Below are 71,917 nucleotides of genomic sequence, written 5' to 3' on the forward strand. Positions count from 1 at the left end.
GCAGGCCTAGGAGAGGTCATCCTACGCTGGCTAATACACTAGTTAACAGGGCCTTGTTAACTCTTCCCCTATGCCCCCATCTCAGAGGGGGTTCCTGTGCGCACATACTCCATACATGTTTATTACATGTGTGGAACATCATCTCTGGAGTCACCCAGGTAATGGAAGTGCAAGAATGCTAAGCCTGGTTCCCAATCCCATCCCCCTCTTCCCCCAGGCTCTGGGCACCCGGTGCAAGGCTAAGCCTTGGAGACCACGGTGAAGACCCTTGGCCTCTGCTTGCTGGGCATTCACAGCCTGGAGTGGGAGGCCCAGACACAAGGAGCAACAGAAGCTGAAGGAACCTGTGGGAGGTATGGCTGTGGAGAGAGCCCTGGTGCTGGCGGAGACAGAGGGGCTGGACACTTCTTGTAGCATCTCCAGAGGCCTTCTGAACCCCGGCCCTTGGGGTCTGGAAGTTTCTGCGTGATTAGTGTGCTCCACCACGGCAATGAGACCTCTAGAGGTATGTAAGAATGGGCCTGGTGATGGGTAGGAGGTGATCCATGCAAAGCCGTGCCAGGGGAAAAGCCACAGTTTCCTGTGTGCATGTGTGAGCTGTTTCAGCCACAGGCCACTGCGACCCTCCCTTTTAACACATCCCCCACCAGGGGCCTCAGAACAGCCTTTCTCCCAGCTGCTTTTCCCAGAGGAAGTCTCCCTACCCCCACCCCACTGATAACCCCCTTATCTCTTCAGGAAAGTGCTGATCCCATCAGACTCATTCACAAACGGAGCCAATTCCCAGCTCAGGAAAAAGAATGTCCCTGGTGTTCTGATAAGGAAGGAAACAATAATCTCAAATCATTAGGTCAAACGCCCCTCTCCACACCCAAATCGTGCTGAGATTTAATCCTGGGGACTCAGAACTCTCCAGGTGCAGGTAGCAGATGCTGAGAGCCTCCACTTCCCCTTCTGGGCCCCTCTGGGGGAGGGCAAGCTCGGGCCTATTCCTCTTGTCCAGCCTCTTTGGCCTCTGGGGCTGACTGAGAAGGCTCCTGACTGCTGCCCTATCTTTGATCACTCAGGTAATGGTCTGGCCTGCTCTGCGTGGAGGCAGGGAATAGAGTTAGCACCCACGCTCCAGGAGCCCTGACAGCCCGTTTAACAAGGTGTCCAACATCCCATTTCCTCTGCACTTCCTCTTGCCTTAATCCTTTTATGTGAAACTCACTCAGGAGCAAGCCCTGTGAAATTGAGGCCTCTCTGTACACATGGCCTGGCCCTGCTCCCTCCTCCTGCTGAGCACGGCCCCCCTCCCACCCAGGGAAAAGCATGGCTGGGCCATGAAGAAGGGGTCCAGGTGTCCCAAAGGGTCACTCTGTAAACTCTCAAGGGTGGGATACAGATAAAGCACTGAAAAGATGGTTTAGAATTGATGGCCTAGTTTGGGGCATCTGGCCCGACACTCAGGCCATCAAATACCTCTACCCTCTCAGTGCAGGTCACAGGCTTTCCTGGGCAGGATCCTTGGCTTGGAGCCAGAACTAGAGAGAAGGAAGCGCCTAATGGCTCTGAGGGAACTTCTGAGTCCAAGTTGTCTCCTCCATGCCTTCTCCAAGAAATACAAATTACTGATGTTTCAGCTGTTCCTGCAGGGATGAAAATGGGCATCTTCCTGCTGGCTACCAGAGCCAGGGCACAAGGTGAGGTCCCAGTTGTCTTGGGGTGGGGAATGTGAAACATTATCAGTGAAAGGGAGATTCCTAGAAAAGGCAGTAGGTAATTCAGCCTTTTATTCGAGCTGCTGAGACTTACTTGTGGCTTCTAAGCCAGCCTTCTCCCTGGTATCAGTTCTGCCCATGGAGACCAGACTCAGTTCTCGATGGACTTAGAAGAAATGCCTGGCCCACTCCAAACACTCTCTCACCAGCCTTCTCCAGCTTCTACCTTCGCAGTCCCTCCATTCTTCCCGACCAGCTCTTGCTAGTCCTCTTCCAGGCTCAGAGTGGGGATGGCGGGTAGGGAGGGATGTGAACAGAGCCAGGCTAAAGAAAGAGGAAGGGAGATGGGGAGACAAGATAGATGAAGGAGTAAGAAACTTGAAGGAAGATAGAACAGACTCTAAGGCAGCCAGGTCTCCAAAGCTGACAGATAAAAAGCTTGTCCCAGGTACAAATTCTTTCAAACCAACAGCTCCAATGAGAAACTCTGTCACTCTCCCTATAGTGTCTAGCCCCGTCTGTCTGGGAAGATTAAAGATCGTCTTCATTTTGTCTCCTTCTCCACGCCCCAACATGGGCCTAGAATGTTCAGCCTCTGGTTGATATTCTCTCTACCCCATATCCTAGGCCTCTGCCCTCAGCATCCACCTCCTATCTTCCATCTCTCTCCCTCACTTTCTGTTTCTGCCAAGGAGGTCTCTTTCCTCCTCCCTTCTCCAGTCTTTCCTGCTCTGTACTGTCACCCCTGTCCCTCTGCCTGAGGGAGGGCAGGCTTTCTCTTTGGACTTCCAAAGCAATCCCACTTGGCATCCTTGGCTGGGGGGAAACTGAGAATCCTGAGGCTTCTTCCATATCCCTTCCTCCTCCTCCACGCTTCCCCTCTTGACTTCTTCCATGAACTAGGCTCCATCCCTGCCCAGCCTCAGGCACCCACACAAGGGGGAGGTGGACATTCTCTCTATACCTTGCGTCTGCTCCTTCCCCACCCTCACCTCACTCTCTGTGGTTCCATTTGCCCAGTGCCCACATTTGAAAGATAGATCCCAGGTGGGTCCCCTTCCCACCTCTCCCTTGGAGAGAATACCTTTGTCCAAGATCCAGAGAAGAAAGACATCTCTTTCTGTGTCTGTTGGCTGCTCCCCCCCCTCACCTACCCCCTCTTCCTCTGGGACAGCTGTAATCTTCAAGGCCCCCACTGAACGCCATGTCCTCTGGGAAGTGCTCCTGCTTCCCCCAGCTGCTCTTTTTGTTTTGCATGGCATGATTGACCGTTTGAAAGCATCATTGGCATCCTTGTCCTTCACAAACATTGGTGTGAGCCTACTGTGCACCGGTTGTTAGTTCGGATACCTAGAGATCCATTCATTCAACAGATATCTACTGAGCACCTATTATGTACCAGGCTGGGGATCAGAATGGTGATCAGGACGGACACGGTGCCTCTTGTTCTGGGACTTGTTCCTTGGTAGGAAAGATGGAAACTCCAGTTCCCACATGGGCTGTCAGTGATAGGTGGAGGGAAGTTAAGTGAATCATGAGGTCAGGACAAGGCAGGGAATCCAGTGCAAGGGATTCAGACAAGCTTCTTGGAAAGGGTGTACATGGGATGGATTCAGGTGAAGAAGAAGGGAGAGGAGGTCCTACCCTTAGAGCTTTGAAGTGTGGCTTACTCAGAGGCCCCAGGGAATAGTCTTCTCAGGAGCCTTTGTAGGAGCAGTGGTTGGGCAGAGATGAGGAGCTATATCTTGGGGATCATCTTTCTCCAGCACAGAGCAGGGTATTGAACGGATGGAGCTGACTAACACGCACAGACAAAGAGCTGGCTGTGTGCAGTGAGCAGGTGCTTGAACAGAAGACCGGATTTACAACGGCGAACAGTAGCTGAGCCAATCACCTGCTGTGTGCCAAGCTTCATGCCTGCCTTTCGGAGGTGACACTGGCTTTATTCTCCCACAGCCCTGTGTGGGGAGACTGTGGTGTCCCCACGGCTGGGAATGCTTAGGCTCAGAGAAGTGAGGAAGTTCCCAGACCTACACTGGATCTCCTCCCTCTGAACTTCTGTTCCTCAGAGTCAGCCTTCTCAAGCAACTCACCACATCCTCCCTCTGCTTCCTTTCCTCTGCCCCATAGCCTGGGTACTCCATCACCTCCCCTGTCCTGCCCCCTCCCCTCAAAGAGAGAAAAAATGGAGAGGAAATGGATCTTTAAAGATACGTGTATCCATCACTATTATTTACATTCTAATGTGCGTCTGTAGCTCCGCTCCAATGGGAGAAATGTAAATCAGGTGGACACCGCTCCCGAAAGCCCTGAAGAGCTTGGCTCCCCCAAATTAGAATAGAAAATGCTCTTTTAAAATGCACCTTTAATATGGAAAAGCTCGCCAACCTGGGCTCTAAATAAACCAAACTTGAACCAGATGCCAAATAGAGTAGATGAAGGACAGGTACATAGAGGGTCCCGGGCTGGGGAATGAGGCCTAAACAGCTATTTATATTAATGCAAAGAAAGTTCAACATTCCTCCCTTGATATATGCTGCAGTGGGAGGTGGTTTTTGTCCCACCAGCGAGAATAAAATGCGCAGCTCATGATGGGCAGGGTCACATGCGCGAGATAAAAAGCTCTACATGTAATATATGTCTGCACCGAGTATTCTCTGCAGGCTCTGCGCTCTGCAGATGACAAGAAAACACTCACTCAAGGTTAGGCCGCTTGCTCGCCAGGCTCCCAGTCACAGCTCCCTGTCCTGAGGGAATAGCTCTGCCTCAAAATGAGCCCAGTGAGCCCCAGTGCCCTGTTAGAAAGTCAAGCAAGTAGCCTTGGCTGCGGCAGGGAGGTCTAAGGGGCTACAGACTACAAACAAGGAAAGGCCCGAATTTGCCAGGTAGATATAGAAAGTGTGTCTTTCCTAAAGGGGTTGGGACACCCTGCTTGTCCAGAATCCCTGCAGAAAGGCTCATACTTGTCTGGGTGCTTTACTTTTTTGTACTATTACTTTATATAGTGTTACTTTTTATTATTATTATTATTATTACTATTATTATTATTGTGTGTATGTATGATACGTGGTAAGAGTGCAGACATGCTACCCAGGGCATGTGGAAGTTTAAGGACAACTTCGTAGCTGTCAGTTCTTTCAATCTACTTTGTTTTGAGGCAGGGTCTCTCTTGATGTTTCTGCCAAACTGTGTACTCCAGGCTAGCTGGCCCTCAAGTTTCCATGTTACCACATCCTGCTGGGTTTGTTTGTTTGTTTGTTTGTTTGTTTGTTTGTTTTGTGGGTGGCAGGGGTCCAACTCAGATTGTCTGACTTGCATGGCAAACACTTTTAACTGGCTGAGCCATCTTGATGGCTCCTACTTTGCTTCCCTTTCCTCCTTTTCTTTTTGAGATAAGACCATGTTTTGTATCCAAGGCTGTCCTCAAATTCATGATCTTCCCAAGCATGATTATAGGCATATGCTCTATGCCTGGCTGTCTAGGTACTTTATACGGAGGTGGCCTGTATGCCTGGGGCGTGGGTGACATAGGTCTTTTGTGGCTGTGTGCCATCAGTTCTGGGTCTCTTGGTTGTGTGGTGTGTGTGTGTGTGTGTACATGTGCGTTAGAACTCACACTCATAGGGTGAGGTTGCTAAGTTGTTAGAGTTCTTGATGTGCAAATATGGGGACCAGAATTCAGATCCCCAAGGATCCACAGAAGTTCTGGGTGAGCACAGAAGCCCTCCTGTAATTCTAGTTCCAGAAGACAACTCTAGGGAATCCTGGTAGACATTTATGCCTAGCACTATGGGCAGCAAAAATCAGGATTGACCAGTGAATATTGCATTTGACCTGGGACTTTAAAATTCAGTAAAATCTCCTGAGGAGGAGAGGTGAGTGGAACAGCATAGGCTTAATGCAACAAAGCAAAGAGGAGAAACTCAAAGATGTGAAGTGAGTTGGGAGCAAACAAGATTGGCTGAGGCCAGGTGACAGAGGGCCTTGCAGGCTGAAGTGAGAGGTTAAAAACTTATCCTAAGCTGGACATGGTGGCATACACCTTTAGTCCCAGCACTTGAAAAGCAGAGGCAGGCAGAGCTCTGAGTTTGAGGCCAATCTGAGAGACCTTGTCTCAAAACAACAACAAAATCGCATTTTATCCCAGACTTTGGTGTGATGGTTCTAATTTGTCATCCCTAGCACAGGGGAGGCAGAGACAGGAAAATCATCATGCTGACCACCAGCTTAGCTTTACTTGAATTCCAGGCTAGTTTCCAAAATCAAGATGAGGGCGTCTGAAGAATGGCGCCGGAGGTGGTCTTCTGACAAGCCCTCCACAAGCGGCTGTGCACATGTACACACACCTGATCATCCTGTCTACCCCCTGCACATGTGAACATACACACACACACACACAACTTGTCCCGTTAAACACGGGAAATTTGCAAATTCCAGAACCATTCTTCCTTATTGAAGACAGACGGGCACTCCACCTGAAGGCAGCTAATCCCCAGGCTGGTCCGAGTAACGGCTGTCTCTTGGTGGATTCCTCAAGTGTGACCTGGGTGGCACCGTGTCAATGATCATCAACAGAGGTTGTTGGCTAGTCAGTCTTATGTGTGGCTGCTCTTACAGAGGACATCCGCTATGGTGGTGTTCCTTGAAGATCATCATGTTTTTTTTCAGAAGCTGGTAACCTCCAGAACTGGGATGAAAGCTAGTGGCGAGAACAAAGGGTATGGAGGCTCCAAGTGGGAGGAATCTGTCTTCTTCTTCTTCATAGTTTCAGCAAAGCATGAGAAGGGCTTGGATCTGCCAGTGGCTGTGGGGGTTATGACTCTTGATCCCCTGCTGAGCTCTTTAGGATTGTTAAATTTCTCCTGGCTTGGGAGATGCAAAGGGCAGGCTAGGTATAGAAGGCAGAATTTAAAAACCGAATTCTCCTCTAAGTTTTGAGGCTTGCAAGGGCAACCACTGGAGTGGTGTGAGGGTATGGGGCAGGATCTGATATCTTCCTTGGGTCTCAGGGCATCCTGGCAGATGATTATAAGGCCACCACAGATCTCTTAGGACGTTTGGCTAGCTAGGCAAACGGAACACCCCACTGCCCTTCCTCTAAAAGAGGCTGGGTGGTGTGGTGGGAGTAGGGTAGGGTCATAACCCCTGCCCCTCATTCCTTCTGACACCTCTAGGGAGCTGGATCAGCTCCCAGTGAGTGTAACTGATGCCACAAATCAAAGAGGTCAGGCTAGATGGTCTCCGTGGTCCTTCACAAGGTGGATGGATGGTGAATGGAGGGACCAGGAGCTGGGGCCAGTGGGAGGGTGGAGGAGGGGTAGCGGTGTGAGCGCAGTCCTAAGGGGTCATGGGAAGGGCAAGAAGGAAGAGCCTAAGGATGGGGAGGAGAAGGGTAAAGGGAAAAAAAAAAAAAAAAAAAAAAAAACAGAGGTGGGGAGAAAGAAGGAGGAAAAAATACAGTGGAGGAAGAGGAGGAAGCGAAGAAAAAAGAATCAGGAAAGAGGAGGGGAAGGGAGAAATGAAAGGAAGGCAGAAAAATAAAGAAGAAAAAATGCGAAGGTGAGAGGGACAGCACGGAAGAGCTGAGTGTGGTGCACACCCGTAATACCACCGACTTAGAGACCGGCGGGAGGATTGCTTTGAGTTTGAGACCAGCTGGGCTACAGTGTGTGACCCTGTCAAAGGAAAGAAAGAAAGAAAGAAAGAAAGAAAGAAAGAAAGAAAGAAAGAAAGAAAGAAAGAAAAGAAAAGAAAAGAAAAGAAAAAATCAGGATGTGGGGAAGAAAAGAGGTTGTGACCCAGAGGAAGGAGAGTAGGATGAGGAGAATGAGCTTAGAATGGGGACTAAAGCAGGAAAAAGCTGAGGAAATGGAGAATAAAGAGAAGAGAGGAGAAGAGGGGCGAAAAGGGCAGAAGAGGAGAAAGGAGGAGGAAGAGAGAGAGTAGAAGAGGAGGAGGAAGAGGAAGAGGGAGAAGAGGAGAAGGAGAATAGAAGTGGGGAGAAAGCCGAAGGAAGGAACCAGGGCTCTTGTACTTCTTGAGCCCTGGGAGCTGCAGTGGGCCTCAGGCTGGCGGGAGGCCTGGCAGGCAGGCGGGCACCATAAAGGCAAGCACAGTAGGCTGCTATGAAGATCTATTGGGCCCCGCAGTACCATTGTCTTCAGAAGGAATTAAAAACAAATTGCTGAGGGCCAGCACATAATTTAAAGACTCACGGCAATTTTATGACTTGCTAATGTTCCTAATTACATGCCCGTGAAAGGCTTAATTAATTGGGGGATGTAGCAAAAAGTGGAGCCTGTGTTTGTTATCATGGTTCCAGAGCATTGATTTTAGTGCCTATGGAGAATTTAGGGCCTCTTTATTTGCACAAAGAAAATGCAAGTCTCTCGAAAAAATGCACATTAAGATCAACCCCTTACTGCTATCTAATATACTTTCCTCTACTTAACCAAAGTGCCTGTAATCATATTTTGTAAACGTTGGTGCTGTTAATTGCATTGTGAGGGAAAATAGGTTCCGCTTGGCTGGTTGTGGAGAATTTTATAAAGTTCCTTCCAGGCACCCCATTCCAGGGGACTGTGCCCGGGAAGCATGTGGAGATGTTGGGGTGCTTAGCCTGGGACACTGCCTGATTAGAGTGCCTCTGTTTTGGATGCTCCTTGGCTCACCCCCATTTCTGTTCCAAGGTTCCTAGTGGTAAGTTGAGTCTAGCTGGGCCCAGTGGGATGGGGTGAGGCCGGTGGCAAAGGAGGAGGAAGGCCACACACAGATGTTCCTCCCTAGAGCATTCGAGTTGAAGACTTCCTTCTGCTTTGTTGCACACTTCCTGTGGGGCCTGTGATTCGAGGCACACGGCAGCTTCACTGGACCTGGCACAGACCAAAGGTGGTGGCTGTTCTTGGGAGCCACTTTCTCTTCCTGCCCTTCCTTGGAGGACCGTAGAGCCCTTGCAGCTGGGGCTCTTGGCGAGAAATACAGGACCTGTCTCCTCCTTTATCTTTTCAAGACTGTGTCTTTCCCTGCGTTTCCACAGGGAGACACACCAGGAGGTTCAGGTAGATGGGGGCTGTCCTGGCAGTAGATGAGGGGGCTGGTTGCTTCTTCACTGTTTCTTCCTGAGAATGGGTGACACGCTCCCACCCCTCCCCACCTCCCACCCCCACTCCTGTGCTCCCAGGGGCCTGGGCTCTCCCTGGCCCAGGACTTTCTCCTGGGCTGTTGCTGCAAATTCCTCCAGGTGTCCAGCTCCGGTGCTTACTTAGTCCCTGGCACACAGATAATGGTGGCACGTTACTGACTGAATCCCAGTTCTTGAAAGCAGTGAGTAACCAGGGTGATGGGGTTGGTCAGAGGGAGCTGCTCAGTTCTACCTCTTTTGTGTGAGTTCAGTGGGATCCACAGCTTCTCCTGGCCCAGTGTGCCTACAGGGCACACTCTCCCAGGCACTTTCTTTGGAGAAGGAGGTCTTTCTCCCGAGGGACTCTGGAAAAGTCCTCCTACAATGGGCTCACCATTGTACTCCCTTCCCTATAGGGTCAACAGAGGGATCTTTTCATAAATGTGTTTGTCTATTCATTCATTTGTTTGTTCATTTTGGCTCTCCAAAACATAGACTCAACATGTAGCCCAGGCTGGTCTCAAACTCTGGATCCTCCAACTTAGCCTCTCACGTACTGGAATTACAGGAATGAACTGTCATGGGGGGTGGGGGGAGTTGTTTTGTTTTGAGGTTGAGTCTTTTTGGGTAACCCAGGCTGCCTTGGAACTAACTTTGTAAACCAGGCTAGCCTCCACCTCATCTGCCTCTGCCTCCCGAGTGCTGGGATTAAGGGCATACACCGGCACACCCTGTGATTTATTTAATTTCTGTACGTAAGTGTTTGCTTGCATCCACACATGTGCAGCACGTGTGTGCCTGGTGCCTTCTGAGGCCAGAAGAGGGTATCGAGTCCCCTGGAACTGGAGTTACGAATTATTGGGAGCCACCGTGTGGGTGCTGGGACCCACACCCGGGTAGTCTGGCAAGAGCAGCCAGTGCTCTTAACCACTGAGCAAAACAGATCTTTTGCAAATGCAGCTCAGGGGCTGGGAGTGTAGCTCAGTTGATAGAGTGCTTGCCTAGTTCACAGAAAACCCTCAGGAGGTGGAGTGAAGAGGATCAACAATTGAAAGACTTCCTGGTTACACAGGAAGTTCTGGGCCAGTATAGACCACAAGAGTCTTTGTCTCAAAAACAAACAAAAACCAACAACCAACCAAAACACAGGAAAAAAAAAAAAAAAACAACCCATGCAAATCAGATTTTATTCTGCTTTTTCTGAAAACCCTGGAGGCTTCCCCTGGCACTTAGAATAAAAGCCAGACATTACAGGGCCAAAGAATGTCATTTCCCATCTCTGTGGCCTGTCTTGCACTCCCTTAGCCTTAAAAAACATTGCTCTCTTTCTGTTCCTTCAGATAAGTTCTTCTTGCCTTGGGCTCATGCGCTGGCATTTCCTCTGTCTGCCTGGCTCCTTTCCTCTATTTTTGCAGGGCCAGTTCTTTCTCTTTATTCAAGTCTGGCCCCAAAAGCCTTTTCCTAGAAAGCTCTTTCCTAGCGACCATCTCTGTCACCTCTAGTCAAAGGCGTTTCCTCTTTAAGCTAAACAGACACATTTGCTTTGCTGTGTTTGATCTCAGTCTGGGCCTCTTGGTTTTGCAGACTCTTCTGGTGGGGCTTGTTTCCTGGCATGCCCTGTGGGTTTAGAATTCGGGCTCATGCTTGAAGAGCTTTATCAACGAACATCTGGGAGGGCTGGCTTGGAGGTATGCCTTCAGAGAGTATCTGTGTTTGGCTTGACCTCTAAGGCTGGTATTGGCTTGGTTTCACGTCTGTGGGTGGCTTCACATTGTCTGGACCCCTGGGATGGATGGTCAGCCTCAGATGAAGCAGTCCTGGGGTTCTAGATTTCTCATGAGAGGCCTAAGGGCATCTTCATTTCCTCTCGGAGCCCAGGTGAAGATGGAAGAGGCCCAGCTTCTCTGCTGATTTCCTTTGTGTAAGTACATTCTCTCCTGTTCACCCTCTCACAGAGGTGGTAACTATCAAAGACCCTGGTTTTGTGATGCATGTGTATGTCTGGCCATCTTCTCGCTGTTCCTTCTGTTCCCCCTCCAGGCCTTTACAACGCAGAATCACATTGCTGAGACTGGTTGTGGAGGCTTCTGGGCTTCCGGTTTTGTTTGTTTCAGTGCTAGGCATCAAGCTAGCATGCAAGAGGTGCACGGCTGAGCCACACTCCCAGTCCCTCTTCTTTTGCCTTGACCCCAGGACAATTTTTTTTTTGAAAAATTTTCTGCTTAGCTGTACCCAGCATTTCTAGGTCTTTGGCAAGGCGTCTGATGATGTCCTATTGCTAAAGAACGGACGTTCCTCAGCATCCTAAGCCATGTTGCCTGCGTTTATTATCTTCCTGATTACGACTTGGCATGGCTTAGAATAACTATAACCATTTGTCTACTTTTTAAACATTTATCTATTTATCATGTATTTGTGTGTGTGCCCATCACACTGCGCTTGTGGAAGACAAAGGGCAACATGTGGAAATGATCAGGGTTTTTTGTTTGTTTGTTTGTTTGTTTCTTGTTTCCCACCATGTTGGTACCAGGGATTGGCCTCATACACTCCTATGCTTGAATACTTGGTCCCTAGTTAGCAGAACTGTTCGGGAAAGATTGTTGGAGGTGTGTCACTGGGAGTGGGCTTTGAGGTTTCAGAAGCCCACAGCATTCCTAGCTGGCTTGCTCTGCATCGTGGCTGTTGTCGCAAGAGGCTAGCTCTTAGCTATCGACCTGTCCAGTGCCTACCTGCCTGCCACCATGGACTCACCCTCTAAGTCTGTAATCCCAAATAAGCTCTTCCTTCTATGAGTTGCCTTGGTCATGGAGTGTTATCCCAGCAATAGAAAAGTAGCCAAATACACTTTCACTCATTAAGCCATCTTGCTGGCCCCATCTATTTGCACCTTTATAGCATCTATCCAGCTGAAAGGCAAGTCCAGGAGGGTGAGAACTATGGTACCTTGCTCCTCCAGCCAGCACCAAAGGCTGTGTAACACAAGCAAAAGAAGCTGGGTCAGAGCCCGTTTAATCACTTAGGCAAGCTCCACGCTCTCTCTGAACTCAGTTTCTTCCTCTACAAAACAGCACTAGTAACTCTCTTCTTACATGTTTGTGAAAGGCAAATAAAACAATATTTGATCTGTTAAAAGCTTTATTTTAAGTGTGTTTGTTTGTTTGTTTGTTTGTTTTTGTGATAGGTTTCTCTCTGTATCCCTGGATGTCCTAGAACCCACTCTGCCGACCAGCCTGGCCTAAAACTTTGCCTCCTGAGTGCTGGGAGGAAAGGCTTTAATTGGGTATAGCACATGGGTGTTGTCTGTGTGGGTTTGCACACATGAGCACAGAACCCGGAGGAGAGCGCTGGACCCTCCTGGAACTAGTGGTTGTGAGCCACCTCTTGTGGGCCCACTAGCCTAACTCGGGTCCTCTGCAAGAACAAGACATGCCCTTAACCAGAAAACCATCTCTCCAGTCCTGAGACAGGATCTGTCCAGGACTGGCCCTGAGGTCACTGTTACTTGAGGATAACCTTGAACTTCTGACCCTTCTGTTTCTTCTACTCACAAGTGCTGGGGATTCAAGGCAGGTGCTATCACACACAGCTCAGCTCAAGAACTCAGTGGAATCTCTGCTGCTGGGTACTCAATAAATAGAAGTTAATAGGACCAATGACATGTAGGCTCACACCGTCCTGTTCTACCCACCTCCCATCCACATCTCTGGCCCCTCCCACTCTGGGCTCTGCCAACTGGAAATCATGGAGCTCCTTTCTGGGTAGCCCTCTCTGGCCTCACAAGGGTGTTCTTTCCTCCAGCACATGGCGGCACTGAGTTGTTACGGGCTGGCCCACAGTCCCTCAAGCAAACGCCTCAGGAAGCAAGATGTCACACTGCAATCTCAGCATTTAGAGGCGGGAAGATTGCAAACTCAGTGCCAGTCTGGGCTACACCGTTAGGCCCTTGCTTAGAAAATCAAAGCTGAGTAACAACAGAACCCAGAAGATTTGAACCAATCGTAGCGGCTCATACCTCAAACTTGTGATCCCTTTGCCTCAGCCTTCTGAGCTGCGGAAGCATAGATGCTTATCACTATGACCTACTTCTCTGCCCCTGCCTTTCCCACCCCCCGTAGACAGGAACCTCTGTGGTGGGGCTACAGGGAACGTGGAAGGGGCTCAAGGGCAGGCTGCAGCTGGCATGAAGGGGGTGGCTGGGACTAGGCCTCAGAGGGCCAGAATCTTCTCTCTGTATCTATCTCATCTTAAATTACCTTCTGCCATTCATAGCCTCCCATCCCATTCTTATTTTTCTAAATTAGATTTTTTATTATGAAATATTTCACACACAGAGAGGACTATAAACCACAATATAATGAATACCCCTGCCTCTTCCGCTAGGCTTTGTTAAATCTGAACATTTTGCCATATTTGCTTCAGATACATATATTTTGAGGAAATAAAACAACATGTGAGGCATAATGAAAACTATGTTCCTCTAGAGATGCGCCCTCCTCACTCTTTCTTGCGGGGAACCACTCTCCTGACTCCAGGGTACAGCCTTCCAGTGCAAACATCGGATTCTAAATTTGTGATCCCTGAATTATATATACGGGCTTGCAGGTTTCTGAGTGTCATTTAAATGGCATCCTGTGTGTAAACTTCTACACTTGAGGTGTTTTGATCAGTATGGTTTGGGCCTTATGCTTGTTGTTGAGTCTAGTTCTGTGCTACGTGAATTGGATGAAGGAACACACTCTATTTATCCTTCACTGTTATAAGCACCCTGTGTGTGTATGTGTGTGTGTGTATAATTTTTCACACACATACAAGGGTTTCTTCAGGGCATATAACTTGGAATGGAATTGTTAAATGACAGGCTTATCTGTTATCTATTGTAGCATCATAAGCCACCCCCGAAACCTGCAGCTCGAAACAACATTCTTTTCACAGTTCTGTGGGTTAGAAATTGAGGGTCAGGGAGATTAGCTCAGTGGTTAAGAGCACCGGAAGCTCTTCTGGAGGGTCGAGGTTTAGTTGCTAGCACACACACAGTAGGTAACAACCCTCTGTAATTGCAGTTTTGTGGGATCTAAAGCTCTCTTGTGGCCTCCAGAGGCACCAGGCAAGCGCATGGTGCACAGACTTATACGTAAACAAAACACCCATACACACAAAATAAAAACAAATAAAACTTAAAAAAATAGAAAAGAGGCTGGGCAGTGGTGGGACATGCCTCCTATCCCAGCACTCAGGAGGCTGCAGCAGGCAGACCTCTTTGATTTCGAGGCCAGTCTGGTCTACAGAGTGAGTTCCAGGACAGCCAGGGCTACACAGCGAAACCCTGTCTCAAAAACAACAAAACCCAAACCAAACAAAAGAATTTTTTTTTTTTTCCCAAGCAGGCAATATATAGCTATTGCCAGAACTTTAATTTCTAGAAATCTAACAGATGTGAAGTGAGGCCTCTTCTTGTCTAAATTATGTTATCTTGATTACTAGAAGAGTTGATCATCTTTTCCCATTTTTTGATCATTGATCATTCACTTGGATTTTCCTTTTTGCCTGCTTCCACCTTCTATCCATCTTTCTGTCAAATTATTATTATTATTACTATTACTATTATTATTATTATTTGAAGTATGAAACTGTCTTTGATTAATTTATTTTGTTTCATGTGTATGGAATTTTGCCTGCATGTATATATGTATGTCTGGTGCCCACAGACATCAGAAGAGGGCATTGGATCCCCATGGAACTGGAGTTATGGATGGTTGGAAGCCAAAGTGTGGATGCTGGACACCAAACCCCGGTGTGCTGTCCGAACAACCACTGAGCCATCTCAGGCTTTCTCTGTGTAGCCCTGGCTCTCCTGGAACTTGCTCTATAGACCGCTGGCCTCCAACTTAGGATCGCCTGCCTCAGCCTCCTGAGCGCTGGGATTAAAAGTGTGCACAACTACCACCCGCTTCTTTTAAAAGTTGTTATTGCATTTATTATTACAGGCAGATGTGTGCAGGTGTGCGGGTGTGCGCGTGCCAAGGCACACACAGGGAGGTCAGAGGGCAACGTCCAGGAGCTGGTTCTCTCCTTCCACCTTGTAGATCCAGGGGACTGGGTTCCACTGTTAGGCTTGGTGGCAAGTGCATTTCTGAGCCATCCTGCTGGTCCCTCAACTTAGTTTTTTCTTTGACATATTAATCTGCAGCTGTTTGTATTTTCTGAATTCCTAATTCCCAAATGCTTAATGTGGGCTCCGAGGAGATGTCTTCTTCCTCACCACCTGCTGGAACAGGGGGTTGGGAGGGAGGGCCTTGGGCACAGCTTTTGATGGGGACTTTGGGACACTGACATTCTTTGGGTTTGGGTAGTAAACGGCCTCAGTAGCCATCCTGCCCTATAGGTGTCTCTGCCAGAGAGGTTGCTGACGGAAGAACCTGGGGCTGTCTGTCGCTGCTTACTTCTTGTGGCTCAGAGGCACTTGGGCACCTGCCCTCGTCGCTTTCTTTCCATGGCTTCAGACAGGCTGCCTCCCCTAGCAAACAAGGACATGGTAACCCTAGTAATATCCAAAGCATGACAAAAAGAAGGACACCAGTGCCTGGGGTACCCGTGCTGCTAGGCTTGGATGCATCCTGTTCCCTGGATTTGGTACAGAATAAGCCTAATGATTCCTCCTCTGGGTGTCTGCTTGTGCTGTTTCCACTGCCTGGGATGTCCTTCACTAACCCTATCTGTGCAGACCCTCCAAGGTCCCCCCAGTGTCCCTCCATGAGAGTCTCCCTGGCTTACCGCACCAATCTCATACCAGAAGCAACCCATCGCGACAACCCACCAAATTCTCCTTCTGCGATCTGTTCCTTACAGGCTCAAGCAAGCAGTAAGTGGAATGAGTTTTCACAACAGTCAGCTCCATGCTGTAGGGCACCCCCAAAACAAATCCAAAGCCTAAGGTAAAATGGGACCCCGGATACAGTAAGCTCAGCTCGAGGGAGCTTGGCTGGAAATTTGAAAGTGGAAAAATTAGAAAGAAGTTATGTCACCTTGACCGAGAGCTCTGGGCTGTGCATCAGGGCAGCTGCTGACCACATGGGCCTAAATAGATGCTTATGTGTGTGGATTAATATGAGACTAAAAGTTTATCTCATCAGTCACACTGACCTCTGTGCAGGACCTTGAAAGCCACGGTTCCCGGTGCCACTTTGGACAACTCGAACACAGAGCATGCTCATGATACAGAAAGTTCTTGCGAACAGGGTTAGTACCATGAGTTCTGGTTTACCTCATAAGCTTGCCCCTATTTCCAGACACTTTTGCTGGGGGAGCAAGTAAAATCTCTTCACTGTTGAAGTCTAAGGAATGCCTTTGCCCCAGCTCTACCACACCCTCTCTCTGGACCTTCACTTGCCCTGTAACCCCGGGGAACTGATGCAGGTCCTTCCGTCTCCCATCCATCCTGGTTCCCCCTGGGGAAAGAGTTATTTATGGCCTGGCAGGAAGGGCAGAGGAACGGGTGGAGAGGGAGTGAGGAGAAGGAGCTCATTAATGGCTCCCAGATTCTTGCCTTTGATCAGGTAGTTTGGAGCGAGGTAAGGGGCCAGGAGATGAGGTGAGGTGGTGGGAGGAAGAGAGGAAGCAGAGGGCCTGTGAGGGGTCAGGTGAGAGGCAGAGCGGTGGGGGAGGGAAGGAGCTGACTTGGTCCTGTGGGTGCCCTCCTACCTGTCCATCATCTGGGGGAGTTCAGTGTGAGAGTGAGAGATTCCTGTTCCCTGGCACCAACTCTCCAGTCCTTCAAAAGCTGGGTCCTCATACATTCCTGGTTGCCTGTCCATCCTGCAGGGGTGCATAGAAGAGGGAGGAGAGGAGCTAAAGTTCATTAGGACACTTCAAAGAAGAAAGGAGCAGTCTCTTACAAAATAGTAAAACATACCCCGTGTGTGTGTGTGTGTGTGTGTGTGTGTGTGTGTGTGTATGATATTGGAGGTAGAACCCAGGGCCTCCCCAAAATGCTCTACCACTGAGATATATCCAAATCCCTTGGCCATTAGTTGCTCAAGATGGCATTGAATTCTGTCTTTAGCCCAGGCTAGCCTCAAATCTCCTATTCTCCTGTCTTGACCCCCTGAAGAGCTGGGATTCCAGAGCCGCATCATCAAGTCCAGCTTTAGAAATGAGCTTGCCCGCCTGATCGGGACTCAGAAGTCTTTTCGTTACTGGATATAGTAACGCCTGTGAGGAAAAAGAGGCCATTTATGTAGGAGAGCACAGCTGATAATTAACAGAAGCCCAATGCAGATTTAGGAGCCTGCATTTTGCTTTTTTTTCTGGGGTCTCAGTTTGCACCCACCCTGCTGAGGACCCTTGGTACTGAGCCCTGGGTCTGAGAGTCATGGCAGCTACAGGATCAGAAAGATTTTGATAAGAGGGACCAGGACCCTTTGATCTCAAGTGGTGCCCCAGCTTCCCAGAGGCTGACTGGGGGTCAGGGGCTGTGTTTGGCACAGTCCCAGAAGTACAGGTTTCAAAGGCAAGCTTCAAAGGCAGACTGTGCTCATGTGGCTTCTTTTGTACCTGCCCAAGGAAGAAAAGCCAGCCAGTACCCCTCCTGCCCCAGGTTGGCAGCTCAAAGCCCAAGGGTCATTCCCTGTCCCTCTGTACTCCCGGATCATAGGTTTGGAGTCTGCCTCAGTGGGAGTCTTGTCTTACTAGAACAGGGATGACAGAGCTGACTGGAGCCATCTTGCTCCGTCTCACTATGGTAGGGCACAATGGAGTGAGGAGAGTCTGTGTTGAGGCCAGGGTGACACAGATGGGTGGGAAGGCCAGGAAGCAGGGCTTTAATGAGCCGGAGGGGTGGGGGTTGTGGATGAGCAGGTAAAAAGCTAGGAACCAGGAAATTGGCTGGGAAGGTGAAAGGAGGGAGCCCCTCTGAAACTTCCTCTCACCCCCCCTTCACTCCCACTGCTAAGCAGACTCACCGTGACCATGCTGACACCTCTGTGACCCCATAAGTACCATGGCTGGCCCCAGTGAGGGGAAGGGGGAAAAGGGGAGATGAGTGGCCCAGCCCCTCCGTCAGCAAGGTCAGGGCCGCTGCAGTGGAACCACAAGATGGATGAAATGCTGATTCTTCTGTCAAGTTAGTCACACCACCACGGCAGAAATCCTGGGCTCCATCTGTGTGGATAGACTGACAGCAGAGGCCTCCCTGCCTCTACCCCTCCCAGCAGGCACAGAACCTTAGATGAACAAGACTCTCTTGGGATTCTTTGTAGGTTTTCAGACTTCCAAGTGCAGCAACCCATATTCCTTCCAGGAAATAGCTCAAGTGTTTGTCTGTCTGCCTGCCTACCCACCCATCCATCCATACATCTGTCCATCCATCCATCCATCCATTCATTTATCAATCTATTCATCTATTCATCCATCCATCCTTTCTATCCATCAGTCTCTTCATTGTCCTTCCTTCTAGCTATCATTCCCCCTACCCACCCATCTGTGCAGCAACATTCTACCAAACACCCACCTATCTGCATTAGACATTCTCCCACAAATCTGTGATTTAGGCATCATTATCCCTGACTTAAAGATGAGGGAATTGGGTATCAGGGAGATTTGGCAACTTGCCCAAGGTGACACAGCCTCAGAAGGGCAGAGCTCTTTGTATTAGGCTTTGTCCACCTCGCCTCTAACCAGCAGCCAATAAGTAAGAGAGGAGTGACCTGGTAATGTCCAGGGCCCTGTGGGTGGCCAAGTCTATACTGGCAGTCCACTAGAGGCCTCTAACAAGGACTTCTCAAGGGATGCAGCTATGCCGTTATCATTTACCCTATAGACTATACCTTCTCATCAGCAAAGTGGTTCTTTGTCTCTGGTGTGAGTCAGTGTTTAAGAAATAGTAATGTGGCCTGGAGAGATGGCTCAGAGGTTAAGAGCACTGGCTGTTCTTCCAAAGGTCCTGAGTTCAATTCCCAGCAACCACATGGTGGCTCATGACCATCTGTAAAGACATCTGGTGCCCTCTTCTGACCTGCATTCGTATATGCAGTCCAAACACTATATAAATAATAAATAATAAATCTTTAAAAAAAGAAAGAAATGAAAAAAGGAAGGAAGGAAGAAAGAAACAAAGAAAGAAATAGTTATGTCTTAAGCTGGGTGGTGGTGGCGCATGCCTTTAATCACAGCATTTGGGAGGCAGAGGCAGGAGAATCTCTGAGTTTGGGCCAGCCTGATCTATACAGTGAGTTCCAGAATAGCCAAGGTTACATAGAAACCCTTTCTCAAAAAACAAACAAAAACCAACCTCCCAAAAATGTTTAAAAAGAAAAGAAATGGCAATTCCTTAGGCTTAGGGAATGGCTCCATTGGTAGAGTGCTTATTAACATGCATGAAACCCTGGCTTTGACCGTCAGCACCACGTAAACCATAACCCTGGCAATCAGGAGGTGGAGACAGGAGAATCAGAAGTTCACTATGTATCGTTGGCTATACAGTGAGTTTGAGGCCAGCCTATCCTACATGAGAACTTGGTTCTTGTTTGTTTGTTTGTTTGTTTGAAGAAAACAAAACTAATGCCTCCTCTCCACTCCTATTCTCACTGGGAAGCTTTGCTCCCACCGGCCCAGGCTGGGCCTCGGCATCAGTCTCTTCAAGCTCCCTGGCTGAGGTAAGAGTGACAGGGCTTAGCACCAGATGCTACAGAGTTCTCATGAGCCAAGGCTGGAGACCTCGGGCATCGCTCTTGGCTCCCACAGTACCTACAGCCTGAGTTTGTTCTCCCGGCAGCTTCGCTGGAGGAGCACTGAGCAGGTGTCTCTTTAAGGAGATGGTGTGCTGGGAGCCACAAAGGGCCAGAAGGCCGTGCCTGACTGTGGAGGGACCTGTCCTAAGGGCCAGGTGGCCAGGAGAAGGCCCAGGAGGAGCAGGTGCCTCAGCAGAAGTGGGAGACAAACCTCCCAAGGTGGAAAGATGGGAGGACCCATTCCAGTGAAGGAGGAACAGCTCCCGGCTCTGACCCTTTGGGCCAGTTCCCAGCTCCGTGAGCATGAGGCCGGCAAGGCAGTGGCGATGCTTCTTCCTCCAGGGAAGGTGAACCCAGTGCCCTTGGCCACCTGCCCTGCCATTCTGCACACAGTCTTTTCACACTTGGTTCCCGAGGGGGAGGGGAGGGAACTAGGGACACCTTGACACTCCTTCCAGCATGATCTGTTGAGACAAACTTCCCTGCCCCCACCATCTCCGGCTGTGGCTGGCAGGCTGCTCAAGCAGATCAGTTGGGGTTTCCCCCTCCCTGCGCCTGGGCAAGCCTCAGCTCCCAGGCTCCCTGTGGCTATTCGGACGTGGGGGCCAAAACAGGGAAAGAAAAGCCATAGGGGCTTCTCTTTCCTCTGTTAGATTTCATACACGCTCACTGGCCCGGCAGAACCCTCTGCACTCCCCACAGCTCCTAGAGCTGCTCTGGCCAGCATCTAGGGGCCACATCTGGAGCAGCAAGGAGCTAGACAGATGCCCACATGGTGGCTTTCAGAGCCACAGCCCTCTGACGGACCACAAGCAGCTGGCACTCACCAGGGCAGGACCAGGCTGGGCCAGCCTAGGCAGACAGCCACCAGCCCCTGATGTCCCTAACAAACAAGTGGCCCTCAGCAGCCTGGCACGTGGCACTGTATATGGCCCTGTGCCCAGAATGAGGAAAACATAAAATCTCATTTCAAGCCCGGATGGTGCTTTGGTTCAGCTTTCCTAGCTTTGTTAGAAACGTAATTCCATGCATTTTTCTTAAATGCAAGGCACCTGCTTAAAATGATTTTTCCCCCTTTCCACTTGAGTACACAGGCAGAGGGAAGCCGGTGACTTTCCCACCGTTTCTCAGGGCTCTGATGTTTCTGAGTTTCTGCTGAGTCTGTCTTGACTCTTTGTTATAGGGTAATGTCTAAGGCGAGCCTGAGAACATATGCCTTTAACGGCATCTACTCAGGAGGCTGAGGGAGGAGAACCTCATGTTCAGGACCAGCTTGGGAAATTTAGAAAGACCCCACTTCAAAAAAAAAAAAAAAAAAAAAAAAAAAGGAAAGAAAGAAAGCCAGGCCTACCTGGCAAGTTTTCAGCGAGAAACACTGTCTCAGAGAACAAAGCAGACTGTCACAAGACACCTGTATGTACAGGCGCTTGTTACGAAGCCTAAGGACCTGGGTGAGTTCAATTCCCAGGACCCACATAATAGACAGAGAGAACTGACTCCCACAGGCTATTCTCTGACCTCCACATGTGTGTGCATGCTTCACCTCAGGTAGATAGATAGATAGATAGATAGATAGATAGATAGATAGATAGATATTTTAAAGATGGATAAGTCCTAAAGAAGGACAACCAAGCTTTAACTTTGGTCTCTATATGTCCGCAAACACATGTGTATAGGCACGCGCACACACATAGGCTGCAAACAGAGCTAAGAAGTAGAGGGCTTGCCTAGAAGTGTGAATCCCTGCGTGGGTTGGTTATTATGGTAGCTGGACTGGGGTCTGGGAATCAGGGTTTACATGGCTCAACAACCTTTTCCTTTCACTCTTCTCGGATGAAGAGAAATCTCCTTGGCTCAGAAATTGTCAGAGTCAGAAAGACCCCAGCCTACTTGCCTCCCCTCTTAGCACACAGTTTGGATGGCAAAGCCTAGAGCCCTTTTCCTCCTGGGGGGCTTTGCTGCGCTTCTGGGTTTGGATACAAGGTCTGCCATCACTGAACTGGCATGAGATTGGCCAGGAATGCCTGGGAGATACAAGTGTGTGTGTGTGTGGGGGGGGGGGGTTGTGTCTCGTGGGCACTGAAAGAAATGTGCAGCAGAGTTTGATGCTGGAGGCGGGCTCCCCTCAAGGAGGAGGAGGCTCTGGGGCAGGAGAGGGGTCTCCAGCAGTGTGAGGAAGGCTATTCTTTTGAGTCCTTCTCAAAGTCCTCCCGCCCCTTTGGGTGTGGGAATCCCAAATCTTGCTTGTCATCTGCCGAAGGGACTAAAAAGCACCCATTTTCTCCAGCTTAGAGGTTTTACTCAAGTGGTCCCTGGCCCTTGGTGAGGCTCAAAGAATAAGGAATTGGAAACTTCTGTCCCATTCTCCCTCCCTTCATCCTCACTGTGCCCTGCCATCTCTTCCCAGCATCTCATTGTACCCATAGCCTAAGATACACCCCGTCCTTGCCACTTCCCAAGATGTAGTCTGATACTAGAATTGAGTAGAAATCCTGTAATTCCAGGAGTCTGAAGGTGGGGCTGGGAGGATCAAAAGTTCAAGGTCAGGCTGGGAACTTGGCCTCTTGGCAAAGCACTAGTGTAAGAAACATCCTGGGTTCATCTCACACATCGCACAACATAAATGGCCTTTTAGTAGTCGCCTGGGAGCACAAACCTGCACATGGCAGATGGAGACAGAGGCAAGAGGATCAAGAGTTCAAGGCTAGCCTTGGCTACAGGAGACTTTATCTTTAAGAAAAAAAAGTTTGAGCAGGGTGTAGTGTCCTACACCTTTAATCTTAGCACTAAGGGAGAGAAAGGCAGGTGGCTATCTGGAAATTCAAGGCCAGCCTGGTCTACTTAGGAAGTTCCAGGACAGCTAGAGCTATACAATAGAGTGACCTTGTCTCAAAAAACAACAACGGACCTGCGTTGGTGGTATAGTGGTAAGCATAGCTGCCTCCCAAAAACCAACAGGTTTTGATATAATGAATTTGAGGCCATTCGTATAAAGGAGGAAAATATACATAAATAATTAAAAAAGGGCTTGGAGAGATGGCTCAGAGGTTAAGAGCATTGGCTGTTCTTCCAGAGGTCCTGAGTTCAATTCCCAGCAACCACATGCTGGCTCACAACCATCTACAGCGAGATCTGGTGCCCTCTTCTGGCATGCAAACATACATGTAGGCAGAACGCTGTGTACATAATAAATAAAATCTTAAAAAAAAAAGTTGGGCAGCTAGGGATGCGGCTCAGTGGTAGGGAAAGGGGGAGGAAAGGGAGAGAGAGAAAGAGAAGGGAAGGAGGGGAAGGGAGAGAGAGGGACGGGGAGAGAGAGAAAGAGAGAAGTTCAATGTCATCTATGAGTTTGTGGGTGGCTGATTCTAAAACAAAGCACTGTGCCTGGAAGCCTTCCACATCCTCAAAGACCCAGTCTGCATTTGTGGGTTAAAAGAAAGCAGCTGGGATTTGAGTGAGCTTCCAGGAGACACCCGGGACAATGCATAAGCCGGGCCCACCATGGAAAGCCTCACCACCCCAAGGAGGCGAGCTCTGCACTGTGAAAATGCAGGTCATGTGGATAAACAGGAGGCGGAAGGTGGGCTGCCTTGCCTCCTCCAGTCTGGAACCACGCATTTAATCCCGTCATGATACCTTCATGTCCTAAATGACGTGTGAGCTGAATGTGGCGTTCAGCAAAGGGCTGAACCAGCAGCCTCAGCCCTCTCTCCGTGCATCCCGAAGGCACGTCCAGACACTAGACAAAGTTGGGAAACCTAACTGTCGATAAAGCCACTCTCTGCAATCAGGCAGAATTAATTGTGTGAACACCATTGATCAAACCACTTAATACTTACAGGGGCTGAAAAGGAGCTGAGCTGTAATTTCATTCCCCACCTGCTCACCCCTAATGAAACTCCTAATAACGCTCTAATTTTTCTTTCAGATAAGGGCTGATAGGTGGGAATGGGGTGGAAGGCTTCGGGGAAGACAGAGAAACTTATTTTCTCTCCTTTGCTAGGCTTCATCAGATAGATTCAAGTGAAATACCCACTTCTGGGACATCTTGTCGGAAGCCGCTCGAAGGACTGTAGCTGACCTGAGTGGGTGATGTGGGGTTGGAGGGGGAGGACTCCCACAGATGACTCCAACCTGGCAATCGAGGTTCAGGATTTGGCTTAGCTTGATCATTCAGGGACTTGAGGGCCACTGATCCTGTTTTAGGCTGAAAAGAAAACCCATGTAGGTTCCCTGTTTCCCTAGCAAGAGGATGAGGTGGAGGGGAGCAGTTACCAGTTCCAAGAGGGAAATCATTCAGGCTGGTTTCTGTAAATTCCGTGAGGCCAGAAACCCTTCCTGTCATTTGCTGCTTTATTTTATGCTCCAGGGAGTGTTTGAAACGTAAAATTTGCTCAACAGATACTTGGAGAATATGTATGCATGTGTCAGAATGCATAGCTATCACACACACACACACACACACACACACACACACACACACACACACACTCAAGCACACTATCTCACTTTGTTTCCTGAGAGCCAAGGACCAGAGTAATTTCGCTTTCTTTCCTTCTCTTGTTGGTGCTGGGGAATCCAACCCAAGGCCTTGTGCATTGGAGGCTGAACTACGTCCGTGTCCAGCCCCTACCCTCCCCCAACCCCATCCCCACCAGCGATCCTATTTGTTACTGTCCCTGACACACAGTAGGCACTTGGACAAATAGGTGCGGGCTCCGCTCCAGCTCATTTGCTCCTGAGGTTGGACTGTCCCTTGAGTCTAAGCCCCCAACCCTACCTGTCTCCTTCGGGATGCACCTGTGGCTTTCTCGGGGATCTTTACTGCCTTGTGTGACACCTGTTTGTCACTGTTTTCTAGGTACTTCCCGCATCAGGTTTCCCAGACCACACCCTGTCCCCCTTCTAAGTCAGATCAGGAGTTTTCAGAGGAAGGACCTACCGCTCCACTAATGAACTAGAAAGAGCTCCAAAGGGGATAAACCTTCTTTATCATACTTGCCTCTTCCCTGTCTCATCCTTCCCCCTCCCCTCCCCTCACCCCTTTATCAAAAGTGCCTTGCAACCATTAGATGAGAATTTTATCACTGAGTCAGTTACGTCCTCAGACCCCTTTTTATTTTTATTTTACATCTTGAGGTAGGATCTCACTGGATTGTCTGGGCTGGCCTAAAATTCCTCATCCTCCCAAGAGGTCGGGGTTACATGTGTGTCCCACTGGCCCTTTAACAGAGGCTTATAAAAGCCACATTCTTCCAGTTTTTTAGTCGGTGAGAGGACTCCTTATTCAGTTCTCTGCCGGACCCCCACCTGACTAGGCTGAGCTCAGAGGGTGGACGTGCAAGCAGGTGAGGAGCAAACAGCATGAGCCACCTAGTCTGGAAGGACACGCGTGTGAACGCACCAGAGCATGTGTGAGCAACGCTTATTCACCAGTGTATGAATGGGGCGGCCTCTTTTTTTCTTGGTCAGTGTGAGCAGCGAATCCTGGGCCCCTCTGCCCTGACTGCCCCCAGCCCACCTCAGACCAGCACAGCATCCCCTCACTCTAACCCTTCACCACTACCTCCCGTAGCCTGTATAGCCTTTACCTGTTTGCTAAGATGTGGGAAGGAGGAGAGTGGGTAGGGAAGGTGGGGTGAGGGACAGGGGCAGTGGAGGGTAGTTATTCACAAAGCCTGTGCCCTGGGGACCCTTGTCCCGGACAACAATTACAGCCCCTTAATTAACTGAATGTAGTCGGCTTGTCGATGGAGGCATGCCCCCCACTGAAGTTTGCTGTGCCCGCTGCTGTCTAGTACTAGTTAATGAATATAAATCAGATAGTTTATAGTTAGCGAGCAGGGAACAGGCTGGCGAGGGCCTGAATTCCAATGCCGACGCCTGAGGATAGGAACATACCCTCCATCATGGAGGCCAGGGCACCCACGGGGGCAGCGCCGCCATGAGGCGCACCGAGCCTTCCCACCATGCACCTGGGCTCTGACTGAACACACAGGTGTATGTGCAGCTACGAAAAGAAGGGAAATACCACGGAGCTTCCTGCACACACACAGTGCATTTTCTTTTCTAAGAGCCTTCTTCCTGGAAGCACTGAGCAAACACAGCATCCAGAAAAGCCTGGGTTCTGGTTCCTCCTGAAACCCATAGAGCTAGCTGGGTACGGTGGCACACACCTGTCATTCCATCCCTCAGAAGGCTGAGGCAGGAGGAGGGAGGATCTGAGGCCAACCTGGGCTATGTAGTGAGTTTGAGGTCAACTTGGACTACAAATAAGACCCAGTCTCAAAAATTAAGAAAGAACAAAAACTGGAGGGGTGGGTGGAGGGGAATTTGGGAGGGGGTAGGAGAAAGGGAGGGAGGGAGGGAGAGAGAGAGAGAGAGAGAGAGAGAGAGAAGAGATTACAGATTCTTGGCTCTCTGGCAGCTTCTCCCTTGGATGCCAGAACCTGTGTTTACTGCCCCTGCAAACAACAATAAAGATTTTTTAAAAAATCCAATCAGATCCCTGCCAGCTCCCCACTGATCCTGGGGGAGCCTTGCATAAGCCTGTTTTTCTTCTGCAAGCTGGAGAAGTACTAACTGCTCCTAGCAGGGGTTGTGGGGGGAACAGCTGTGGTGATGGTACCTTGACTCCAGGCAGGGAGACGGCTAGAATATGTGTGAGGTCTTCTGGCTGCAGAGGAAGCAGATACGACCCCATGACCAGGGCTAGATTCATAGACTGACAATCCGTGCCCAGATCCTGGAGCTGAGAAGGTTTAATGCTTTAATGCTCTTCTCAATACTTTCTGAACAAAGGATCCTGCACTTCTGTTTTGCACTGGGAACCACAAATTACAGTCTTGTTCTTGCTCTCGACACAGAGTCAGTGAGATGTATATATAAGTCTATGTACGTTTGGGGTTCTGGTGTCAGTGTGTCTGTGTGTATCTAGCCACAGGGGGTCCCATATGGAAAAGACACAATATGACCAGACCTGGAGCTCTGCTAGGCTGGCCTTGTCACCTGAGACACTTACCTTCCTCACAGAGTTCCAGGCACTGCTCCCTGCTAGCTCAGGCACAGCCTGGCCTCCATGCAGTGTTGACTTTCTCTCTCTCTCTCTGTCTCTGTGTCTGTCTGTCTGACACACACACACACACACACACACACACACACACACACACACACCACAAGGCTGCCGCCTCAGTCTCAGGGCAAAGCTGCATCATTGCCTCCAGGAGGCGGAGTGGGGGGGTGGGCATTCCACCCCCCCCATAGACAAGTCTGGACAAGCTACCTCTAAACTCTAGAGCTCAGCCAACACCTCTCTGGGCTGTTTACTCCCCTGCCAGAAGGTGGGAGCTCCAGCTGTGGGAAGCATGTAGGGGTGGGGGTGGGGTTGGCTTGGTAAGGGCAGACAAAGTAATTGGCATCCTCGGTTTGATGTCACCCCACGTTCTGCCCTGCTGGTCCAGGCTGGAAGGGGAGACAATTATTTGCTCCTCCTGGGCTTCCCTGCTGGGAGAGCCGCAGGGAGCCAGGCAAGGATCTGCAGGTTCTGGGGACAAAGGAAAATGATCCTATGACCATGGGGTGAGTGGTGGCAGGCAGAGAGCAAGGGACTCAGGAGCCAGCCAGGCACTAGAGGGAGGCTGGAGTTACATATTCAGGATCCTCTGCCTTACCCAGCTAGGTAGGCTAGGTCACCTCAACTGGGACTATAGGGATTGGGGCAAGGGCAGGCCATAGAATTTCACTCCCCCTCCCCCTCCCTCTCCCAGATTCCTGCTTCCTTTTTTGCCTCAGAGGGTCTAGCAGGGCTCTGGACAACGAAAGGGCTTCAAGCCACAGGGCAGACTTGGGAGAGTTGGGGCGGGGGCATCACTCACTGATTGATCCCCAGTCCCACCATCCCACAATCCTGGCTAAGGTAACCAAATACATTCATTTTGAAGACCACAAGGTAGACCCTGCTACCTTGCCCCCACTGCCCTGCCCACACCCCACCTATATCACAAGCCCCTGCCAAGGTGAACCACAACTCTGTCCCTGTCAGCCCTGTCAGCAATGCTGGAGTGCTCTGTGTAGAGAGCATATAGTCTGCAGACAGTAAGATGGGGGGAGGGGAGGCTTCCGATGACAGCTCCCCCCACATACTTGCTTAGAACCAGCAATCAGGACACCTCAGAGAGGCACAGTTCTAGGATCCAGACGTTGGTGGAAACTGCCCTGCCTGTCCTGGGGGAAGAGAGACAGATACCATCTTTGCCTCAACTCTTTCCATTCTTTGTAGGAACCTCGCTTGGGGTGCACCTTTACACAGAGGTTCCACGGAAAGATCCCAGAGTCATCCCAGTGACCCACACTGCGCCTCTCCTCCCCCAGGACGTGCAGGCGGCTCCCTTGAATTTGTCACACTGCGTGTTCTCTGAGCATCATGGCGAAGTGACTCTTAGTCACTCGCTCTTGGTGTGCTGTGGTCATTGTTAACACCACCGTATACCTGTGGGATTGAACAGAGCGGGAAAAGCAAGGCTTTGGGGCTCCAGCTCAGCTGCCATGACTTTGAGAGAGCACCCTGACTCCTGTGCCCCTCATGCTGCCCTCTGTGCCAAGCTCCCTCCACAGGTGCGCTGGGGGAGAGCAAACTAACCTAGGTGGCCAACCTGGCCGGGAGCCCTGTCCACTGTGTGTGTGGGGGTCCTCCTGCAGCCCCTACCTAGGCCCAGACTCCCATTTCTCTCCCCACTTGCCAGAAATGACCACTCTACACACACACGCACACACACACGCACACACACACGCACATGCACCCACCATGCTGCCAGCTCTACCCAGCTCGTACTGGGGAATGTGAGTTTGGAGACAGGCAAGGAAAGCCAGGGAAAGGTTGACTGCTTTTCGAGCCCCTCCTTCCCTGCAGTGTGGGTGACACTGGCAAGAAGCGAGCAGCTGACCCGGGTTTGAATTTAGAGTGTTCATTAATACGATATTATGCCATATGCTCCCGCACACTGTCTCCCTCTAATGCAGCCGCCAATTTGCTGAGCAGCCCTAATTAGTAATGGTATAATGAGAGTATTCAGAGGGTAATGTGGTGGGTGGAGACGAAAGAGGGGATTGCTCCTGGCCACTGGGGGAAGGGTAGGATTTGGTTGCAGAGGGCCAGGGTTCTGGGGTGTAGGGGACACAGAGAGGGGCCATTTTGTTCAGGCTGGGGCGTAGGAGGAACCTTCCCTCCACTCCATTCATCAGGGAGCAGAGCTGCAAGGGCGTAGGATAGGTGTTGAGGGAGGATGACAGGTAGAGAGAGGTCCCGGGTAGAGGAGGTGATGTAGACCTTTGTTCTCTCACCAGAAGCGGGTAGTAGATGAGCTGTAACGGTGGTGTGTGGCGATAATGGTGACAATGGTGGTGATCTCGATGGTTGGATGGTGGTGGAGCCAGGGGTGAGTGTGTTTGTGGTGGTGACACTCAAACCCTGGTGTCCTGGCCACCTGACGTGCCCGGAACCCTGATGCCCCCTCAGAATGACTTCAACAGGTAATGCGACCCATGTCGTTTCCAGGTAGGGAAACTGGGGCTTAGAGAGGTTCAAATGTTACTCAGCTGGTGAAGGAGCAGCCGGGTGACAGGCTGTATGCTCTGACTCCAGAGCTGAGCAGTTGTTTGGCCATCTTGAAGTAAAGTATGGTCCTGGGGGAGAGATTAAAATGGAGGGATTAAAGGTGGGCATGAGGAATTAGGTACATTCCTCACCTTCCCTATTCTGAAGGCCCTAATTTGTCTTCCCTTCCTTCCCTGGATCATGGTTCCACACCAGAGCCCCTGAGTGAGAACTCACAGCATGCATAGTCTGAAGCCATCTCAGATGAGGACGTGGGCACACTTACACCTGTGCCGGATGGGGTGCCTCTTTGGTGTGCACAGCCAGAACCCCTGACCCTAAGGCAGAGCCCTCCCCTGGCTGTAGATGAAACCCAGAGAAGGGTTAGGAGTCCTAGGGAGCAGGAAGTATAGGCGCCCGACCTCTCCAAAGCTCCCGTACCAAGGTCAGTGAGAGGGTGAGTACAGGAACCTTCTCTGAGATCCAATTGCCAGTGCCCTCCTCAGCCCCTCCTTCCCAGGCACGGCTGGGCAGCGCTCCCTCCCCAGGTGATCACAGCTCTCCCGCCAACCCACATGCAGGAGATGAAATATTCATCACGTACATATTGGCTCCTCCAGCGGCTTTTAGGGAAAGTAAATGAGACTGGCCGAGGGAAGGAAATGAGTGTGAGGCTGTGGGTGGCGGGGTGGGAGAGGAGGGCAAGGATGAGCACTGACTTCCAGCTTGGCCTCCCTTGGCTTCAGCTCCTGGAAGTCCGAGGTCCCCTCAGTTCTTGGTGCCCCCAGCCACCCTCGCCTCCTCACCAACCACAGGACCTCCATGTCTCCTGGTGGATGGGGAGCTGGCACTTTTACTTTCCAGTGTCTAGGCAGGGCTACAGGGTCCAGATCCATCTGACCAACAGCTGCCCGGAGCCAGTGCTGGGCCAGAGGCCCAGCACAGGCAAGCAGGGCAGCGATATCTCCGCCCTCACGTACAGCACAGGCAAGAAACAGGCCGATGCTGTGGAAAGCCACGAGAGGTGATGTATATGGGACACAGAATACCTCTATTTAGCTTTGATGGACAGGGAGAGTCTATCTGAGAAGGCGACAGTGGCCTTGGAACATACCTGGTGAGGATAAGCCTTGAGCATGGAGGGAACAGCAAGTTCAAGGGTCAAGATGTGGGAATGGAGGTGGTACAGGCCTGTAATTCCTGCCACCCAGGAGGTTTAGGCAGGACCATGGCAAGTTCCAGGCCAACTAGGACCATATATAGTGAGTTTGAGGCCAACCTGGGCAACTTAATGTAACCCTATCTCAAAATTAAAAAGAAAAAAAAAATAAAAAGGGTGGGGTGGGGATGTATCCTTATGGTAGAGCACTTAGTTCAATCTCTAGTACTCAGGGGGAAAATGTGGCAAGGAGTGTTGAAGGGACAGTCAGAAGGCAGATGGCTTTGATTTTGGGACACTGAATTTGAGAGGACTGCAGATCTCAACCCCACAGGTCCTTGCAGGCTACTGAGGACTCAGGTTTATGTTAATAGCAAAAACAAGCTATTAACACATCGGGACACATCGGGCACTGGACTTAGACTTAGACTTAGACTTGAGGACCTGGGTATGAGTTTAAAGTCATTCAACAACTCGGCCTCACCTTCCTCAGATATGAACCATGGATGGAGGGGCAGGGTCCAGCCCATGGATCATTTCTCCATGTAGGTGGCAAAGCAGCTCCCCAACCCCCAGCAGCACCCTCATGGCCCCCAGACTCTGTGTAAGCAACACCAAGCCGCAGAACCTCGGAAGCCTGGCATGAAGCAGACCATCAGCACTGGACAGCTATTTATTGAGCAGCTTCATACAGACAGTGCTGTCATTCAGGATATGTGCAGGACAGACGGCAGCCGTGGATTTGGACAGAACATCCCCAGACCATTCCATGGAAAGGGATGATGGAGGCCACAGGGTGCCGATCCCTAGCCAGGGTAGTCCTGAGGATGAAGATGATGGGTACCCCTTCCTTCTTTCCTTCCTTCCTTCCTTCCTTCCTTCCTTCCTTCCTTCCTTCCTTCCTTCCTCCTGTTGTCAGGCACTGGATCCAAGAATGACCCTGACCAATGACCCTGCCAAGAAAAAGGGGTGGGGAAGCTCCGTGGAATGACCGCCACAGGCTGGAAAGACAGAGGGAATTCCACTGTGTAGCGTGGAGGGCGGGAAACACCAAGTGGGTGGGAAGAACAGAGGCTTGGAGACGGGGTGTGTATATAAAACAGTGCGAGTCTGTGAGAGACAAGGCATCATTCCTAGTAATGCAAGTGAAACAGCCTGGACAGCTCTGAACTATGTTAGAGGAGAAACTGAGGCAGAAAGGCTTGGGTTTGTTTGTTTGTTTTTCTGTTGTTGATGTTTATTGCTATTGTTGAGACATGATTTCTCTGTGTAGCCCTGGCTGTCCTGGAACTCATTCTATAGACCAGGCTGGCCTTGATCTTTACAGAGATCCACCTGCCTCTGCCTCCCGAGTGCTGGGGTTAAAGGTGTGCGCCACCCCCCCCCCCCCGGGGGCAAAAAGACGATTGAGTGGGAGTGTGTTACTGCAAAGGTTCCAGATAAGCATCACTAGGAGCTCAGCAGAGCAGAGCAGAAGAGACAGGAGCCACACAGTGGGAGGAGGGAGGAGAGGCCGTCCCGAAGCAGCTCCGGTGGAGTATGGGGAGGCAGGAAGAGCAGATACAGAACTTTCAGAAGATGGGAGATTTAGCATCCTTTATTGATTCCAAGAACATTTCCTGAGCACCTGCAGCGGGTCAGACCCATGCCATTCAGGCAGGAAATTGAGCAAAATTGTGCAAAACTCCGAGGCTGCTGATTTGTCCTTTGTTGAGCTGGGGGATGGGGAAGAGCCAGCAATGGCTCAGTAGGCAGCTGGTACCCGTCTCAGATCCTTGACTTTGCTCTCTGTAAAGTGGCGGCATTTCAAAGAGCAGCCATTCCCACCCCGCCCCTACCCTCAGCTAGCTGCTAGGATTAGGAAGTCACCAGGAAGTGTGGCAGGTAGCACCAGCCCGTGTTCTCTGCATTCCTCTCTGCTGGGCTGCCCAGGGGCGCTTGCTCCCTCCGAGCAGGGACTGAGAGCGTCCTGTGATCCAGACGGCTCAGACCACTGAGACCATTCTCAGAACCAGAAGAGAGCCTGAGCCTGGGACCTAGGGAGACCGAACTCAGGACTCCTCCTGAAGGTGGGAACCTTCGCTGAGATTGGTGGAGGAGAAGTGGAATATTCTAAAAATACCTTTGTGCCAACAGAGCCAAAGGAGGGGGTGATGGTCCCTCCTGTGGGCACTGGGGCTGGGGGCCAAGCCTGGGACCCTCTCTCTATATGCCCTGTCATCAGTTTTCCAGGAAGTTTGGAGTCTCCCCCTTTTCTCCCCCACCTACCAGGATGAAGGTTTGTGGGGAATGTTCTCCCGCAGAACTCGGCATGAAATAAATTCCATTCTTACTCTGCCAATGACACTGCACATAAATATTCAGTAAATTAGCAGCACGCTTTTATAGATTTATCAGTCATTGCAGGCACAAAATGACAGGCAATGTTGTAGCTGAAATATTAATGCTGACAAATTAATGATTTCTGAGTAAATGATGTCATTTTTGCACCGTTTCATTAAAATTTACTCACTTCTGCTTCATTTCTGGACCTAAAAAAAAATTAAAATCATTTCTTTTTCTCTTTCTTCTTTCTTTTTAGTGTGGGATTGGTTCCCAAACCTGAGAGGGACATAAATTTTCCCCCAGCAGCACCCCGGAAATAGAGGTGGGGAGTCAGGCAGGCTACCGTTCCCACTCCAAGCTCTGGAGAGGGCCTGGGAAGAAAGACCCTCTCACCGTATCATCCCGGCCAGGGGTCCTGGGCCTTCCCGTTAGTCTAACTGGGCTAGCAGGGACAGATAAAAGGCTCGCTCTTTGGATCAAACCTGGAGAGAGGGTGTGCTCGCAGAGGCAAATGGGGAAGAGTGGGGAAGGGTGCTGTGGAAGGCACATGGGGGGAGGAGGGCTTCCCTCTTTTTTGAGGCCCTTACGGGCTCCATTGCCCTCACTGAACATGTCTCGGCTGTTGCAACAAATTTAGGGAATAATCACTCTCTCAGCTGCTGTCGTGGTGTAAAAGAGAGTAACACACCAATTGCGTTAACACAACCGCCACCAAGGTTCCGGGGAGTAGACAGAGTTCAGATTCCGGATCCAGAACCGATCCCTTAGGCTCAGGCGCAGCGTGACCTTGTGCAACTTATGTCTTGGAACCTCCACGGTTCCCTTCTCTAACTATCTCCTTCCCCAAGGTTCTCTCGAGGATTAAGAAGGATGGCGCGTAGAAGCCCCATCAGACCTCTGCTAGGACACTCTTCCCAGTTGGCAGCAGCCTGTCCTTGGGCGGCTAGAAGCGCTGCGGGGAGGGAGAAGCGAGACTCCCCCGTCCTCCGACACCCCCCCCCCTGCCAGGTGACCTGCCCTCCCAGCCCGCCCGCCCTTGCTGGGGTGCCAGCCCGGGGAGCACGCTCGTCTCAGTTTGATGGAGACGCCAGAAGCAAAATATCTCGCCTGCGGGGCGGGCGCTGCAGGAACCCAAGGCTGCGAGGCCAGGCGGACACAAAGGAGAGGCGAGGGCGGCGCGGCGCGGGAGTCGGGCCGAGCTGTATCGGGCAATCTGCGGGCTAATTCGTGTCAGGGCTGGTCTCCTATCTCCAGCCTGGCTCCCCAGCCGCTGATAAAATTGAAGTGGAAATGAAGTTGGATGGTCCGGAGCCTCCGCGCCGGGCTGGGGTGGGGGTGGCGCTGCGCCCGCCCTGGGCAGCTGCGCCCTCCGCGGTCGCCCTTGGCGCTGCCCTTGGCCGGGCCAGAGCGATGGAGGGCGGGGAGGGGAGGGCAGATCGGCCCGCTCGGGCCTGGAGCCAGGGGCCATCTCCTAACGCCGTCCCGCTCCTGGTTACCTTATCCCCAGCGTTGGTAGTGCGAAGGAGATGGAGTTGGGGGTTGGATCCCAGCAATGTATAACACTCGGCGCTTATTGAGCACTCGCTCGCTCGCTCGCTCGTGTGCCAGGCTCCAGGCCAGGTGCTTAAAGTGAGTTATTGTCTCATCCAACTCTTCCTCTAACAGGCGATGGGTCGAGTTATTGTGCCCATTTTTACTGGTGCAGAAACGTCCCAAGTCTCAGCTGACCCTGGCCAGCCAACCTAACTGTGCGCCCCCAGCTCATGGCCGCTGGAACAGTTCCCCTCCACTTTCAATCTGCAACTTAATGGGCGCGCGCGGGGTTGGGGGAGGGGTTGGGGGTAGTCCACTGAAAAAGATCCAGATAGGACCTAGGTGTTCGGGGCAGTTCTGTGCACCTGTGCTGTCTGTCGCTGCTGCAGCTCACCATCTCTGTGACAGGCTGGCATTACCCTCAGGAGCCTGAGCAAGGAAAAGCAGAAAAACAAAAGCCCACCCCCTCCCCCTGCTACCTAGCAGTCAAGGATTCGGGATGAGCTGGCCTCAGGAGATGCCTTTCTGATCCCCAAACTCCCAGTCCCCAGTTAGTTCTGGATGAACACTAGCAGGTTTTTGGGGGGTGGGGGTGAGGGCGGTGATTGGGTCTTGCAGAGCTGTTTGGTTATTGTTCGTTTATATTAATCTGTATTTCATTTATTTATAATCTGTCTTTTCCCTACCTCACTCATCACTGCCTGCCTTCTTCTAGCTCTCTCCAGCGATGGCTACATGGCAGCTATGGGCTCTCGACGCCTCCAAACCCACTGCGTCTTTCTTCCCAAAGCCTTCATGTATTTCTTCCCTCGGCTTCTAATGCTCTTCCGGGCAACTTCTCCATAGCTCAAGTCTCATGATCTTTTTCATAATCCTTTTAATGGCATTGACATACCAAAAAATGTGGTGTGTTTTCTTTCAATTAGACAATTAGAGCAACCCAGTGTAAACCGTTACCAGGTCACAAGGGAAGCCTTAAAAAACATTCCAGGGATTGCCACGGCCCAGAACATGTGTTCGGATTGCAAAGCAATAAAATGGAGACTCAACCACAGGAAGAGAGCTAACCAAAGCCCCCACAGGTTTTGAACTGGAGAGCTTCACTTCTGAGCTCTTGGGTCAAAAGGAAATCAACAGAAACCATTGACCGTTTAGGGCTGAATAACAGCCAGTGTGCTTCACACTGAAATGGGCAGCGCGTGGTTAAAGTCCAGCTTCCGGGGAAGTAAGACTGGACTGGGTGTTAGCCCCCTTAAAACTGCTCTCGTCTTCTGGGCAGAGCTGGAGTAGGCCTCCTCTACTGTTTTCTCTTCTTTCGAGGCACTTACCAAGTGTGTGTGTGTGTGTGTGTGTGTGTGTGTGTGTGCGCGCGCGCGCGGGTGTGCATGAACACATGCTTGCTTGCTTGGGCACGCACGCACATATACTTTTTAAAAAGTAGTCCCGGGGATAGACCCCAGGTCCTGGAGCATGCTAGGAAAGTGCTCTACCACTGAGTAGCTTCCCCAGCCCTGAGTATATTTCTTAATATCTGCCCAACACATACTCCATAAAGACCGAAACTAGGAGCTGCTTCCATCACCCTCGGCATTGCCAGCTTCTAACACAGCATTTGGAACACTGTTATAAGGTCTGGGTAACTAATTGTCGAGGCAGCTGCTACTTACTGATGAAGTCACACCCAACCCTCTTTTTTAAAAAAAAAAAATTGTTTTATTTGGATGAGTGGTATGTATGTGTGTGTATGTGTATCATGTATGTGCCTGGTGCCCATGGAAGCCAAAAGAGGGCATTGGGTCCCTGGAACTGGAGTTATAGATAGTTGTAAGACACCCTGTGGGTGCTGGAGCCTCGCCAGTTTCCCTGTTGAACCATCTCTCCAGTTCCCTCTAACCCTCTTTCAAAATGGACTTGAGATGCTCTGTGCTACAGGCAGCATGCCAGTGAAAAGTACAGCTTAGCAGAGAGGTGAGAAACCTGAGGCAGAGCCAGCATTCAGTAACGGTGGGGAGTGCGGTAGCAGCACCTGGGTTTGGGCGCCCAGTGGCCTCCATTCTTCGCAGAGCCCGACTGAAGAGCTGGAGTGGGTACCCTGCAGAGACTGCAGGAGGGATGTCTGGTTTTGGACCTTGGGAACGGAGAACAGGGCTTTTGTGACAACTAGATGAAAGTAAGAGGCAGAGATTTGTTCACTAATTTATTCTGGAAGTCTAACGAACTCTAAAAGTAAGAGCTATGGAGCTGAAGCCAGCGTGGGCTATGGCGGCACTGAACCCTCACTGCTGAGGTCTGGTGCTGCCGGGTGTGTGTGTGTGTGTGTGTGTGTGTGTGTGTGTGTGTGTGTGGCGGGATGGGTTTCCTCTGAGGTCAGCAAAAGGCTAGAGACCAGTTCCATAAAAGCCAGCTAGATTGGGTCCATTGGGTCAGTACCCTCAGCTGTTCTTTTAGCTTAACTTTCTCAGTCCACAGTGTTTCCCACTCCCCTCACCCCTTGCGGTGGGAGTGGCACTCACTCCACCACCACCACCGCGCCGCCACCACCACCATCACCACCACCACCACCACCACCGCCACCACCCCCCAGTCCCTAGCTCCTCCTTGAAAGGACACTTATAATATCCTTCCCGCTGAATGAGAAAGCTTGACTGAGCCTTTTTGTGGCTCTTTCTCAGTACATTTTGAAAGAATTCTTTTCTGCAAGAATTGAACAAAACCTCCAAACTCCTAACCAGCACATGGGCTGAGGAGCAGAGCAGGCAGTTCTGCAAAGGAAACCTACAAATAGCTGATGAATATTTTCAAAAAAATATTCAATACCCTTAGCCGTCAGGAAAATGCAAGCTGAAACTGTTTTGAGAGTCAATTACACCCTAGTCAGAACAGCTCTCACAAAAGACAACAAATGCTGTTGAGGATATGGGGGCGGGGGAGAACCCTTATCCACAACTGGACCAGTGAAAACTGAGCCAACCGTGCAAAAATCAGTGTGGAGGTTTCTCCAAGGACTAAACCCAGAACAACCACATGAACTACCTACCATATACTCTCCCCAGCTATATCACTACTCCTGGGCATGTACCCTGCAGATCCTGTAGCTGTTGAGATATTTTCACATCCATGTTGACTCTTGCCCTAGTCATAATATCAAGGAAGTAGAATTAACCTAGATTCCAATCAACAGATGCATGGATAAAAAAAAAATGCTACAAATACACAATAAAAAATTTAAAGGATTTGTTTATTTTATTTTGTGTGTATGAGGTTTCTGTTTGTATGTATTTATGCATATCACATGTGTGCTCATGTTGTTTATGTGTGTGTGTGTGTGTGTGTGTGTGTGTGTGTGTTGAGCGAGGACATGAATACCACAGCATTCACAGAGAGGCCCTAAGATAACTCTGTGGAGCTGGCTCTTTCCTCTACCTTTACATGGGTTCCTGGGATTAAACTCAGGTTTCCAAGCTTGTGAGGCCAGCACCTTGACCTGCTGAGCCATCTCACCAGCCTGAGTTTCCAACTTCTAAAAAGAAGTACCTAGTATAGAGATGAGGAACAGCAATGAGATTGTGTGTTTAAAGGTCGGTACATTTTAAAATTCTAAACATCAAATTGTAGGATTACAAATGTAACCACTGTCATCCCTCTTCCTGGAGTCCATTCCTGGAGATCTTCTATGGGCACACCAAGAAGCCATGCACACCCCTGTTCCCTCGCTAAGTTTGGATTAATGTCTGCCCCAGCCTCACCATGCATGGAGATCCATGGGAGCCCCTCAACCTGCTGTGGGGGGGGGTCACTTTTGATTCACAGATTCTAGCACACTCCCAAACATGACAGGAGCTCCAAGGCTGTCTGTTGAGTTAAAGATTTTGGTCCATTGTTAATTTATCGAACCAATATTTCCAGGATCATTTCTTTGTTCTATAAATTAAAGAAATGTTAAATGCTCTTTTAAGGGTTTTGTTTCTTTTTATTTTACGTGTATGTGTAAGTGCTTGCATGTACGTATGTGAACCACGTGTGTCCCTTGTTCCTGTGGAGTCCAGAAAAGGGCTTTGGACCCCCCGGAACTGGAGGTGCACACAGTTGTGAGGCGCCTGATGTGGGGGCTGGGAAATGAACCTGGATCCTCTGGAAGAGCAGCCAGTGCTCTTAACCAGTAGCCCGTAAGCACTATTTTCAGAAGAGAGAAAAATCACCCACATTCCTGCCACTGGTAGTCAGCATTTGATTTCGGTTTTGCTTATTCTTTTCCAGTCTTCCTTTTTATGCCCGAGAAGTTTAGGTTGCAGGAATACTGCATGAATTTAATATTTTCTTCATTTTGTGTTGCCTCAAACATTTGGATACATTGTACATTTTTAATGGCGAGCCATAGTTGTACCAAAATTCATAATTTCTCCAGTTACATATAGAATGCTTGCAAGACATCTATGTACGTATTAGACATAGAGGAAACCCCACAGCATTCCAGAGAAAGCACATAGGATACTAGGCAGATCATTGGCTGATTTCTGTTACTATTTTTTAAAAATTTGTATGGGAACTGGAGAGATGGCTCAGTTGTTAAGAGCACTAGCTGTTCTTCCAAAGAACCACATTTGTGTAGCACTGACTGAGGCCAGAAGAGGGCAGGGAAATTTCTGGAACTAGAGTCACAGAGGTTTGTGACTACCCTACGGGCACTGGCAATCAAACCCTGGTCCTCTCCAAGAGAAGCCAGCGTTCTTAACCACTGAACCATTTCTCCAGCCCCTGTTGTTTTTGACAGAGTCTTGTGCTATAACCTAGGCTGGCCTAGAACTCAGGATCCTCCAGCTCCAAGTGCTGGAATCACAGGTATGTACCGTCATAGCCATAACACGTTCTCAGATTACAGTGCAAGAAAGGAGAGCTAACAAACCTCTCTGTGGTTTAAAATTAAAACTCAGATTTCTAAATAATTCATGGTTAATGAGTAAATCAGTTATAATTAATTAAATATTTAGAATTGCATGACAGGGTAAATGGCCCAGCTATAGCACTCTTGGGTACTTACCCAGAGAACTGTAAGTGGATATACTAAAGAGATACTTGCACATCCGTGTTTACAGCTGCTTTATTTGCCACTGCTAGGAAATTGGACCAGTCTGGATGCCCATCAACAGAAGAATGGGTAAAGAAAATGTGGTGCATATGCACAATGGAATTTTATGCAGCTACAAGGGAAATGAAAGAGTGTTTCCCCAGAAATGGATGCAACAGGAACTCATTATATTAAGCGAAATAAGATGGACTCAGGAAGATTAAAACCGCATGGTTTCTTTCATATGTGAAGCTTGGATTTAAGTTGTTGTATTTGTGTGCGTACATATAAGAGCATATTACCCTAATAGGTCAAGAAGCTGGGAAGGAGATGGTGAGAGGGAAAGAAGAGCTCCTAAGGGAAGTAGAAAGAGCAGAGAACAATGACTACATGGAAGAGACAGCAGAAGGAGAGCCAACTGGAGGAAGAAAGGGAATCAGCTGGAGGGAGGGAGGTGATGGTAGGACCAGTGGGACAAATAAAAGCAAAATGTGACACACATATAGAAAGACATCACAGTGCAATCCACTGCTTTGTACACTAACCTAAGTAACAGCAATCGTGAACATGTCTACTGTAGTTGAACATATGCATTATGGGATGGGAGCCAAGGTTTTCATTGCAGTGGTGCTAAGTTACACACGGGCCAGGCAATTGATTTGTGTGGTGAGAACTGGAGATGCGCTTTCCTGTGCAGGTGTCTACACAGGGAAGGTTCCAGGGATGTGTGCGCTGATGCTTGAAAGCGGTGAACTCCAGCAGCAACGACTCCAGCTAGCACTTCCAGCCCTGTTTCTAATACCCCTCCCCTTAAAGGAACGCTAAAAGGTCTGTAGAGAAATGATGGATTCTAAAACACAGTCAGGAAATACGTATAAAGAGTCTGGAGTAGCCTGCAGTGCCCCCAAAATACAAGTGTTCGAATAGAAAAGGAGTTTCAGCGACTGGCGAAGCTCCATGTCACCAAAGTCAGACTCGTTTGAGTAGCAACTTGGGCTCCATCTTTCAGTTCTTCTATCTTCATTCACTGCCTAAGGCACTAAGTCCTGGGGTAGTTTATAAGTCAGCAATGGGTATCTAAAGCTGTGTAAGGTAAGATACTTGAGGCACTGGGGCCACTTCCTGATGGGGAGGGAGCTGGCTGTTAAGTGGAAATAATTGTCAAAACAGTGTGACACCGGCCACAGCGTGCTGTGAACATACCCCCAGCCACCTAAATCCGGTGTCTCCTTCTTGGAATGGCCTAGTGCATGGCAGCCTAGCCAGGCACTGCACTTCCAAGGCTTTTCTCGGGGGAGGTGAAGCTATGAGAATATATTCTTGCTAATAGAATCTGAGCAAATGTGAGAAGTCTTTCTTCTGAGTTACATCCATAAAGCAGCAGGATTGCTGTCTGCAGAGTCCTGCCCCCTCTCTCCCAGCAGTCTGAACTCACATGTGTCTGTGTGGGTTTCGGGGGATGATTGAGCCTGAGGATGGAAGGAACACGGGTCCTTGAATACTTCCATGGGGGAGAGAGCTTGCCCCCATAGAAATTATGGGAGTAAACAAAGCTTTCTTTTTTAAGTCAAAAAAATGGTGAAACTCTTGTTGGAAATTTTCAGTCCTAATTCATAGGGGCGCAGATAAATACACCAAAAGAAGCAGGAGCCCAGAAACACATTCATATTTATATAGGGGACCACAGCATATGTTAGAGATGTCGCCACTAATCACCAGGGGAAAGAAATACTACTTAATAATAGAGCTGTGACACATCAGTCACAAAAATAAAATACAGCTGTTTTCCTGTCTTAAACATAAAAAACAATTAGAAGAAATACTAGAAAAGATTGCTCACAGCCCAAGATGATGATTTCACATTCAAAAGAAAAACATGGTGAGATCCTCTAAAAAAAATAACAACAACAACAACAACAAAAAAGATTTATTTAACATTACTAAAATTATATCCTCTCGGAGGCAAAATATACCACAGGCAAGATTAAAAGGTGGGCGATTAACTGGGGAGGGGGGGTTGGAACGTATAATGGACCTACTGCCACAGAGGAGGGATCCTATACTCTGTAAGAAGATGAACAACAGCACAGAAAAGGGAAAAACAATACAGAGGGACAATTTTTATGGGCTGGACGCTGCAGTGATCCCTAAAGCCGTGAGCTGTTCCAGGAGCAGCTGACGTGGTTTGTCGGTCGGCCTGGAGGAAAACCACACTGATGAACTCGGCCAGGGGTAGTGCCAATGCTGTCACGGAGAAGAGCAAGCAGCACCTGGTATTTACAAATGTCTGACTTACTTGGAAGATTCCGTTCCTAGGCATCTCCCCTGGAGGAACCCTGAGGCGTGTGCTCAGCGGATGCGCACCCACTCCACTGCTGCTTACCAACAGCCACGTACTCCACACAAGCCGCCCCACTGACCTCCTACAGGGCAACGAGTTGATGATAAGTCGTGCTCCCATGACAAGGTATGACAGGGCAGCTCTGGGGTGAAAACGCTTTTCTTTTATAGCACGGGCTACCCAGCTCAGAAGCTCTGGGATGCTGGTAGCTGCTCTGCCACTGAACCACATTCCAGCCCTAACATGGGCAGCTTTAAATAATGTCATGGTGGGTGAGGAACAAAACCTAGCACAACAAGAAAAGCACATCACAGCCCAGCACAGGAGCATATGACTGCAAACCCCAGCACTCAGGAGGCTGAGGCAGGAGGATTGTAAGTACAAGGCCACCTGGACTATATACAGCAAGACCCATGTCAAAAGCAGAGACCACTGCACCAAATAAAATAACCAAGACTTTCAGTTAGTATGTCATTTCCCTAATAGAAAGCAACAGTAAGCAAATATTACATTAAAAAAAAACAACCCGTATTTAGCCTAGCCTGGCCTCCTGCCCCAGCCTCTTGAGTACTAGGGTAATAAGCATATACCACCATGCCCTGCAGAAATACCAACTTTAATAAATTTATCATCCAGGATCTAATCAAGAGACAAAAAACATGGGGGAAAAAAAAACAGGCAGTGATGGTACACACCTTTAACCCCAGCACTCAAGACCAGCCTGGTCTACAGAGTGAGGTCCAGGACAGCCAGAGCTATACAGAGAAACCCTGTCTTGCAAAACAAAATGAAACAAAGCAAGCAGGCAAACAAACAAATAAAAAAAACTGGAAAAATTTAACACACCCAAGAAGTAAGGGGCTACAAGCGTTGCTCAGTGACAGAACACTTGCCTTGCATGCACAAAGCCCTGGGCCGGATAAGTGGGGATTACCTAATGAAAGGTGGTTAAGGTAGGTATGGGAAGAAGAGCAGAAGAAAGGAAGGGAGGGAGGGAATGAGATTGGGGAGCAAGTTACTACTTCCCGGGCTATGAACACTCACATGAAACCCCCATAGGAAAAGAGACATTCAGATCTCGGAGCGTGACTGCACCATCAGACACCTATAGCTGGCAAGTGGGTGGGCTCAAGGGAGCCGGTGCAAATTACTGTAGAGACAACACAAGAGGCTCTCCCATGTGCTGCAGTCCGGGACATCATGGAGGCAAGGCAGTATTCCTCTAGCACCCTCTATCTTCAAAGCCTAGCACAGCAGCTAAAGGAGGCGCGTTTACAGGTTTGGTACGGTAAAACGAGGTAATTGTAGGACCTGTGGTGTAGATGAATTTGAAGCTAAAGGGCAGCAAATTGATTATTGGCACATTAATGATGGATGGTAGGGATGTGGGTGTTGCTTATATTATTATTTATGGCTCAGAGATCTCAAAATAAAAATGAAAAATGATTACAAGATACTGATTTTTTTTTTTAAATTAAGTTAATCAGCATGGAACAAAAATTTCTTCCTGAGCAACAGGAAACCAAAGAAAAAGAGATAGTGAGGCTTAGAGGCCAGGGTCTGTGACAAAAGGAGTTAAGACTCTGCCGTAAACTTAAACTAAAGGCAGTGGTTTCTCTCTGTAAGACCAAGCCAGTTAAATAAAAAATGTAAATGGGTAAAAATCTCTTTATTAAAAAAACAAAGACTTAAAGATTAAATCAAAACTTAAATTATGTGCAGCTTGTAAGAATCACCCTAAAATAAAAAGACAGATAATTTACAGATATGCATATCTTCCAAGACAATTGTAATCCTTCCTGCCCTTTCTTTCATCTATACCCATCAAAACCCTTCTAATCAATGTATGTACTTATATGACCTTCAAATCGTTCTTGAGAAGAGGCAAGAATCCTACAGTATAAAAATGCTTCTAGAAAGGTGAACTGAGGGCCTAGGAGTAGGAATGGAGGCTTCTATGGAGCCTACTACTGGACTTATGAATTATGCACCATACGCAGATATTACTCATTTAAATAAACAGAGCAACATTAACAAACCAATCCAAGAAAACAACTAAAAATGGGCCATATAATTATTCTTTCTTTCTTCGTTTTTGTTTTTCAAGACAGGGTTTCTCTGTGTAGCCCTAGCTGTCCTGGAACTTGCTCTGTAGACCAAGCTGGCCTTGAACTCACAGAGATCTGCCCACTTCTGTTGGGGTTAAAGGAGTGCACTACCACCACCCAGCCCACTGGTGAGGGATTTTATCTAGTGGAGGTTAGTTGAAGTACGAAGATCCCCATCTTAACTGTGGGTGAATAAAAAGGAGATAGGAGCTAAGTGCTAGCATTTTGTGTGCTGTTCTGCCTGTGGAGGCAATGCCTGCCAACAGGACTTCTGGACAATACCTTCATAAGCCAAAGTAAGTTCTTCCTTCCTTAAGTTACATTCACCATGACATTTTGTCATGGCAGCAATGAAAGTAATGAGTACAAATGGAAAAGTTTATATTAGATAAATTGTGTCACAAGCAGAACAAAAAGAAAGTGCCCACCCCCGCACCCAGAATGCTAAAGCGGGGGTCCTGATCAAGACTTCAACAGGCCAGTCTAGGCTACATAGGAAGACTTTGTCTTAACAAAACAAGCAAACAAAAAACCCAGGCATGGTGGCATATGCCTTTGATCAAAACTCTCAGGGTGGTCTACACATGAGCTCCTCACTACACAGTGAAACCCTGTCTCAAGAAAACAAAGGGAGGAGGAAGAGGAAGGAGGAGACGAAAAGGAGAAGGGAGAGAAATGGAGGAAGAGGAAGAGGAGGAGGAGGACAGAGACACAGCTCCTTCTCCTGTTTTCCAAAAGGCCCTCTGCCCCTCCCCTTGAGCTCTGCCCTTGGAGGCCCTGCTACGCTCCCGTGAATGTTCACCTGCTTCCAGCCATTTTCGTTTCAGCATGACCGCAGACTCATGTTCTTGGGGCAAGGACCTTGGTACATACGTATATGTTCCATTTTTTAAATATTTGTCTTTTTCACTTTAAATTACATGTATCTGTGGTATGTATATGTGTGTACATGCATGAATGCAGTGCTAGCGGCCAGACACGTCAAGTTCTCCTGGAGCTGGCCTTGCAGGTGGTTCCAAGACGCCTAATGTGGGTGCTGGGAACTCTGTAAGAGCAGCTCTTGACCACTGAGCCATCTCTCCAGCCCCACACACATGATTGATACATATGTTTATACATATGGGTGGTCCTGGTGATCTTATATTCGAGTCTTGGCCTTCCTATCTGAAGACCGGAACCATTGGAAGTCACGAGTCTCTGGGGGGTGATGGGTGAGCTCGCCTCCGGCCCAGTCTCTGGCTTGCATGCTGAGTGCTCACCCAAGTCTGGATGGATGTCATCACAGCTTTTGCAGTGCTGTGACCCGCTTTCTGTGTCACCCACCACCACCGGATCTGCCATCCCACCCTTCCAGGTCTTTCTCTAGATTTCAGTTTTACAGGATAAATTCGGTGTTTGGACTTCTAAAAAAAAAAAAAAAAAATCCCAGAGCATTGTGCTCTCTCTCTCTGTCTCTGTCTGTCTGTCTGTCTCTGTCTCTCTCTCTCTCTCTTCCCAAGACAGAATAACTCAGTTGCCTCCGGGAGAGCATGGAGAGCTAGCAAGAGGCAGAGCTCCCATCTTGCTCTTTTTTTTTTTTTTTTTTTTTTTAATCTCTGGCCCCTCACCAACCCCAGCCCTGCGGCCATCCCCTGAAACCCGGCACCCTGGGGTGTCCCTGGGGGAGGGTGGCCCAGCTCTCTTTACAAAGAGGCAAGATTGGGCTAATAAGAACCAGCTGTGTTGGTGGTGGGCTTCGCTCCACCCCGCCCCTGCCCTTGCTCTGATAGCTGTGAGAAACTGATGACAACCTGTTTGACCTCTGACCTCCGAACTTGACCCGCTGCTAATACCTCCAGCTGCTGATTGCTGCTGCAGCCCTTTGTCTCGGGCTGTTTGGGAGCCTGGACAGACAAATGATTTCTATTTGTCCTCCGGTGCCGGGGATGGAGCTGATCGATAGAACCGGCGAATGATGTCAAGGATTTGTCACCGTGGCTTATGAATGACAAAAACGTTCCTCGACCCCCCACTCCACCTTTCTCCCCTCCCCAAAGAAACACCTTTTGGGGAAAAAAAGACTGAAAGCCAGAGAAGGCATATCGATTTCTTTTCTTTTCTTTTTTTTTTTTTTTTTTTTGCTTTCTTAAATAGCAGCTCGAGCCACAAAAGAGAGAAAGACAACACTTTTCTGTGCTAAAATGCAGCAAAAAGCCTCCCAGAGAACGAGACTGGTGATTAGATCAGCTATTGCGTTTAAGCACCGCAGGCCTTGCACACCACAACTGCTCAATTTGGTCTGCCAAAGGCTGGACCAATTTCTTATCCGTTCCCAGTAGCCCAGAGTGGGGAGCTCCTGAGAAGGCTTTGTGCCCCTGTTTCTTGCCCATCTACCGCTAGCTCAGGTTTCTGGCCCCCAGCCCTTCCTCTTCTTTTCCTGGTTAGGCATGGGCTGGAATCCTGGCATACGGCCCTGAGACAGTATCCAGCCTGTGGTTGGAGATAGAAGCATCCTTTGGACACATTCACAGAGAGAGCAAAATCTGCTTGTCAGTCCCTGGGAAGCTCAGCTTCCAGAAAGAGGGCATGTGCCTCAGGGTGCTCAGGGCAGAGAGGTTTCCGGTGAACTTGCCTAGCTTGGTTGTCACGGGGGAGGGGCTTGAGGCTCCTAATTGAGGAGATGCATTTGTTGAGTGTGGACAGGAGCCAAGGACCTTTGTGGGGATGGAATCTTCGAGTGACCCAGAAGCCCCAGAGCAAGCTGCTCTGCAAGTATGATGTAGGCTCAGTTTTTCCATCTGTGAGAGGGGTATTCAACTGAATCAGCCTCACAAAGTTTGGGGAGTATTCGTTTGGATTCTCTTGCTGCATGTGAGGTCAGTTCCTGTCTTTTAAGATTACTTTAGCCAGGCTGGAGAGATGGCTCAGTGGCTAAGAGCATGGTCTGCCCTTCCAAAGGACCTGGGTTCAATTCCCAGCACCCACATGGCAGCTCACAAGTGTCCGTAACTCCAATTCCAAGGAATCTGACACACACAAGTGTCTGTAACGCCAATTCCAAGAAATCTGATACCTTCACACTAATGCACATAAAATAGAAATAAAATAAATTATTTAAAAGGATTGCTTTATTCAAGAGTATTTGAAGACTTGGTGCTCTCCTGGAGATTTCCCATTCATATTGAATGCACATGGCTGAATAAGAGCCTCTACCTCTACCCAGAGCCAGGACCTGGATGTGGTGTGGTGTGGAAGGATGAGGTCCTCTCTCCCCAACCACAACAGGCCCTGGACACAGGCAGCTGGAATGTCTGCTTTTTAGCAGGCTCAGACACAGAAGCCACAAGGAAGGATACAAGACAGTTTAGATCCTTCCCACTGATTACTCGGGCTGCTGCAGTGGCTACCTGCCGGACTGAGGTTTCTCCCATCTGTCCTCCACGTCGTCACCAGCGCCTCCTTCCCGACGTCTCTATTTAGATCCTTCTCATCATGGCTCCTCCCTGTCTTCAGGACAGCCTGGCAGTACAGGCCCTCCCAGGCAGGCTGTAGCCTGTCACCTTGGTAACCCTCAGGGCCATGGTCCAGTACTTCTGAAGAATGATTCTGCCCACCACTGTCTTCTGCCTCGGTTGGAGTCTTCTGGTGCAGAAACCGGGCTATGCTAGAGACACGGGGATCCTGGTTAGCAGAGTTGGAAAGTGCTTGAACTTTCTAGAAGATTTGCTGCATCAGAGCGGAGGCACTGCACTGACGACCAGATGATGATGGTAGGCAAAAGATCACCAATCAAAGCTGGGTGGTGGCAGCGGTGCATGCCTTCAATCCCAGCCCCTGGGAGGCAGAGGCAGGCGGGTCTCTGAGCTCGAGGACAACCTGGTCTACAGAGTAAGTCCCAGGACAGCCAGGGCTACACAGTGAAACTCTGTCTCAATCAATCAATTGATTGATTAAAGGTTATTAAAGCCCTGGCTACTGTGACTGGTGACTCTTAATTCTATTCTTAATTCTATTAATTTCTATTCTTGCCCAGGCCATGTAAATTTTTATCACTGAGTTACATGCCAACCTTTCCTTTTTGTTTTAAGGGACAGGGGCTCACAAGGTTACTCAGGCTAGCCTTTAACTTAAAATCCAGTTACTCGTATCTTGAGTAATTGGGTGCGGTGGTTAATCTTCAGTGTAAATGTGTTGGATTTAGGATCACCAAAGAAACACACTTTGGGCTGTGTCTCTGAGAGGCTCCAGACCGAATAAAGAGGAGAACGTGAGCTGAGCGCTAGCATTCATCTCTTTCTCTGCTTCCTGGTTGCAGATGCAACGTGGCCAGCTGCCCTTTGCTCCTGCCGCCATGCCTTCCCTGCCTGCGCCCTCAAACTGTAAGCCAAAATAAACCGTCTTTCATTACGTCACTTTTTTAAAAGGCATTCTTTCCTGACAATAGGAAAAGGAACTAATCCAGATAATTGGTACCAGGAGTGGGGTTTCAGCAATCCACCCGACCACGTGGTTTGTAGGGTATCAGCTCCGCAGGAAGAACATGTGGTGTTGTATGAGATCAAGTGTATTAGGACAATCTCAAGGGTACACAGAGACCTCTGTAACTGTGCTCTAAAGGGTCCCCGGGCTACATCTTGAGGTGGTAGCAGAACTTGGCATCATCCACACGATACTGGCTTTGTAAGCATGACAGAGGAGCAAGTGGATAACAAATGCTTGCACCAAGGTTTCAGAAAGAGGTTGAGAAAGTGAAGCCAAGGTTGCAATGAAGAGCCCAGTAAGCTTGGTGATACCAGGACCATGGGATGTGTGCCAAGGAAAGCTGCAGCTATGGAGTAGAGAAAGCACAAGCTGAGGGCCATGGGAGCTGCTAGATATGGACAGTTAGCTTTGCCTTGCTGGTTTGGGTCTTGCTTTGGTCAAATCTTTTCTTGCCATGTACCTGTTGCTCCCTTTTGGAATAGGGGCATTTACTCTACACCACTGTCTACTGTATTTTGATTTTAGAAAGGCTCACAGTTGAAAGGTTTCCAGGAGTCTCAGAAGACCTTTTGAACTTCCAGCTTCTGAAAAGTGTTAAGAATGTTAAGGTTATGGAGCCTTTTAGAGATGGTATAAATGCATTCTGCATTTTTTAGATGAAGATGTGCCTTTGTGGGATAGTGTTGGATAGTATTTAAAGAGACATGTTTGATAAAGGGGTAGATTTGTGATAGTTAGTCTTCACTGGTAACTTAACTAGATCTAGAATCATTATGGAAGCCCATATCTGGGTATATTCTGAGGGTATTTCCAGAAAGTTTTTTTTTTCTTTCCTTCTTTCCTTTGGTTTTTTTGAGACAAAGTTTCACTGTCTGTCCTGAAACTCACTCTATAGACCAGGCTGGTCTCAAACTCAGAGATCCACCTGCCTCTGCCTCTGAAGTCCTGGGATTAAGGGCGTGTACCATCGCTGCCCAGCTGTTTCCAGAAAGGTTTAACTGAAGAGGGAAGTTTCACCCTGAACATGGGTGCCAAATCACTTAGGATGGGGTCCCTGATTGAAAAGGACAAAGTGAACTAAAAGCCAACATTCATCTCACTGTCTTTGAACATAGATACACACTGATCAACTGCCTGGAGCGCCATACACCAAACCTTCTCAACTGCAATGGACTGCATCCTCAGGCTGTAAGTCAAAAATAACCTTTATCTCCTTAGGATCTTTTTGGAGGTATTTTGTCAAAACAATAAGAAAAATAACTGATCCACTAGGACTCCAGGTCTGAGCCACCAAGCCTGGCTAGATGATGATGATGATGATGATGATGATGATGATGATGATGATGATGGTGATGATGATGACTGAGACAGGGTCTTCTACCTCCCAGACCTCATTGGAGGAAGTGTGTTTCAGTCACTCCCTGCTGACTGCCAATCCAGATACAGAACTCTCAGCTCCTTCTCCAGCCCCATGGCTACCCGTATGTCACCATGCTTCCTGCCATCAGGATAATGGATTAAACCTCTGAACTGTAAGCCAGCTCCAATTAAATGTTTTCTTTTACAAGAGCTGTCACATCTTGGTGCCTCTTCACAGCAGTAGCCCCTAAGATACTACACTTTATATATTTTTTTAATCTTTCACCAAACCTGACAGGAGCTTGCTGATTTGAATAGACTGGCTGGTCAGCCAGCCCTTCTCTTCTTTTTGAGATCACAGACATGTGCTGTGGGCCTGGCTCTAGTGTGTACGCTGGGGACTGAACCCAGGCCCTCATGCTTGTGTGCCAAGCACGTTACCCACTGAGCCATCTCTCCAGCTCCATGTTTTCCTTTCTTGGATACATATCAGGAGGTTCCTAATGTCATGTACATTTATAATAAGGCTTACTAAGATCTTTTAAACAACCTTCCAGAAGCTTCTTTAGACTCCTGCTATCCATCCATGGTACACAGGGCAGCTCTTTCTTCATACTGTCAACAGCATGGAATAGTTACCAACTACAAGGTGGAAAAAAATGATTGCCGGTTACTGCTTTAATTTGACTTTCTTCGATTGCTAGTGAGGTCAGGCACCTTCTCATATCTCTATCGATTATCGCTATTTCTTCTTTTGCAATATTGCCCATTCATGCCCTTTGACCAATTTTTATTTTGCAGCATTTGTATATATTACTGATCTGTGAAACCTTTTATATATGAGAGGTCTTATTTTTTTGTTGGCCAAACATTTACAAACACCTTCTGTATCTAAGTTTACATAAGGGGCACTCAAATCAGATAAGCAAAGGCCTGGAGAAGGCACAGTGTGAGCCTTCAAGTGTGGGTGGCACCTGGCAAGAGAACTTAATTAGAATTTAACTAGAGTTGCTCCCAAAAGAGGAGGGGGCAGGCTCAGAGAATAGAGAGGGCAACACACCTGTCCACAACTGGGAAGAGACTGGCAGCTGCTCATGGCTCCCAGCAGCCTCATCTCTGGGGAGTTGCCCCTGGGAGCAGAAGCTACTGTCCTTGGAGGTCACACACTCCTGGGAAGCCTGACACCAGTGGCAGGAGAGGATGAATGGCCCAGCCCCTCAGCTTAAGGAAAGATGGACACTTGGGGGCAGGTGGTGCTCCAGGAACTCCTTGAGACCTTTGCTGAGTCCTGCAGGCGTCATCTTCGCTTAGCTCTGCTGATTCAGCATCTTTACTCCCTCTACCACTGAGACCGCTCTTCTGATCACCAGACTCTGCTTATTCAAGAGTCAGAGCTGTACAGTTGGAAGAAGGACTTGGGAAGAGACCACAGGGGAGGGAAGGAAGGTTAGTTCCCTCCAAAGCCAGGCTCTGAAAGGGGATAGTGTTCTCTTTGCTGAGAGAGATGGGATGGGATATTGCCCTCAGCTGCCCTTCTACCACACACTGACACCCCAGTTCCCTAAACACACTGTTTTATGTTCCCTGAGGGTTTGATGGATTTATTCAATTTGTTACTTGTCACCCATTCTTGCCTACAGACATATTGACTAATTCAAGGTTGCATTAGTTATTTTTTATTGCTATGACAAAATGCTATGGTCGAGACAATGGAAAGTGTTTAATTGAGCTTTAAAGTTCCAGAGGGTTAGATTTCATGATGGCGGAGCAAAACTGTGGACACAGCAGCAGTGGAAAGCTCACATCTTGATCTGCAAGGAGGAGGCAGCAAGAAGCACACTGAAAATAGGCTTTTGAAACCTCGAAACCTGTTGGGAAACCCTGTTGCTGAGGCTGAAGTCCGCCATTACCAGAAAGCCCTGAGCTCAGTGCAAAATGGAGGACTCCCTTTGCCCGTGAGGATTCCTCTTCTCTGCCTCTGGGATCCTGGATCCCCACATGCTCTACCTGAGGAATGTCATGTGTCCCTTAGGGAAATTACAGGTCCAACTTGCTGTCTCCTGCTAAAACCTGTTCAACAAGCACCTGGGATTCTTGGAATGTATCTCCATGTTAATGAGGCACCTCAGTGACTCCCCAAAGTTCTATATAACCCTAGTTCAGCCCAAATAAAAGTGGTCCTAGAGGGTTATTTCCATTCCTGCTCACAGGCCACTGAACCCCCAGTTTGCCACCTCTGCTCTCTTGTTCCTGAGGACCAATGGCCAGTGACCCCAAGAATGAGGGACAGCCACAAAAGCCCACCCCCAGTGATAGACCTTCTCCAACAAGATCACACCTCCTAATCCTTCCCAAACAGTTCCATCAACAGGGAACCAAGTATTCAAACCTATGAGTCTATAGGACCAATTCTCATTCAAATCACCACAGAAGTACAGAGGTCAATCAGAGCCAATAGAATGCTGGGACTTCTGGGAAGGGATGCTGATTTTCTTTTTCCACTGATCAGGTGGGTAATTGGGGCAGCACAACTGTTTTTGTCACCTGCAGAGCTGTAAGCTAGCGGCAACTTCGGCCAACTGAACTGAGAAAAGGATGCTGCTGACCCTTGGGCCTGAATCAAACTGTACCAGAAGTTGTACCGGAATCAAACTGAATAAATGAACAAATGAACTAGCATATTACAAGAACCAGCAGATTCATTGTTTTCTGAAGAGTCTGAAGAGGCCTTTCCGTCCCTTGTGCCACACGTTTTAGCAGACATGCATGGTATGAGCTCAGTGGTTTGTACGGAGACCTAGCAAGCCTGCCCTGGTCACAGTCAAAAGTACACCCAACTCTGTCCTCTCTACTGCTGTGTGTCCCAGTTGTAGCATGTTACCGTTGGACTCTGCCAGAATGAGGTGGTCACTGTGGGAATAAACTCACAATGCTGTGAACACCCTGGTCAGTAGCCAGTTCTCAGAGGTCTTCAGATGTTCTCCACCTTTTGTAGTTCTGGGGAATTCATTTTCTTGTCTCCTCCTCTGGGATGGAGCAAAGGGCATCTAGGCGGAAACAACAGGGCCATCTCAAAGACCACATCTATGTAGGCACAAGGGCCTTTGCTTTGCTGTTTCTCTGGGGTTGGAGGATGGATAGAATTTGGATCTTCAAAAAAATACATCCTGATATTTGCAACTGGGTGGTCTGAATCTTTGTCTCTCTGTGATGTCAGCCCTCTAGCCATAGTCTGGTCAAACTTGCCATCTTACAGGAACCTCAATGCACAAAGTCTATAAAGCAAGTCTCAGGGCCCGGTCCAACTCCCTAAGGGACATTGTGAGGGACTGGGAACCTTCTGCCTCTGTCCTGTTCCCTTCCTAAGCCATTTCTGGTTTCTGAGCCTCACCCAGGAGCAAGTGTCACACTGGGACCAGAGGGAACTGCCAAGTCATCAGAGGAGCTTGTGTTCCTCAACAGGAGACAAAAATACACTGAAGCCCAAGCCCTTCCTAGCCTGGATCCCCATGGGGCGTCCGTTAACTTCTACAATGCAGGTGTGTGTCAGGTTCTGGGTGGCCAGGGGCCAAGGTGCACACGAGACAGCCAGTCTTGTCTCTTGGCCAAGAGCCCAGCCTGCCCACTGTAAGCCTCAGACATGGAGTTACCCTTGTCAGTTGCAAAGAGGATGAATGCCCCAAGAGAAAACCAGTTGTGTGTTGAGAAGGAGAGATCAGTGTCAGAGGGTGAGGGGATGTGTTCCACAAGAGAAGAACTGCAAGGACTGAGGTGTGGGCCGGTGGGAGGGTGCGAATTGCATAGAGTCTGTGTTCAGGGATTAGACCAGCGAATCAGGCTGTAGAGAAGGCCTGTGTAAGAGTTCAGGCTCAGGCTGGCATGGGGGAGGGAGTAGAGATTCTCTGGGAAGAGGTGGTAGGAGCAGGCCTCTGTGTACGTCATCGCTGAGAGAGCTGGAAGAGGAGACCCTTGGGAGGCAGGTACGATGGTGCGAGGGAGTGCCCACTGGGATTTGAATGAAGATAAGAATGACAGTGGGGACCGTGGGATAAGTTCAGGGCTCTGTCTCCCTGGGGATAGAGTGACTAAAAAGTTGTCTTCACATGAACCTCAGAGGGTGCCTCCCCACTCAGCCAGCCCCTTCCTCAGACAGCCAGCTCCATGTTGACCACCTGTTCCCACCACTGGGTGATGTGGGCAGCAGGGATCATTAACCCAAGCCATGAACTCACTTTGCCTCCCACACACGGGGCCAGAGAGAAGCCCCTCCTCCACTTCTCCTCCCCAACCACTGGGCCTCTGCCCAGCAAGGCACTTCTCTCCCTTGGAGGAACACCTGCCACCGCCAGTCCAGCCCTCGGGCCCCAGCACATACACAGGTACCCAAATCACACATCCTCTCTCAGAAAGATGCTCTGCCTGGGAGTCCAGAGACCTGAGTATAGCTTCTGCCTTTGCTGCTCACAGGCCCTGTGGAGCCCTAAGCAACCTATGTCCTCAGAGCCTCAGCTTTCTCCTCTGTGAATTGAGAAATTGCTTGCCCCACCCCCAGGGATGAAATAGAGAGTATATAAGAATGTCTGCAAGCCCATGCTTAAACTTCGGGTGTTTTCCTCCACCCACTTAGCTCTGACAAAATCTTAGAGTGTGAACACACCTCTGGACTCCCACATCCATGACCTCGTTCCAGGCTTCTCGAACCCTGTGATGGCGAGAGAGCTTTGCTGGAAGCATGAGCTGCTTTCACATCCTCTATGTGACCAATGGGGAAATGAATCAAGGGAGGAAGGAATTTATCAAGACTAAACTTCCCAATGCGGTAGGCTCGTTGGTTCCTGGAAATCTTCCCAGAAGAGAATCCATTAAGTACTTTGCTCTAATACATTGTTGTGGAGAATTGATATGACTCTGTCATACAATTTGTCAGGAGACAGGGAAAGGATCTGATGACTTGCTAGGGTGCCCTCATCCATCCGACTTGCTAGGGTCCATACATAGAGACTGTCATCTTCGGCGTTGGGGACAGGGTCTAAGGTGGATATGTAATGCTTCAAACCAGCTATGCAACCTTGGAAATAGGCACTGTTGAGCTGATGAAAAAATGTCTTTCATGCCTTCTCTGGTCCTCTCATTTCCCTCCTGAATTTCAATCTGAATGAAAACTATCATAAATTCCAAGGATGATATCTGTCCGTGTTTAGATAGTGTCTGTTTGTTGGATGGATGGTCAGATGAGTGAATGAATGAATGAATGAATGAATGAATGAATGAATGATAGTAAGATCCACAGTTCATGCTAGCTCTTCCTTCCTCTCTGGACCTGAGTGTATTTCCTGCCAAATGCGTGTCCTGGGGAGCATGGCTCCTGGCTCTCTGTTGAGTCAGGCTTCTGTGATCTGCCTCTGTGCCGAAGCTGAGGACTAGGGGAGGGTAGTGGGGAAGCTGGGGTCTGTGTCTTCATGCCCCAAGGCTCAGGCTGCCCTCTGCGTTTCAGGGCATGGGCAGAAGGTATGTGTTCCTGTTCCCACGGGGCTGCCTGGTTTGGGAGAGTGGCCTGAGTCTCAGCCCCACACTGACCTGCTCTTAACCCCCCAGCAAAGTTACACAAACTCCTCCACGCTCTGCTGCCAGCTGGGCCACCATGGCTACACAAGGTGAAGGAGGAAACAATGCCTCTCCTTGTGCCCCTCCATCTCCCCTCGCCAGGCAGAGGAACTCAGGGGGCAAGCGGGAGGGGCACCTGGCTCAGATTTCAGTCAGACCTGGAAACTGGATCTCCGTCCCCATCAGAACTGCGGTGCATGAAAGAGGCTGGAGCCAGGGTCTCGGCAGCTTACTGTCTCTCCCCCATTCCCTCAGCAAATGCACTGGACCCCATGGCAATGATGGGAAGGGAAGGATTCACACAAGAATCAGAAAGCCTGGATCTGGTTGTGCCCTGGTCAAGGAAGATATCAAGGGGTGGACTCCCTGGTGGGCTTGGAATTCAGGGTACAGAACCGTTACTCCCACTGCACATCTAGTCTCTGACTGGCACCTACCATTCTGACACTCCATTTCCTCATCAGTTCAAGCGGCACCTACCTCCAGGGTCATTATGAGGAAAAAAATAAGTTTTCATACATGCTATACTTATGGGCTTATCGGGAAGGGAGGTATGTGTGGTCCTTCTTCGGCTTCCTGAGAAAAAGCAAATTGTTTGAATTGTCTAACACCGAGCAGAACTACTTGAAGTACATGAGACTAGCTGTCAAAATTGTGAAACATAATCACAGTTTTGATTGCTTTGTGGCAGTATAAAAATTTGCAAATTTTTCATCAGGCAAGAAAAGAAAAACAAAGAATAACGATCGCCAACCCATCACCCCTCCCATTGTGTCTGCATGCCCGTCTGAATTAGTTTGCTCGTGTTGACACACGCTCAGCCTTGCCTCGCTTGAGACACACATTTCTTATTCTTCTTCAGTCATTTCGTATTTAGGCTAGACTTGTATGGTGGTTGGTTCTTTTCCAGATAACTGCCTTTGTTTGAAAAACAATGTCAGAGACTCTCTTCTCTCTGGCAGGCTGACACCGCCATGCCTCTCTGAAGCCTCTGCCCCGATGTCCTTCTCCTTTGGTGACCTCTCTTCTGCCCCAGGATCTGCTTTTTTCCCTGTCCTTGGTTAAGAATTCCTGGAGGAAAACAAACAGGAAATACTCAGTATCTCAGAGATAGAAAACCCCGACCTGGCTGAAATGTTTCAGCACCAGGGACAGCGACACACGCGGGCCTTGCAACCTGGCTTCTCTGAGGCTCTGTTTCCTCTTGTGTAGGAGAAAGAGAGGCCATCTTTGAAAGCTCTTACAGCCTGTGGTTTCCAGTTTACCTTCCTTTCATTCCTCCCCACTCCCACCTTATCTCTTCCTTCCTCTTTCGTTTCCTTCTTGTTTCCTTTCTTGATAAGGAACTTCCATGCACTTTACTGGTTTGGTAGTCATAGCCCAGGGAAAGAGGTCAAAGATTAAGTTCCTAGTGAGAGAAGCAGCAAATAGCCCAGAAACCTAGGAACCTGGCTCTGATTAGTTACTTGACCTGCTCCTCTGTCTCTGGTTACCATTGAATAGGGGCTGGCACAAGGCTGAGCTAACATAGAAAAGTTTGTAGTCTTACATGACAGGGAGCCCCCCGCAATTGCACAATAGCCAACCTCCATCTAAGAGCCTCGCTTCCATTTCCTCATGTGTGACACAGGGTCACAGATGATCCATACGTATAAATTCTTCAAGAAGGGTAAACACTTAGCAGGAGTACACAAGGAAGATTTAAAGTGCAAAGTCCAAGAGTAAAAGCACACCACCCCATGTGACTCATGTAGCCCAAGCTGGCCTCAGTCTTGCTCAAGGGCCAAGGATAACCATGAACTCTGGATCCTCTTGCCTCTACCTTCGGAATGCTGAGATTTCATGTGATGCTAGGAATTGAATCGATGCTTTCTGCATGCTAGGCAAACCCACCTCTAACTGGGGTGCTTTGGTGTTTTTAAAATAAATTGTTATTTTGGTGTGGGGGAGAGAGAGGAGGAGGGTATGCAGATACTGGTGCATGTGTGGAGGTCAGAGGACAAATTTCATAAGTTGGTTCTGAAGTTGGTTTCTTCCCTTCTGCCAAAGATTGGGTTCTAGGATTGAACCCCGGCCGTTAGGCTTGCAAAGCGAGAACTTTGGCCCACAGACCATCCTGCCACCCCTTGCTAGAATGTACTAATAGGAGAGAAGGTTCAACAAGTCCACCATAAATGATCTTCTCTGTTTAGAGGATGACGTACAGAGTAGAAGTGGGGAGTTTTTTCCAGGAAAGGGAATTTATTGAGTTGAGCCGATGCATCCTTTTGTACTTCAAATGCCTTGGGGTCTCTCCTGCTCCTGCCCAGTCTCATCCAGTTACTTCCCAATCTCTGCTTCTGCTCTTCTCCTTTCTGGAGCATCTTAGTCTTCTGGATGGGGTCAGACTTCCATATTCTTCAAGCTCAAGAACCACCTCCTTGATTGTCAAGTTTTGGAACCAGAAGAACCCCTAAAGAAGCCATGGCGGCTAATCATCCATGGGAGCTAAGGCCAAGAGTGAGAAAAACCATGTCCAGGATCACACAGTAAGGTCTCTCCACAGTCAGATAGCTCATAGTTCAGGCATTGGGGATCTATGCCCAATGCTCAATAGCACTGAGAAATCCCTGCCTGTCCCAAAGGCTTTAGCTCTGTCTCTGGCAATTCTAGTCTCCAGATTCTTAGTCCATGAGATGAAGAGGTCAGATTGGAGAATTCTAAGGCAGGCAGGTGTGGTGGCACACACCTCTAATCACAGCACTTGAAAGGTATGAACAGGAGGATCAGAGTTCAAGGCCAGTCTCAAGTACGTAGTGGGTTTGAAGCTAGCTTAGGCCACATGAGATACTGTCTCCAAAAAAAAAATCAATGATTCAAGTTTCTCTCAAGATGTAAACTTAGCTTATTTATGGCAGAGCCTCCCAGCCTCTCAGACTATGGCCCCTCACATGCCAGAAAAGACTAGAGCCTCCTGCCCCCTTCTGTGTGTGTGGGGGGCGGATTCACAGGTATATCTCCCAGAGATAGCCCTTCCTTATACTTCCCTGGGGACCAGACATGGTGCTGAGCCCTTACCATGCTCTTCCCTATGCTGGGAGAGGACTCAGACCATTGTGGGCAGTGCCACCCCTGGGATGGTGGTTCTTCGTTCTATAAGAAAGCAGGCTTAGCAAGCCAGTAAGCAGGACTCGGCATCAGTTCCTGCCTCCAGGCTCCTTCCCTGTTTTGAGTTTCTGTCCTGACTTCCTTCTGTGATGAACAGTCATATAGAAGTATAAACCTAATACAGCTCTTCCTCCCCATCTGGCTTTTTGGTCATGGTGTTTCATCACAGCAATAATAACCCTGACTACAACGACCTCTTTATCATAAGACACCAGATGCTGTAAGAGCCAGGGGGTGGTATCATTCCCCTTACTTTTGAAAATAAATATTTTTTTTGGCTGCCCATGATCATACCTGCCTTTAATCCCAGCACTGGGAAGGCAGAGGCAGGCAGATCTCTATGAGTTCAAGGCCAGCCTGATCTACAAATTGAGTTTCAGAACAGCCAGGACTACACAAAAGAACCCTGTCTCAAAAAACAAAAAATAAAACAAATAATTTTGAAAGATGTATTTACTGTATCTTATGTGTATGAGTGTTTGCTTGCATGTATGTCTGTGAATTGTGTGCATTATGACCTCTGGTGCCCTCAGAGGTCATAAGAAGGTGTTGGATACCCTGGAACTGAAGATGTGAGCTGCCATGTGAGTGATGGAAATTAAACCCAGAGCAAGTACTCTTTAACTGCTGATCCATTGCTTGAGCCTCTCCTCATTTTTATCTATCTGCTTATCTATCTATTTATCTATCTATCTATCTATCTATCTATCTATCTATCTATCTATCATCCATCTATATCTGTCTGTCATTCATCTATCTATTTTGAGTTTCTCTGTGTAGCCTTGACTGTCCTGAAACTCATTCTGCAAACCAGCTGGCCTCAAACTCACAGAGATCCTCCTGCCTCTGCCTTTGGAATGCTGGAATTAAAGAAGGGCACCACCACATCTGGCCTCCTCCTCACTTTTTTAGGATGAAGAAACACCTGAGGTCGGTGGCCATGTGGGACAGATGGGTTCTCTTTGATCCTAGGAGTCCCAAAGTGCAGATGTGGGAGCAGAAAAGGAAGAAGTTCTCAGACTTGGGCTTGATGCACTAGCGGGCCTTCCACCAGAATGGCTGCTGGAGAGATGGCTGTCACAGGACAGAGTGTGCTCACACTGTGTGGGTGATCAAAGGGTTTTAACAGTGAGCAAGTAAGGATGAGGCCAGTAGGTGGACCACATCAGTGATGCCCAAAGAGTCCTTTAGGAGATGCAGCTACTCAACAGAGAGAAAAACAAAAGGTTACTATTTATTTTTCACACTTTCTCATTTTGGTACTGGTCGGGAGGTCAAAGGACAAGTTGTGGGTGTGGGTTCTCTCTTTCTACCTTATGGATCCTGGAGATAGAACTCAGGTTGTCAGGCTTGGTAGGGAGTGCCTTTACCCACTGAGCCTGCAAGTGCCCTTATGATAGGGGAGATCATGCCTTGGGCATAGACCCAGAAGCAGGGGACAAAACTCAGTGAAGATAGAATAGCATGAGGCCTCTACCTATGTGTGTGTGTATATATGCATTTGTTTCTATGAGACAAGGTCTCCTTATGTAATCTAAGGTGACCTTGAACTCTTAATCTTCCTGCTTGAGAGCTGGGATTCTGGGGATGTGCCGTCATACCCAGCTATTTTATTCATTATTATAGATTTGGTCTACCATGACAAATGAATCTGTTTTCCCTATTGTATGATGTCAAAGTTCCGTTTACAATGCTTTTTTTTTAAACCTTCTGTTTTGTTTTGTTTGAGATAGAATTTCTCTGTGTAGCCCGGTTGTCCCTGTAGACCAGCTGGCCTCAGACTTGCAGAGCTCTGCCTGCCTCTGCCTCCCAAGTGCTGGGATGAAAGGTATGTGCCACCGGCCCTTTTATTTTTACTTTTTAGAAGAGTCTTGTGTATGGCTGGTTTTGAACTCCTGATCCTCCTGCCTCTTCCCCTTCCCAAGTGCTGGAATTACTGAAAAAAAAAAAAAAAAGAGGATTTGTAAAATACTAATCTGTTAAAGGACTTGGCATCTAAATAACAAAGAGCCCTAAAATCCAACAATAAGAAAAAAAAACAATCTGATTAAAAAGTGAGTTGAATAATCTCATCACATGCTACGCTGATGGAAAACAGACATATGGAAAGAGGCTCTGCCTCCTATATCACTAAAGAACTACAAGTCAGAAGCAGCCAGGAGATGCCAAACACCCCACAAGTGTGAGCAAAATAAAAGCCACCAGTTATACAAAATGCAAATGAAGGCAAAGGACAGTAGAAGCCTTTTGTCGTTGCTGGTGGGGCATATGAAATAGCACCTCTGCTTTGGAGCAATGTGGCACTGTCTTACAAAGGCAAACTCATCACACCATCCCTAGAGATGGCACTCTGGGGTGCTCATCCATCAGAGACCTAAATTCAACCAAAACGCCACACGTGGAAGCTCATGGCAGCTGTATTCAAAACCAACCAAACTCAAAAGCAACCAGGATGCCTTGCACCCAGTGAATCCAGTGAATATTGTCCGTAAAAAGAAATAGGGAGGTCAGGTATGGTGGTGCATGCCATTAATCCCAGCAGGAGGCAGAGGCAGGCGGATCTCTGAGTTAAAGGCCAGCCTGGACTACATGTGTATTTGTAAGCCACCAAAGGCTACAGAGAGACACCCTATCTAAAAGACAGGGGGAGGGTGTCAGCAGTTTAAATGCAAACTGCTAAGCAAAAGAAATTGATGATGATGATGATGATAGTGTGTACTGTCTGATTTCAACTAGACAGCGTTCAGGAAAAGGCAAAACTATGGGTACAAAAAAAAAAAAAAAAGCTAGGCAGTGATGGCAGACACCTTAATCCCAGCACGTGGGAGGCTGGGGCAGGCAGATCTCTCTGAGTCTGAGGCCAGCCTGGTCTACAGAGTGAGTTCCAGGACAACCAAGGCTACACAGAAAAATCCTGTCTTGAAAACCAAAAATTCATTAATTAACTAATTAAAAAAATTTTTTTTTAAAGTGGCGGTTTGGGGTGGCGGAAGAATGAAGAGCTGGAGCCAGGAATTTTTAGAGAGATGAAGCGATTCTGTGTGCCGGTGTTCACCAGAACTCCTAGACTGCACGGTGAGCTGTGAGCGGAGCCACTGTAACGTTTCGCCATTGGCTCACTATTGTAGCAGATGTACCACGCCAGGGTGAGACTTGAGTAATATGGACAAATCGGGCGGAACCCAGCAAGTGTGCACAAATGGCCAGTTTTTCTGTAAACCTAAAAGCTTCTCTGGAAAAGTCCTTCAGCTAAAAAAACTGACTTAATGTGTTTAAGTTAAGGAGGTTTGCCTACTTGCAATGATACTTTAAGAAGCATAGACATGTTGTATATGTCAAAGACACGTCGAAAACCTTCAGAAAAGCACCGTGTGTGTGACAGCGGGACGGACACCAGTAGAAGAGCAGACAGACTCAACCACATATTCATGAAACACCGTGCAGCCCTAACAGAGCACAGACTCGGCCACACACACTTTGAGCGGATCTCACAAACCTCACGCTGAGTGTGGCAAGTGCAAGTCAGTCCTACGTGGTCCCATTTTTATCAAGTTTGTGAAAACTCGAGATGGAGCTAGTGCTTCTGAGAGTTAAGAAAACGGCTGTCTGTGGAGGCAGTTTGACATGACACACGTCAGGATATGGAAGCTCCAGATAACGGTCCATTTGCTCCTCAGGATGCAGCGTGGGCAGGGTCCTCGCGTTGTGAAGGCTCTTGTGTCTGGATGTTTACTCCTGTACACTCTTCTCATGAAAGTAGGTCTCGGGCTGGGAGGGTGGCTCGGCTGGTGGAGTGCTTGCCTCTCATGCGTGAGGTCCTGGGTTCCATCCGCAGCACTGCATAAGCCGGGAATGGAGGGGCATGTAATTTGGATACCCTCATACAGTTCAAACCTATGCAACACATTCAGAGAGCAAACTCTGAAAACAATGGCTTCCTCCATTTCCACAGTGGATCTCACAAACACAACCCGGCACAACAGGTGAGAAGGGCCCTACTGCCTGAATTGGTAAGATGGGTTTGTTTATGGCCACATTTGCGGGGTGCTGGGGGAGGAGTTACGAGGAACATTTCATGCTGCGTGAGGCTTGCACAGTGGCGGGCGGGCCTGGGTGACCCGTGGGTGAGTGTGTATGTGTGGAGGTGTGAGCCTTGCGTGAGTATGCGTGTGAGGACGGCGACCATGTGGGTTAACGTGCATTCAGGGACTGGTGATCCACGGGTGAATGAATACACACGTAGGCTGCTGTGGCTGTATGCAGGCGTGTGCTTGTGAAAATCGGTGAGGCTGTGTTCTTAAGATTCGCACACTTAAGTTTCCATATACAAGGAGTCTCGGGCTTGGTGGTGCAGATCTCCAGAGACTGAGGCAGGAGGATTGTGAGTTCTAGGTCAGCCTGGGCTACATAGTGAGATTCTGTCTGAAAATAAAAAAAAAAGAAAAAAGAAAAACAAAAGTCACTCAGATTTGGCCAACATTACAGAAATGAGATGCAAAGAGCTTTGATTGGAAACTGGCAGGTGGGAGACTCTTTCCAGGCCTCCTGCCCTGGAGGGGAGCCCTTGAGTGTCAGCATCACCTTCCCGATGCCTTCCTCACCAATGGCCTAAGGTCAGTTGGTGACCCACCCTTATCTGGCTTTGGAATCAGGGGGCATCTGGCTTAGGGGGTCAGTTACCAGATGCCCCCTTCATGTCCCCAGGGTAGCTCTGAGCCCTGCAACCTGAGGCCTCAGGATCAGGAGGGCAGATTCCTGCTTGAGTCTCTACAAACAAACAAGAGGCAAGGCTTAGGGAGGCCACAGGGGGCATGTGTGGCCTGCCTCTGCCCGCTCGCCCCCGTGGCATGGCAGATTTTCTTCTGGGTGTCCCCTTGCTTTTTCCTCGCTTGGACCTAAGCACTACCAGGTATCTCCCCAAGGGCTTTGTTTTAACCACATTGCATTCATCTGGTCCTCACCGACACAGACCCCATCTTTTCACTTCTCCACAACCCATCCCTATCTCTGCAAAGAGGAGGCTTCATCAGTCCTGAAGCTCCCACTACGAAGCCTTTATCCAAAACCCTCCTGTCATGGGAAGCTCATTCCACTGGTGTTAGACAGAGCTTCTCAGCAGCAGAGCACTTGCTTGTGAGAGAGCCTAGGTCCAATCCCATTACTACCGTAGAAAGTAGAGGGAGGAAGGAAGGGTTGTCTAGGACAGAGCATCTACTCCATGACTCTTTTTGGTTCAGTGGGTTAAAGTACCTGCAGCCATGTCTAATGGCCTGAGTTTGATCCTTGGAACTCTCTTGGCAGAAGGGAACTAACTCCTACTAGTTTGTTTTCTGATTTCTACAAGTGATGGTATACATATGAGTGAGTGTGCACACATACACACAAATAAATACAACATTTCAAAAACTCTTACACTCTTCATCTCCTACCAGTTTATCTAAATATATGCAAACGTGTACACGAATGTTTATATCAACATGGACACACCCCAGCACCTGTAGACATGCTCTTTCTGGAAGGCTCCATAGTATGACAACCCCCTAGTCACGTTCCCAGGGGCACAGGGGCAGGGGGTCACTTAGCTCTCCACTGTCACCCACCCTCACCTTTTGAAGGTACACACAGAGGCTAGTTAAATATGTGGGATGCTTCTGAAATGGCAGCTCTCGTTCTCACACTCCTCTGGCTCTAGAGACACCGGCAGAGAGGCTTCAACCTCAGGGAAGATGGGATTGTGGAATACTCCAGTTTAGCTCACCTTGTCCTCAGGGTCCGGAGGGTTCAGCAGACACCAGTCACAGTCGGTAGCATCTGGTCAAGGTAGAGCCTGGCACATGTAAGCCGGCCATTAAGTATCTATCCAGGTGGAGGCTACTGAAGGTCATCTTGTCACGTCATTCTCCACTGCTACTCCATCACTCACCTGTTCCTGTGTGCTTGGATCACCCCAGGGTTTGGGAAGTTCTTGCCTGAGTCTAGCTTACACCCTCCTCAAAGTAGCCTCACACCTGCTTTGGTTCTGTCAGTGGAGCGACAGATGTGTTGCAGGGAGAGTGACATCGACCAAAGCCACCGTGAAGCTGACTGAAAGCCTAGAGCTCCCCTCAAACTCCTAGCATGGAGCAAGATATCACTGTTGTCCATTTCCCTACCAGAGCCTCACCCCACTTTTCCATCCAGAATTCCAGGCCCTGGGCTGGTGATTTACAGGGGCAGAAAAGCTTAGCTTCAGGGGTTGGAAGCTGCACCACCACGGAGTGGATGCTCTACCAGACCAAGACAGGGGTCCACCCAAGGCATCCACCAACACTCCTCTGTGCCCAAGCATGGCTCTTCTGCCTCCTGGGTGGCCTAATCCATACTACACTGTGGTCCTTCACCTGCCCTATTCCCTCCAGGCTCTCTGCATCCAGGGACTCCAGAGGGAGAAGGCCAGGAAGTGTGGGCTCCCATAGACACTCAGGACACAGCTGCTGGCCTTGACCTCAGACTTCCATCCGTCTGGTGAGATGATGGGGTGGGTCACTGGGGAAGGAGGCTGGTTCCTCTAGGGCCCACTAGAATTAAGAAGAACAACTTGGCATGCATTCTTTTCCACTCACTGCCTGGCTCAAGTGCCCATTCACTCACTCACTCACTCACTCACTCACTCACTCACTCACTCACTCACAACCAGTGGCTCCCAGACTGCACAGAAGGCATTCATGGAAGGTCCCCATGGAATAAGCTAGAAATCCTGGGTGCACTCCCTGGCCTGGGCCTGGCCGCATACAACTAGGTAACACTGAGCTGTGAGTCCAGAGGACTGGACTTGACTGTGTTCCTCTGGTGCTTCCCAATGTTCCCTTGAGTAAGGGTCTGGTCATGTTTGTGAATTCCTTCATCTGTAAAATGGGGAGAGCTGCATCAGGGGCACTTAGGAGTTTTGGGGGAGCATGAGGGAGGGCCTCTCCACCCTGGGATCAGCTTTAGATGCTAAGATAGTGCTCACAGAGCTGGCCCCACAACCATCTGCTCTGAAGTTAGGATACCACCCCAGTAATCCCATTCCAAAAGAGGGGCCATGTGAGGTCCTAAATTCATGGGGGGAGGGGAGGGAGTGCAGCTGCTGTTTCTACAGTTCGCTCACCTCAGGGCTGTCACATAAGCGAAGGGCCCGGCACTACAACCAGAAGTGTGGGGACTCCTCCTCCCCTCTGATCCATTGTCCCCAGAGATTAAAGCCACCACTGACTGGATCCTCTTCAAGCCCAGCCAACCAGTTCAGGCTGCACCCTCAGGCTGCTCCAGCAGGACTGAGGAGCCAGCAGTTCCTGAGAGGAGGAGGCTAGGGACCGTACTTCTTGTCCACCTGGCAGCACCTACGTATCAGGCTGTCCCCACAGGTGGGGAAGTTGAGGAAACCGTGAAGCCAAAGAGACAGCTGCCACAGCTTCAAAAGCATGTCCCCCCACCCCGAGCTGAAGCAGCCCATCTGACTGTCTGACTGGGCAGCTGTGGGCAGCACACTGGGGCTCGAGCATCTGCCTGTACCAAGTACAGCTTTGCTCCAGGAGTCCCAAGGCCTCTGTTTTAGGGATTTCATCATGAGTTAATCATGAAGGCTTAGCTGCTAAGCCAGGCCCTGTCCAAGCCAAGCACTATTCCCACAGCCCCTTAGTCCCTCACCACACCAACCCTCAAAGCTGTGGCCCTCCCTCAAGCCCACAGAGAAGGAAGGACGGTTCAAAGTAGCTGAATGGCTTAGCTGAGAGAAAGGATGCAGCTTCGAGCCTCTATCCGTGCTGTTTCTTGGACTTAGAAGGGACTATCTCTTTGTTCAACTGCTCACATGGGAAAAGAGGTCATGTGACACCCCCCCCCCAGGGTCACACAACAAGATGGAAGCCATCTTGTTGCTCCAGCTGGGCTTCTAGGGGTGGGGTTGGGGGCTCCACTGGCTCTAGGCCATTCCCTGAGGAGCCACACAGCAAAACAGGGTAGGAGGGAGGGCATGTCCTTTTCCCCACCTTGATTTCAACTCTGCCTGGGAGAAACCAGGGCCTTCCCACTCTAGACAGCAGTTCCAGAACTCGGGGTCAGAGGTCTAGGCTCTAGGGAGATGGGTGACAGAGAACTTGGGGTTTTAATGTTCTGAACCCTCAAAAACAAATAGGACTCAGACCCCAGTCATTCCCTCAAGCCACGAGAGGCTTTCTGCCTGTAGATGATACTTCATCTTTTAAAATCTGTACTCTCCAGGACTGGATCTGCTTTCTTTCATTAGATTGGGGGTTCCCCTCAGGGCAGAGCTAGTACCCCTCACCTGGCTATGAGTTTTTCTAGTATGAGAACTGTGTTTCTTCCATCTGATGGGGTCTCCCCAAGACCAGAGCAGTGACTATATCTTAAAGTTGGTTATTTCCAAGAAAACACCCCTCATCAGACTGGCTACCCCCAAGAATATGTCTCCCCTGCCAGATTGGGCTGGGCTCCCATGGCCCCCTCCAGCCTGCCCTTACCCTGGGCACAGCTGACTCTGTACCTTCTCCTGGAGTGGAGCTTTGGGTGGCAGGGGAACTCCATCTACCCCATCACCCCTTCTCCAACCGGGGGCCTAGCTCAGACCAGCTAGGCCCATAGCCTTCCTCTCCCTGCCTGCCACTCCCACCGGGCAGCTCAGTGCCCCCTGACCCCTCGGCCTTTCATCATGGGGGATCTATAACATTTACAATCCCAAAACAAAAGCCCCTGAGAGCCGAGGACAGAATTCATCTTCCCAACTGACAAGCCCCGTTAATTAACGACTTGGAAATCGATGACGAGGAGGGACAGGCAGCAAATGACACCTCATCTCGGGCCAGGAGGAGGGAGGAAATGTCCGGGGACTGGTGGACACGCACCGTGGGGCTGGCCCAGCGCCTGGGAGAGCCACCGCCCCCATCTGTCACTGTCACTTCAAAGGCCATCGACTACTTTCTAACCTAGAAATTCTCATTTCCCACTGTGGCAGACCCTCAAGAGAAAAGGGTAGGGGTTGCACCCGAAGGAAAAGTGCTTTAAGGAAGACCTACTATGTGCGAACATGGTGCTGGAAGTTCCTCACGCTTTAAAGCTTGGTCGCCAGCAGTACAAGATTAATTTCTTATTCTTGTCTTGGAGATGAGGCAGTCAAACAGTCAGCCTAAAGCTGGCTAAAGTTGGGGCTGCTTTTAACGTGTCGTCTCTGGGTGGTTCAAAGGGGGAAAGAACTCTGGATTTGTGAGAACAAAGGACCTGAAACCAGGGTGGGTGAGAGGGCTCAGTGGGTGAAGGCGCTTGCAGCCAAACCTGATGACCTGAGTTCAATCCCCAGAAACCATATTGTGAAACGGAAGAAACCAGTTCTCAAAAGCTGTCTTCCACACATTCACATGACACACACACATGTGCACAGAGAAAGAAAAAATAAAACACCTGAGGCCAGTCTTCATTTCCACTATCAGTGTGATATCAGACAGATTGCCTGATTTACTGGAGCCTCCGTTTTCTTGTCTGTAGTGAAGGGAGAATGACCCCATCCCCAGCCAGCAGAGAGGGATGTGCCCCTCCACGACCTTGCCGCTGAGCACAGGTGAAAGATCAGACATGATCTTCTCACCACCAGACTTGCTGCTCATCCCACCCATCCCATGGGTGATGGGGATGAAACAGGGTAAGGAACCTCGCTGGCGATGAGAAACTGGGGGTTTGGGGGGCACAAAAGTGGCCACCAAGGGCTCAAGGGCCCATCTGTGAGGAGTTCAGTATTTGTGCTCCAAATATTGAAAATAACAGGGGGTGACACTGAGTTGTAGAGACATCTACCTAGAGGACTTGCAGCCTTGGGTTTGATTTTCAGGGAGAGGGAGAGGAAGAGGGGAGGAAAAGAAAGGGAGGCAGAGAGAGAATGAAGGAGAGAGGGAGGAAGAAGGAAGAAGGAAGAGAGGAGAGAGACAGAGACAGGGACCACAAAAGCATTTTAATATAGAATAAGGCAGGGATGTAGGGTCGGGTGGATTACTTGTTAAGCGTATGTGAAAAGTTGAGTTCAGTCCACACACACACACACACACGCACACACACACACACACGTGAATATATACTTTCAAGTAAGGGTGAGTCTAGCCTAGCACTGAGTTCCCATAACTGTCAGAAGGGCTGCTGTGTTCCTATCCCCTCAACTCTCCCAACCAAACGAATACTGAGGGGGTGTGCGAGAGGGAATACCTCCCTGGAGCTAGGCCTCCTGATCAGGACCCTCGAGGGGCAGGAAAATCAGGCTCCTGTTCTTAGAGAAGAATCAGGAGATGAGTTTCAGCCCGTTCTTTCTACCTGCTGCAGTGAGCTCATGTTAGGGAGGGGATTGATTTCCCCAGGAGCCCAGAGGAAGTGGCTGGAGCTCTGCCCGGCAGACAAGCATGAGGCAGGGAATCCACAGAGGCAGGGACAAAGTGGTCCCAGCACCAGTGGCGGCCGCAGCCCCATCTGCCCTCCCCATCTGGTGTGGCAGAGCTAGGCAGAGTACTAGAGGGTGTCGGGGGACCTGGGAGTCACCTTTGGCTGCTGGAGGGGTAAGGGTAGGGCAGAACAGGAGCCTGGAGGTACTAGGCTGAGTGGAGCCGGCTGGGAGGCTGCTCAACATCAGGCAGCCGCCCAGCATCAGGCCCCATGGAGCCTCAGCTTACCGGTCTGTGAAATGGGTCAAAGGAGAGCTGTTAGAGAACGAACAGGGCAAAGTGTTCATCGTGAGTCCTTGGGAATGTAGATCAAAGCCACAAGGAGACATCCTTTCTCCCTTCTGGGATGGCTGTAAACCAAGCAAACATACAAGCCTGGCCAGGCTGGCAAAGCCAGAGCCCTGGAGGCTCCAGGGCTGAAGAATAAAATGTGTGTTTGTGGTAGAGAACAGTGCAGAAGTCCCTTAGAAAGTGAAGCACTATGACAGTCTGTAGTCCCAGCTCTCCGGAGGCAGGAGGATTCCCAGTTAGAGCAACTTGCACTAACAAACAAAGCCAGGTGTGGTGGTGCATACTTAAAACACTAGCATGGGGGTGGGGGGTGATGGCAGAAGGACCAGGAGTTCAAGACCACTGTCAGCTACACGGTGGTTCAGAGACACTCTGGGCTGTATGAGACACCATCCCAAAGAACAAGGAAAGAAAACAACTTTCTTGTACCCCAGCATGTCTTGAAACGTTACTCATAAAGACTCAAAGACGGGAATAACCCAAGTGTCCATCAACAAAAAACAAATGGACACAAAGAACATGAGTAATACACATGCTGGAATAGTATTCAGCCGCCAAAAGGAATGAAGTTATGACATACGCCTCAGCATGGACAAACCTTGAAACCAAGCCAGACCAATCACAGCTACTGTGCTAAACCCGTAAATGGGTGAATTCACAGAGCTGGGGAGCAGCTCGGAAGCATCGAGAGGCTTCTGAGAAAGAACCAGACAGGGAACCAGAGAACCACTGAGTCAGTAGAATGCTTAGAATACCCAAAAAGTTGTAGAAACACAGTGTGGTCAGGGCAGCTCAGCATTTGTGGCATCTGATTCATGTCACTTAAGAATGGTCAAATGGAAAAACTGATGTTATGTACCTTCATCACAGTTGAAAAAATTAGCAATTTGAAAATCAAAGTCAACAGGGGGCCAAGACTTTTTGGGGGATCAAGGAGTCTTGCCTGGAGATACCTTCTGAATTGAGAAGGGATGCCTCCTGGTGCAGTCCGCCTCACGCAGCTACCCCCAGCCCCTGAGGGAAAGCGGCCAGCGCAGGCTAGCCTGGGCCTCGAGACGGCTTTGCTCTTTCCCTCTGGTTCCTCCCTCACTCCAGGCCCCTTGAGGAAGAAGAGACCTCTCCCGAATACGTCATCTCACCGGAGCCCTAAATGTCGAATTTAAATTCATACTTTGTACCACCTTTGATTTCAAAGCGGATTACACCTCTCGGTGAAAGGCGGGCGCCTGTGGGGCCTCTTGGGCCTCCGCTGGGCTCTAAGCATTGTTAACTCCTTCCAATTCATTAGGTCTAATCCTAGCAGCACTGAGTAAGAGGCCTGGGCCACCCCGCACTCGGGCCATATGTGTCCATTGTGTCTCTCCCTGGCTAATCCAACACTTGAGAGCGGCTGTGACCACCAGATCCCGATGTGAGCGTGTCCTGGCCTGTGGTGAGGGGGCAGGGCAGCCAAGGTCTGACGAGGCACACTGCCCAGAGGGCTGCCGAGACCACAGAGTGGGGAAGCTGGGAGGCAGAAGGACAGACAGACATCCCCGTCTTCATGCCTCTTCTCCCCACAGAGAATCCTCCCACCCACACGTCACCGCTCTTGCTAGCGCGCAACCTCCCATGTGCTCAGAACCTCACGGCACACTTACTCACCTCAGAGCTCACCACACACCCTCATGTCCATATTGGCACATCCAACCTGGATTCCCAGGGTCCTACATCCACACACGCACTTGGCATCTACCTACACACACTCATCCACAGCCACGTGCCCTTCCTATGGCCAGTGTCACAACGCCACACCCCCGAGGACACTCTTCCATGAATATCCATTAAGTTTCCATGCACTGCGCTATAACACATGCCGGATGGGAATGACTTACAAAGAGAAAGGGTTCGTTTCGGCTTACAGTGTCCACAGTTCCAGGCCATGTCTGGTCCTGTTGCTCTAGGCCAGTGGCTCTCAAGCTTACGAATGCTTGACCCTCTGACATAGTTCCTCCTGTTGTGGTCACCCCCAGCCATAAAATGATTTTCGTTGCCACTCCGTCACTGTTATGAACTGTAATGTAAATAACTGTTTTCTGACGGGCTTAGGAGACCCCCGTGAATGGCTCATTTAATGCTCTCACACTCCAAGGGTCGTGATCCACAGGTTGAGAACCACTTCCCTACAGCACGTGGAGGCATGTGCCTGAACAAAACTCATCTCATTGATGGAAAGGAAGTGAGAGGGTAAAGAACAGGGGTCACACCATTTTTTGTGAGACCCCCGAAACCTGAAGGTTTCTCCCCGGGCCCCACCTCCTTAAGGCTCTACCACCACCTCCCAAAAGCACCAAGCCAGGGACTATGCCTTTAACGGATGGCGTTCCAATTCCAAGCTGTAGCGCCCTGACCATCTCACGCAGACTCAGGGAACCTCAGAGCCCTGCCACTGCAGCGGCATGCTGTGTCAGATCAGCCAGGGGCTGTCTCAGCCCACAGCATCCTCTTGAGAGACCCCAGGTCTCCATCCTGGAGACGGTAACACTGAGTTACCTGGTCCTTCTTCAGGTGTGTGAGTAACCTCTTGTTTCGCCAAGCTCTCCTGGCTGAGCCTGACAGAAGAAAGAGAAGCCACTGCAATGGCTCTTGGGTGGGGTGAGGGGCTCCCTTTCGAGGGGAGAGTCAACTTGAAGCCCATCTCTTCACTGACCTTGCTTATTCCCACCCCCCAAACACAACACCTGTTCACAGAGCTGCTCCAGCCCTCCCAGGGAGCCCAGGACTCCCAGAGCCGCAAAGCCACTTGCTAATTAATTGTGCTAATTAGCAGGGATGAAGCTGAACATCTGGACCCTCTCACAGGGAAACTTAGACCCTCAGGACTCACAGGTTGAGGACAGGTGCCCAAAGGGACATGTCCATCCCTTCCAGACCTGGGACACCTCCATC

The sequence above is a fragment of the Psammomys obesus genome, unplaced genomic scaffold, assembly GCF_907164565.1.
Source record: "Psammomys obesus unplaced genomic scaffold, mPsaObe1.curated_primary_1811, whole genome shotgun sequence".
Classification (NCBI taxonomy): Eukaryota; Metazoa; Chordata; class Mammalia; order Rodentia; family Muridae; genus Psammomys; species Psammomys obesus.